General features: G+C 48.6%; 1 protein-coding gene across 1 annotated transcript; it reads left to right on the top strand.

Moving 5' to 3' along the window:
* Positions 1-16,349: 16,349 nt before the first annotated feature.
* LOC144119089 (heparanase) lies at positions 16,350-33,717 on the top strand. Its single transcript, XM_077651804.1, has 9 exons — positions 16,350-16,616; positions 22,314-22,483; positions 23,856-24,031; positions 26,661-26,831; positions 27,966-28,116; positions 28,671-28,718; positions 31,232-31,432; positions 32,310-32,547; positions 33,194-33,717. Exons 1-9 carry the CDS (start codon positions 16,386-16,388, stop codon positions 33,503-33,505), a joined length of 1,698 nt encoding a protein of 565 aa, XP_077507930.1. The 5' UTR covers positions 16,350-16,385; the 3' UTR covers positions 33,506-33,717.
* Positions 33,718-72,089: the final 38,372 nt, after the last annotated feature.

Here is a 72,089-nt window from a genome sequence, read left to right as displayed (position 1 = left end):
TCGTTCATCAAGGCCGCGTAATGCATGCTTGGCACAAGGGTGGTTGTCCCTGACATCCCAAAGTTTGCTTCTGTATGAACTCCACGACTGCCATCCCGGAATTTTACGCAGAAAGTAACCAGCGCGAAGTTACGTGTGCTGGCCATTCCTGAGCACCGCATCACAAGCGCAAATTGTCAAGAGAAACGTAACGCTCTAGTGAACGCACCTATGCACCCATGGGCATGGCCGACGTCTCCATGGCAGTGCGTTCACATCGACATGGCTGGCCCTTTGCAGGAGACAATGTTTCGAGTAATGGTAGACGCGCACTCCAAGTGACAGAAGTTATTGAAATGCGATCGACAGCTACCGATGGGACGATTCGTTGCCTGATGGAACTGTTCTCTCATTTCAGGTTTCTTGAAACAGTTGTTTCTGATAATGGTCCACAGTTTACTTCCCAGGACTTCAAACGCTTCGTGCAGGGAACGGACTCGACGTCCCGTCACATCCTCATGGCTCCTTATCACCCAAGCTCCAGCGGCCTCGCAGAACGCTTTGTTCAAACCTTGAAGAAAGCCCTCCGTAATGGTGGCGTAGGCGAGACACTGCAGGTAAATCTGCGCAAATTTTTACTGTGTTATCGAAACTTGCCTCATGCCACTGCCCAGGAATCACCAGGTGCGTTGTTTTTGGGGCGACGTTCGCGCGGTCGTCTAGATTCCGCGAAGCCTGCGGTGTTGGCAGAGTAGCCCACAAACAGTTCACGCATGACTAACTCGCGAGCGCCACTTCATGGTGGGTGGTGGTTGTGGTAGTGGTTTTTTATTAAAAGAATAGTAAAAAGGAAGGAAAATATTGTTACGTGGTCCAGGCGGGAACGACGCGAGAACGCCCGGGCACAGCACACAGGTCAAGAGCACAAGGCGGCCCGCACAGAGCACCAGGCACAGAGCACCGAATCCCAGAGCACGCGCGCCTCCAAGAGTCTTCATTCATCTCTTCTTCTATCCGTTGCATGGCCCCCGGTCGCAAAAAAAACACCGTCTCGGTGGAAATTAGAGCGGGGCAAGGGATTGCGACACGTAGGGCTTGAGGCGAGAGACGTGGACAACGTCACTCTGAGATGCACCGGAGGTGGTCTCCGGAAAGGCCGGGGCAATCTCGTAGGTGACGGCGGTGACCTGGCGGAGCACACGGTATGGGCCAACATAGCGGGACATTAGTTTTTCGCAAAGCCCGACACGGCGTGTGGGCGACCAAAGCAAGACGAGGGCTCCAGGGGAAAAAGTTACCATGCGGTGGCGGCTGTCGTAGTAGTCCTGCTGTGAAACCTGCGAGGCTTGTAGGCGGGAGCGAGCCAGCTGGCGGGCGTGGTCGGCGCGGGCAATAGCGTCGTGGGCATATTCAGAAGGCGGGGAAGGAGATGTCGGAAGCAGCGTGTCCAAAGGTAATTGGGGTTCACGACCGTACAACAGATAGAACGGGGAGTAACCGGCAGTGTCATGGCGAGAAGAATTGTAAGCGAAGGTCACGTATGGAAGGGCAATGTCCCAGTCCCGATGGTCCGGGGAAACGTACATGGCGAGCATATCCGTGAGAGTGCGGTTGAGGCGCTCTGTAAGACCGTTGGTTTGGGGATGATAGGCGGTGGTCAGCTTATGTTTTGTTGAGCAGGAACGGAGAATGTCGTCGACAACTTTAGAGAGAAAGCAACGGCCGCGGTCGGTGAGAAGTTGGCGGGGTGCACCATGACGGATGATGAGGTCGTAGAGGAGAAAATCGGCCACGTCGGTAGCAGTACTGGTGGGGACGGCCCGCGTGATGGCATAGCGAGTAGCATAATCTGTCGCAACGGCAATCCATTTGTTTCCAGAGGTGGACTCCGGAAACGGGCCCAAAAGATCCAAGCCAACACGATAGAATGATTCAGGGGGCACATCAACAGGCTGGAGCAAACCCGCGGAGAGCGTGGCGGGACGTTTCCGGCGCTGGCACTAGTCGCAGGCACGAACATAGCGGCGGACGGACTGGTAGAGACGGGGCCAAAAGAAGCGACGACGCACGCGGGCGTAAGTACGCGAGACACCCAGATGTCCAGCAGTGGGGAGGTCATGGAGCTCGTGGAGGACGTCGTTGCGCAGATGCTTCGGGACAACGAGCAGTAGGTCTGGGCCGGCCGGGTTCAGGCTTCTGCGGTAGAGTGTGTCTTGATGAAGTACAAACCGGCGCAGGGCAGGGTCAGATGGAGAGGTTCTGAGGCGGGAAATAATAGAGCGGAGCTCGATATCTCGTCGCTGCTCATCGCCAAGGTGAGTAAGAGCAGAGAGCGAGAAGAGGTCAGCGGCGGTGTCACTGCCAGAATGATCAGACGAGTCAACGGGATATCGGGAGAGGCAGTCAGCATCAGTGTGTAGCCTACCGGACTTATATACCACGGTATAGTCGTAGTCTTGGAGGTGTAAAGCCCAGCGACCTAGGCGACCAGTAGGATCTTTCAGTGATGAGAGCCAGCAGAGCGCATGGTGGTCGGTGACAACCGTAAAAGGGCGGCCGTACAAATATGGGCGGAATTTCCCAACCGCCCAGACAAGGGCTAAGCACTCACGTTCGGTAATTGAGTAATTGCGCTCCGGGGCGGAGAGGAGGCGGCTGGCGTAGGCGATGACACGGTGCTGTTCGGATTGCCTCTGAGAGAGAATAGCGCCGATGCCATAGCCGCTGGCGTCTGTGCGGACTTCAGTGGGAGCTGTCACATCGAAGTGGGCCAGAACTGGCGTGGTAGTAAGCTTCAATATCAAGGTGGAAAACGCGTGTGCTTGGTCGGGTCCCCAGATGAAGGTGGCTTCTTTTTTCAGGAGGTCGGTGAGGGGGCGGGCGATGTCGGCGAAGCCTTCAACAAATCGACGAAAGTAGGAGCACAGCCCTAAGAAGCTGCGGACGTCGTTACAGGAACGTGGCTGAGGAAAGTCTTTAACGGCTCGGATCTTATCAGGGTCAGGGTGCACCCCCGTGTCGTCGACGACATGACCCAAGATGGCGAGTTGACGGCGCGCGAAACGGCACTTAGACGAGTTGAGCTGCAGGCCAGCATGACGAAAGAGGGAAAGGATCTGAGAAAGGTCAGTGAGGTGAGAGGAAAACGAGGGCGAAAAGACAATGACGTCATCGAGATAGCACAGGCAGGTGGACCACTTAAAGCCTTGCAGAAGAGCATCCATCATGCGTTCAAATGTGGCTGGTGCGTTGCATAATCCGAAAGGCATAACTTTGTATTGATAAAGGCCATCAGGAGTCACAAAAGCGGTTTTCTCACGGTCCTGTTCATCTACAGCAATTTGCCAGTAGCCGGAGCGAAGATCTATGGACGAGAAGAATTTGGCACCATGGAGGCAGTCAAGCGCGTCATCGATACGCGGCAGGGGGTACACGTCCTTTTTAGTGATCTTATTCAGGTGGCGATAATCAATGCAAAAACGCCATGAGCCATCCTTTTTCCTGACAAGGACGACGGGTGAGGCCCAGGGACTGTGTGAGGGTTCGATGTTTTTTTCTAGCATTTTAGTAACTTCCGCATTGATTATTTGACGCTCGGCGTGAGAGACCCGGTAAGGGCGGCGGCGGATGGGAGGGGCATCGCCTGTTTCAATGCGGTGCCTGACGGCGAGAGTTTGACCCAGCACGGTGTTGTTCACGTCAAAAATATCCGAAAAAGATTCGAGAAGGGCACGAAGCTTGGCAGTTTGATCGGGATGGAGGTCGGTAGCCATCATGGTTGTGAAGGTGTCGGTCGACAGAAGAGACTGCCGGCGCGGTGCGGCGGTTTCTGGAACTGGGGTAGCGGGCAACGTAGCCACGTGGCAAGGAGCGAGAGGGGATAGCGTAGCGACGCATATGCCGGACGGTAGCACTTGAGAAGTGAGGCCGAAGTTTAGGAAAGGCAGAGAGAGGGCGTTGGCTTGGACGGTGGCAATGGTATGAGGTAGAGCAACGTTACGGGTCAGGAGGAGGTCAAGATTGGGAGTAACGAGATAGTCGCCATCGGGAACTGGGTGAGATGGGGTCAATGGAACAAAAGAGGCGGTTCGGGATGACAGGCGAGCATATGCGGTACTGAATAGTCGCAGTGATACATCAAGTGGGTCTGAATCCAGCATTGGAAGGGCGAGGTGTAGAACACCCTCCGAGCAGTCAATGAGGGCGGAATGGTCAGTCAAAAAATCTAAGCCGAGGATAAGGTCATGGGCACAGGTGGTCAGCACGGTGAACTGAACTGGTATACTCTGGCCGGCAATAGTAACGCGCGCGGTACACATACCGTCCACAGCAGGCGTGCCACCATCCGCGACACACACACGGGACGTTGCAGGCGTTAGGACTTTGCGGAGGCGACGGCGGAGGGCAGCACTCATCACTGATACATGAGCACCGGTGTCAATCAGGGCGCGCACAGGAACACGGTCGATAGTGACGTTCAGAAGATTAGGTCGAGTGGTCGAGAGAGGATTTGTAGTCCGGGTCGTTGATGCAGCGTCACCTCCGGGAGCTGCATCACTTAGTTTTCCAATTGGGAGCGGCTGCGAGAAGGCGACTGGGGGGAACGAGAGCGGCGGCCCTGCGGGGACGGAGAGCGGGAGAATCGGCGTGGAGGGGGTACGGCTGGTGCAGACGGTTCGGACGGGGCACGGGTCGAGAAGTTGTGGGATGAGGCGGGACTGTAGGTTGCGGGGCGTTGAAGACCATGGACTACGGCAATGACGGGCGATGTGGCCAATGCGAGAGCACCGGAAGCAAATGGGACGGTCGTCCGCCGTGCGCCAGTCATTGGGATTGCGGGAACGGGGCAGAGAATAATAGGTGCGACGAAAAGCACAGGGAGGGGGCTGGGGGGTGTCCGGGCTTCTGATGGCGCACACTGCTGGAGCGAGGTTCAGATGAGCGAGTTCCTGCCGCACGACGGCCTGAATCAGCGACACAGCGGGCAGGGTTGTATCAGGGACGGAGGGCGGGGATATCACAGGTGCGAGGGCCTCCAGTTCACGTCGGACGATCCGGGTGACTGAATCGGTGACGGCAGGGGCGTCCGAGGGCGTGCGGGATGGTGATCGGTGGTCCTCACAGGAAGATGTCGCGGCCGTGTTGGGAAGGCGAGAAAACGACGGCGAAATGCGGCGGCCTTTGACTTGCTCAAATCGACGGCACTCGTTTATGATGGAGTCAATTGAGGTACAGTCTTTGCAAACAAGCAAGTGGAACGCATCGTCGGCAATGCCTTTGAGCACGTGGCCCACTTTATCGGTCTCACTCATTGCGGCGTCGACCTTGTGACAAAGCGCCAAGATGTCCTGAATGTAGGCCACGTAGCTCTCGGTAGAAGACTGTGCTCGAGTAGCCAGCTGCTTCTTGGCGGCGAGCTGGCGGTCATCAGGTCTACCGAATAGCGTCTTCAACTTTTCCTTAAAGGTGTCCCAACTTGTTAGCTCTTCCTCGTGGGTCTCGTACCATACGCGCGCCGTGCCATTGAGGTAAAAGATGACGTTCGCGAGCATTAGCGTAGGGTCCCACCTGTTGTAGTTGCTGACACGCTCGTAAAGGTTAATCCAGTCTTCGACGTCGGAGCCATCTGTGCCGGAAAACGTGCCGGGGTCGCGAGGTGGAGCCATGATGACGAAAGGAGGGGTAGTGGGGCTCCTTGACCGGCCGGGTGGTGCCATGGTGGTAGTCCCGGCCTGACGAGTACTACGAAGCTGCGTGGTGTGCGCAGCGTAAAATCCGCACCTCCACCAAAGATGTTACGTGGTCCAGGCGGGAACGACGCGAGAACGCCCGGGCACAGCACACAGGTCAAGAGCACAAGGCGGCCCGCACAGAGCACCAGGCACAGAGCACCGAATCCCAGAGCATGCGCGCCTCCAAGAGTCTTCATTCATCTCTTCTTCTATCCGTTGCAGTATTTTTGCGAGCCCCGGCACCTGCCATCGATACTGAAGCACCTGAGCTGGGGCAGCGGAAATAAAGGATAGCAGGCAGAATGGAGAAATTAAGTAAAAGAGTGGAGGGGACAGGAAGAGAGGATAGGGAGAGAAGTAATATGTACAAATATTTACACAATAAGAAATGTGTCCAGGTTGTGCGCGTGATTAGTTCATGATGGAGCATTAAGAACACACGCGCACAGCACTATGCTGACTACAACTGCAGTGGGGCGTCCAGTTGTTAATCGTCCAAGGTAGAACTCGCGGAGCGTTCGGTCACTGCTGTGATGACCCCCATAATGCGCAGGTCCACACGGGACGGAGAGGCAAAGAGACACCGTATGGCTCAGTTTAAACAAACAGGTATATTCAATAATTACACATGATTAAGGTTATACATCAGAGGCTGGGGCGTCCGAGCTTACGTGCCGACGACTTCATGGGGGCGATGGAGTGGCTCCGGAGTTGGGCTCGAGCGGTTGCTGGCAGAAGCTGCACGCCGTCGGGCTTCGGCGCTGAAGGCCCTCTTCGTAGCGATGTCGTCCTGAGCGTGGATGCAGTAGAATTTCAATAGTCGTCCGTTTCTTCGAGGATGGATCACAAACCCTTCCTCTAGTGTCGTTCGGCTTGGAAGATGAACAGGAGGCGAGCTTGTAGATGATGACAGCAGAGCATAATTTTACAACAGAACAAACTTTGCACTACTTTACTCATCGACCGGGCAGGTTAGTGCCTAAGTAGCATCACATTACATGCTAAGCATGGAGCCCCAGCTCAGACTGGACTGCATCCGTTTACATGCGCTTTTAAGCACTTGATTAACAAAGGACTAAGGGCGGTCATTTTCAGTGGCCCGCCCAAAGCATCAATTCTCCAATCCAAAATAACATGCGAGATGGGGACCACCCCTTGGGTGGGGCTTAGCCTCGAACCCAGAGTCTGTTAACAATACAAACTAAATAAACAACAAAAACGCCACCACTCTCTCTCAAGTGAGAGTATACACAGGCTCTCTCTTCGGAGCTAATTCACTAGCGCCTGTCTTTCCACATTCTTGGCGAGTCTTGCCTGTCCGCCATGACAGGTGTCCGTCACGGCCCTTCTGGGAAGCTGTGGGTGCCTTCCCGGCGATAGCCCACGACAAAGGGGGGGGGGAGGGAAAGAATGTTGTCCCAGTGGCCCGGAAATTGGGGAGGATAAAGCCTGTTTCCCCGGGGCGGCGGCGGGTCCGGTTTTTCTGGTCGTCACTCAAAGAGCATGGCTGGGTAATTGATGATGCCGCTGTCACGGGTCTCCGTCTACGCCGCGCCGTCGAACGTGGATCCTCGTAGCATACACGGAATGTCACACTCGCTCACCCTCCAGAAGAATGTTCTCCGAACATTTGAGTCCACGCAGCTCCCCTTGTCTTTCTGAATCGCCTCGCACAGTGGGTCCGACAAAACACTTTTCGCTGCACTCAACACCACTGCACAACACCATATGCCTCCGCTGTCAATACTGGCGTCTCCAGGGGCAGCACTGATCTTCTTTTACAGATAAACATGCAACTCAGCACCCAAGCCTCTCCTTTCTAGTCCAAACTGGACGAAATAAATTTACCACAGTTACAAAGGAGCTCCCACTTCTAGCACGATCACGGCACAGACAAAAATATAGATAACGAAAGGAAGTAGGGCAGGTTCTGCATGCGCTCCGCATGCTCTCCTGTGAAGGTGTTACTTAATGACAGAAAGGTTTAACTACCAACTCCGATAACTTAACACATAAGCACATAGCAATGTTATGAGCTGCGGCATTACACAATTCTAACCAGTTCACAACTCCGCTCTGTTTACGCCATTAGTCCGACTTAGCTTTCCGATTTCGCAGCGGATATCGGCCTTCATGAGTCATACTAAGTAAGTCTGTGCCCCTTTGTCTGCTTTGGGACTCGCGAGGGCTCGTGGCAGGAGTCTCTCCTGGCGTTATCTGCGCGGCAACCTCGCGCGCTTCTTCTTCTAGCAATGCATGAAGTAAATCCGGTGGCATTCCGGCCGTCACCTCGGGCGCCTGCCGAACAAATGCAGGAGAGGGCGTTTCTTGCGAACTATCTGCGCGCTCCGCTTCACTTCTGTCCCCATCAAAATCCGCGCTTTCCCTTTCCTCATTTCGTGAATACTGAACCGGTGCCGACTTGAGGCGATTTGCGTGTATCCTTATCAAACGCCGGTTCACGTCTCGGACTCTGAAGTTTACCGGAGAAAGCTTCTCGACAACCTCGCACGGTCCTCTCCACTTCGTCTGGAACTTACGAGCTAGCACAATCTGCCTTTGGCAGTTTTCAATGTACACGCTGTCCCCCACATCAAACGGCGCGTCTCTAGCACTGCGATCGTGCACCTCCTTCCTGCGCTTCGCCGCTTTCTTTAAGGACTCCTTTGCGATGTCCCTCGCCACTTGCAAGCGCGATTCTAGCTCAACCTTATAGTCGTCCAGTGAAGCGTATGGGACACGACGGGGGCCCTCTGGCTCTTCACTAGGCTGGTCCGGGTCTCGGCCGTAGAGAAGAAAGAATGGCGATTCGCCCGTGCTCTCGTGTGCTGCGGAATTGTAGGCAAACATTGCATACGGGAGCCACAAATCCCAGTCCCGCTGGTCGCGCGAAACAAAATGCGACAGGAACCCGGCCACGGTTTGGTTCAGTCGCTCCACCGCGCCGTTGCAAGCCGGATGGTACGGTGTTGTCTGCTTCTTAGCGATCTTAAGCAGCTCGCAAACTCTCCTCATTAGCTGCGACACGAAGTTCGTTCCCCGATCTGTCAAGAGTTGCCTCGGGGGTCCATGTCGGAGCACGATCTGTTCGACAAATGCTCTTGCAACCGTGTCTGCCTTCTGATCTGGGAGTGCTACCGCTTCCGCGTATTTTGAAAGGTGGTCGACAAATACTAAAATGTACTTGTTTCCGGAAGTGGTCGTGGGCAATGGGCCCATTATGTCCATACCTGTCCGCTCGAAGGGAGCCGAAACCTCAGGGAACGGCTGAATTGGAGCTGGTCTTCGTCCCTTGGGTGTTGTTCTTTCGAGACAGGAATGACACTTCGCACAGTAGTCTCTAACATCCCGTCGCATGCCACTCCAAAAGTACAAACGCTCCACACGCCTGCGTGTCTTCGCTACGCCAAAATGACCGGCGCATGGCGCATCGTGAAACGCGCGAAGAACCCTTTCTGTCCACGACCGAGGTATGACGACTCTCTCCCAAGCGGTTTTCTCTGGTCTCCCTTTCCTGGTTGGCCTCGTGCGCCGACACAGGGTGCCGTCTTTGCCAATGAAATAACCTAGCTGTTCGGGGTGAGAAGGTGCGCCCTCTAAGCTTTCGATTATTCGCTTCAGGTCAGGATCTTTGCACTGCTCTGTGCGTAATTCGGCGGGGTCGACTACGGGGACAAACTCATCTATAGCTGCCACGGCAGCTGTGCGGCTGAGTGCATCAGCATTCAGATGTGTCTTTCCTGACTTGTGCTCAACTTCAAAGCAGTATTCCTGCAGGTGTAGATTCCATCTAGCGAGTCGCGAGCTAGGGTCCCTGACACTCATCACCCATTTCAGAGGATGGCAGTCTGTGACTAGCTTGAATTTGCGGCCGTAAAGGTAGCATCTGAAGTGCTTTACTGCCCAGACAACGGCGAGGCACTCCCTTTCCGTAGCTCCGTACTTTTGCTCTGTGGGGCTCAGCTGTCGGCTAGCAAAAGCGACGGGATGTTCTTTGCCCTCAATAACCTGAGATAGCACGGCACCCACTGCGAACTTTGACGCATCTGTGGCCATAACGAAGGGCAAATTAAAATCCGGGTGGCGCAACAGCGGTGCACTCATTAGCTTCCTTTTCAGGGCCCCAAAAGCATTCTCCGCGTTTTCGTCCCAGCGAAAGGCGACATTTTTGGCTGTTAAGGCGGTGAGCGGCTTAGCGAGCTTGGCGAACTCCTCTATGTGCCTTCGGTAGTAACCGATCAGGCCGAGAAACTGCCGGACCTGGCGGACGCTAGTCGGGGATGGAAAATCCGAGACACACCTTAGTTTCTCAGGGTCCGGTCGCACGCCGTCAGCTGAAACAACGTGCCCGAGGTATTTCACCTCGTTTTTGAGGAATTGGCACTTAGAGGGCTTCAGCTTGAGACCCGCTGCTCTTAGTCGCACCAAAACCTGCTCAATATCGCGCAAATGGTTATCAAAACTGTCACTGTATATGATAATGTCATCCATATACACGAAGCACAGCCTCCCCAGAAGACCTGCCAGGATAACATCAGCGGTTCTCTGCCAGACAGCAGGGCTGTTGGCCAGACCCATCGGCATTCTTTTCCATTCATAGTGCCCTGAGGGCGTGTTGAATGCCGTTTTCTCGGCATCTGCCGGATCCATTGCTATCTGCCAGAATCCCGCCGCCATGTCCACTACCGTGAAGTACCTGGCAGAGCCCAGCTGAGAAAGCGTCTCCTGTATATTGGGGATGGGGTATGGATCGATGCGAGTTACGGCATTTAGTTTGCGGTAGTCCACTACCAATCGATACGAGCCATCTGGCTTTTCCACCAATAGTGCTGGTGCTCCCCAGGGTGACTTTGAGTGTTCGACAATGCCGCGATCAATCAGGTCCTGCACCTGCCGCTCCATCTCCTCACGTTGGGAGTAAGGAATCCTGTACGCACGCTGGTAAACGGGCGATGAAGTGCCGGTTTCTATCCTGTGCTTTATAACGCCACAGCAGCCCAAATCCAGGTTGGACGCGGCGAATACCTCCGAGTAGTCGTTCAGCAAACCAGCCAGAGCCTCCCTCTCCCTGGATTTTACGTGAGAAAGATCGAACGACACCTTTGGAGCAGCCGAAGGACTAGCATGCTCTACAGTTGCGAGTACCGTATCGGTGGGCTCACGTTGCTCTATCGCAGAGGTGAAGAAAGCCAATGTTTTGTTCTTGGGAAGGCTCAGTGGCTGCTGGCTACAGTTAACCACCCGTAGGGGCACTCTGTGGGCGTCATTAACTGTCACGAGGCACGCGGCTGCCTTCAGGCCATTGCTGAGAGAGTCGACCGGCTCAAGCACTCCCACGGCGCCGCTCTCTACATCTGAAGGCACAAACGCGTACAAAATGTGCTCCGACCAAGGAAGGACGACCGCCTCCTCGACCAGCCGGACGGCAACCCGCGAATATACCTTCTCCAATGATCCCACTGTTTGACGGGTGTCAATATCGGTAATGCGAATCTCAGCCCCTCTCCTGTTCAAAAACGGAACTTTTGAGCCGCCCGCATTAACCTCTTCCTCAGAGAATGAGACTACTACCTTCCCTTTTCTCAAAAAATCCTGCCCTAATATACCTGACACTCCGTTTGGCAGAGACACCGTGTCCGGGCATACGTAGCAGGGGTGCTCCAATGCAATTCCGCCGAGAGAGAAGTGTAACCGGTAGAGTCCACTTATGCCAAGAGGATCCCCCGTTATGCCTACAAATTTGGTTGCCATACCACCAGACGCTTCCAACACATCGCGGTCCCCCTTCCTTCGAAGCGTGTTAAAACTTCTCTCCTTAAGCAATGTCACCTTTGACCCCGTATCTATCAACAATTCCATGCAACAACCATTTAACTTGCAACGCACAACAGGGCATGCCTCGTCGGCCACACAAACTACCACCACCTCATCATCCACTGCTCCCTCCCCACGCTCCTCAGGCTGGGGAGGACTAACTAGTTTTTTGTCTCGGTATCTGGAGCCCCGCTGTAGGCTTGCTTAGGGCGTGTCTCACCTGCTTCTCTTTGTGGCTCCCCACGGCGCACGTTTTGGCAGAACCTGGCGATGTGTCCGCGACCCTGGCAAGCGAAGCATACGATTTCTTCAAAATCTCGCATACCGCGCCTGTAGCTTTGTGGCGGTCTCCGGTTTCCAGCGAATGAGCGCTGTTGAGCGCGCGCTTCAACCTGACGTTCTACCTGCTGAGATAGCAGCTGTTCTAAGCGATCTAACCGCTCTGTCAAGAGAGCAACCTCAGGGTTGAGCACCGCTCTCTCTATGACGCGTACTCTCGCTGCGGCTGTCGTTAACGCCTCATTTTGTTCCTCATCCAATGCGGCCTCCACGGCTTGGTCGAAATTGCTCGGCTTGCGCGAGAGCACGAACCGGCGCACGGGGTCTTGCAGACCAGCCACGAACAAAGCGGTCATTTCCTCTTTAAGTAGATCCTCCGCGTATTTCTTCCTTAGCTGGTCTCCTTCCTCCTCCCTGCTTAACGTATCGCGTGCTAGGCGCTGAAGCCGCGACGCAAATGTTCGCACGTCCTCCCCTACCATCTGTCCGGCGTCACGGAACCTCTGTACCCGCACGTGACGTGGTTCAGTGTCGAAATGCTCAAACGCGAGCTTCTTAAATTCCGCAAATGATTTTGTGAATTTTACTTTTTCGTCTCGCCAGGCAAAATCATGAGCAGCTCCTGCCATCTTACACCTCGCCATTCCCAGCATTTGAGCATCGGACCATCCCCCCATTTTCCCAATCTCTTCTAGCATGGAAAAGAAATCGCAGATTGGAACCCCTGTTTTATCTCCCGTAAACGTCGGAATGACGCTTCCTAATGCCAGCATGCTTGCTCCGAGCGACGGCTGTGGAGTGGGAGCTCCCTCAGATACAGTCATTTTTTTTTGCAAGCCCTCCAGTGCCTCAAGCCTCTCAAATGGGGGTAAAAGTCCCACAATCAGTCCCGTGATTCCCTTTTGATTACAATTTTGAAGTCATGAATGTCACAGCATTCAGAGGACATTTGCTTTTGAGACCCCACTTCTGACACCAGTGTGATGACCCCCATAATGCGCAGGTCCACACGGGACGGAGAGGCAAAGAGACACCGTATGGCTCAGTTTAAACAAACAGGTATATTCAATAATTACACATGATTAAGGTTATACATCAGAGGCTGGGGCGTCCGAGCTTACGTGCCGACGACTTCATGGGGGCGATGGAGTGGCTCCGGAGTTGGGCTCGAGCGGTTGCTGGCAGAAGCTGCACGCCGTCGGGCTTCGGCGCTGAAGGCCCTCTTCGTAGCGATGTCGTCCTGAGCGTGGATGCAGTAGAATTTCAATAGTCGTCCGTTTCTTCGAGGATGGATCACAAACCCTTCCTCTAGTGTCGTTCGGCTTGGAAGATGAACAGGAGGCGAGCTTGTAGATGATGACAGCAGAGCATAATTTTACAACAGAACAAACTTTGCACTACTTTACTCATCGACCGGGCAGGTTAGTGCCTAAGTAGCATCACATTACATGCTAAGCATGGAGCCCCAGCTCAGACTGGACTGCATCCGTTTACATGCGCTTTTAAGCACTTGATTAACAAAGGACTAAGGGCGGTCATTTTCAGTGGCCCGCCCAAAGCATCAATTCTCCAATCCAAAATAACATGCGAGATGGGGACCACCCCTTGGGTGGGGCTTAGCCTCGAACCCAGAGTCTGTTAACAATACAAACTAAATAAACAACAAAAACGCCACCACTCTCTCTCAAGTGAGAGTATACACAGGCTCTCTCTTCGGAGCTAATTCACTAGCGCCTGTCTTTCCACATTCTTGGCGAGTCTTGCCTGTCCGCCATGACAGGTGTCCGTCACGGCCCTTCTGGGAAGCTGTGGGTGCCTTCCCGGCGATAGCCCACGACAAAGGGGGGGGGGAGGGAAAGAATGTTGTCCCAGTGGCCCGGAAATTGGGGAGGATAAAGCCTGTTTCCCCGGGGCGGCGGCGGGTCCGGTTTTTCTGGTCGTCACTCAAAGAGCATGGCTGGGTAATTGATGATGCCGCTGTCACGGGTCTCCGTCTACGCCGCGCCGTCGAACGTGGATCCTCGTAGCATACACGGAATGTCACACTGCGTGTAAACACCTGGCGGAGAACAGACAGGACGTCAAGCCCGTTTGTTCGAGGAATGCAGAGAGGTTCACAAGGTTCGCTCACGGGTGAGCGCACTGCCCTGCGGCCACAATAGCGTCTTGAAGGAGTCTGGTAGTATGCCCAGCGCTATATAGGCCGCAAGTATATCGCGACGAGCATCGGCGAACGCGGCACAGTAAAGGAGCAGGTGCTCTAGTGTTTCCACGACCCGTTCCTTTTTCTTGCGGACAAGTATATATTGGCCAGACGGGTCGTTGTATTAACACGCGCCTAACTGAGCATGCTAATACATTGGAGGCTAACAAACCTACGAATCTAGGTGATCATGTCAGAGACTGCAAATCTTGCTTCCCTTCTTTTCATCAATGTGATGTTTTGTACAATCACCCAACACAGTTAACTAGGGAGATTATGGAGGCGATATATATGAAGAAAAAACTAGATTTTGCGTTAGCAGCCCGTCGGTTTGCCTGCATAATAGTGAAGTTTGGTTCCTCGATCCCACATAGCTACACATTTGTTTGCTTTGTTATCTTGTTTGATTCTGCTGTTTATATACCTGGTTTCCTGTGAATGAACCTTCGGTTGTGAGTTAGCGCTGGTCCTGTGGTTTTCTTCACTTGTCTCCGTCTTTTGCGCAATTTCCCCTTAAGGTTTTTTCATAGAACGGGTGAAAGACCCATTTCTCAAGCAATCACACTAAAGAAGCCGAGCACCGGGCAGGGGAAAGCTTGTACACATTATCACAGGTGGGTACCCGGAGGCACTGGGGATCAAACCTCGCACCTCCCGCATGCGAGGCGGATGTTCAAACCTCTAGGCCACCGCTGCGGTAGTTATTTGCCGCAGATTTTACACAAGGCAGTCTGCACTTCAGCCGCAGGGTCAAAGCCTCGGAGATGCAGCAATTGTGGTTTAAAATAATGTTTGGAAACCAAATTGAGTATGAACTCCGTGATTGGAGTTCATATGTTTCAGGATTCCATGGGTCGAAGCTGCGGTCCTGTTTACGAGCCATTTCTGGCTCTCGGGCCTGCGCTGAGCAGGGCGGCCTCCCTCTGCTTATGGTTTGGTGTAGACATGAGGTACATGGCCTCGTTTTTCTGGCGGGCCCATTACATGCGGTAGGTATCCACAATTTCTCCGCAGGCCGACATTCTGGCGCGTAAAGTTCGTCGTACCAGGTGTGGAGTAGCCATAGGTGGTTTTGAAAAGTAGTACGATGGATGGATAGATTGACGGATGGACGGACGCACGGATGGATGGGAAGGAAGGAAGTTAGAAAGAAAGAAAGACAGGAGCGTCCTCTTTGAAACGGGGCGGTGGCAGTTGCCACCACGCTCGGATTTTTCTTTATTTTTATTTAATAGTGTTATGAATTGTTCTGAAGTTCACAATTTTCTTTAAGTACATTTTCAGTCCTCCACTTCTAACCTTATGTCACTTCACTGCTTTTCAGCCACAAATATTCTAATCGCTTTTTGCTAACTTCCGCCACAGATTGATTCTCATGACCAATGTTAGCTCGAAAACCTAGGACCTCAGGGAGACTGCCTGTGCCTGCGTCGACATCTGGACGGACACCGTCACATTCCAGTATGAAATGTTCAATTGTTTCTACGGCTTTACGTGACACATAGGTCGGCCGGCGGAAACATGACCCTGGCCTGCCATTCCACACTGATGCCTGACACCTGATTTAATATGTGCTGCTGGTCCTTTGACTAAGATATTAAACTTATTTTTGGAATATGGCGGAGTGCTATACGCATTCTGGCACTGTCTCCGGGATCGGCCCGGGGCCTACGGACCTATTAGTGCACTTTTTCTTTCTATCTTTGCTCTCCTATCCTTTAACTCTCTTACTTTCAGCACGCGGCAGCGAGCGTGGCTCGGCTTGAGCCAGTGAGCAGGCCCGTGCACTTTCCTTTCTTTCTTCCTGTCAGCAACAGCAGCAGCACTCCACACTGGGGAAAGGGGACGGGGAGGACATTAAAATTGCTTTTTGTCTCTCTCACCAGACACAGTACATGCATCATCTTCTTGGTTAAATTGGTTTTCGTGACTGTGGTTCTTTTCCGTTAAGCTGCGCCACCAAGCGGTGAATAGAAGGCATATAATGGGAAGTGATAAGAACACGATTAAAAGCGTTCGTTCCCAACAGTTTTATGGTGCCGTGGTATAGACCTGCGTTTTTTAATGCCTAAAATAAAGAGCAGTTCCTATCACTTTGCTCACATTAACTTTTTTCTTCTTTTATTATACCAAGCAGTAACGAAAAAAAAATCGTACCGCTATATCTGGGTGTGTGTAGCTTTTTTGTTATAGGTCTGTGATGATTTCGGGGCACGAGCTAAAATCGCCGATCAGATAAGTGTGAAATTAGCTCGGAGGCTTGAACTGAAGTGTGAGTTCTGTGCCCTTGAGAGAAAGGAAACACGCGAACGGAGCGGAGAGGGTTGCCACAGGAGGGCGTGTTGCGGCAGTAGAAGAAGAAGCGCTACCTGACAGCCATGTCGCACCCCAGCAAGGGGCGACGGGCGCCCTCGGGCGCCCGCAAGCCAGCCCGTAAGGACCATTCAGGGGAGGGGCAGGAACTGCCTCCGGTGACCACGGTGCAAGCGGTGGGCCACCTGTCGCTTCTGCTCCTCTGCCTGGCAGCGTTGGGGGCGTCCTGCTACGCCTTCTACCTCTACTACCTGGTTCCCGCGCTGGGGACGCCGGGCTCCGCTCGCAGCTACCAGGTACCGCTCACGAACACTCGCTAGTGAACTGCTGAGTGGTGTTCGAGGAGCAAGTTGCCTAGAAAGTTTTTACCCGATTTCCTTCCCATTCTTTTTTTTTTCGTATTTTCTCAAACGTTCAGAAGGGCTTCGCGAGCACGCAATTGTAGAACGCAGTTAATTGCCATCGCTGATGCCGACAAGCAACTTACCATTGCTGCTAAAACAAGTCAACCATGTGCACTAGAGCCACCGCCAGAAAAGACTAACAGAACATCTTCCGTGCTTAGCCCTTTCAAGTGCCTCTTGCCATTTAACGTGAAAAATATTGTTTTCCTCGGATATCTCATGGAGATGTACAGAATTCTGATGAATTTGCTTTTCAATGGGAAACATCCACTATTTCTTACAAGCAAGTAAACAATTGTGTACAAAGTACCATGATGGTCGCAGATTTGCAATAAGGGCTAGCGTACTGTTCTATTCATTGGACGAGCATACGTGCCCGCAGCCGGCGGAATAGACCCCATGTGAAGCTGCCGGCCGTTTGTGCCATTGGCTGGCTGTGCTCACGTGATTATATTGCCGGAATATTCCACAGGCGCACTCGAGCAGACGACGCCTAGAATTCCGATAGCATGACAAGATATTTTATCTAACGCGTATCAGAATGGATGGGAACGCGGATTAATGACATCCTAGCGATGGCGTAGAGCTAGAGCGTCCGCGTCGCGTGCAAGAGGACCGGGGTTCGGACCCCAGTGCAGCGCAATTCTCCACCGGGTTAAAAAAAAGCCCTCCGCGTGTCAATGGAATTGCATAAGCAGGCCTGGGGTGTGGTTTGATCTCGTTGACCAGAACCGACAATGCACTCCCTCACCAGAACACGATTTGGCCACCCTGGTGTAGTACTTGGCCACAACCTTCGATGAGCAATCTAATGAACCCTCGGCCCTCAGTCCCCAGCGGCTGCGGAGCAACTGACCAAGGCGGCGGTCAGACCTGTAACGCAGCGGATGGTATATCGAGTCTCTGACTCCGGACAGGCCACCATTCAAATCTGAACCCGGCAACGTTTGACGCTAGAACCTTATCTAGTGAGGCTGGCCTAGCAGTGCTGTTCGAGAAATTAGCGGACATTAAATGGGATGTCATAGGGCTTAGTGTAGTTAGGAGGACAGATGAGGAACATAAAGGGAGGGAACACACTGTGCTATCGCAAATATAGACGAGATGGGATTTATCATAAATCTGGATAGAGCTGCAACATAGAGGGGCTCTATAGTATTAACGAGAGGGTGGCAGCTATTGGAATTAATCTCAATAGGAAGCACAAACTGAAGGTGGTGCAGACCTACGCGCCTACATCCATTTCATGATGATCAGAATGCTGAAAGCTTCTTTCAAAACATGGAATCGGCAATGAACATAGTAAAAATCACAGTACATTGTACAGATGGGGGACTTCAATGCGAAGGTGGGCGAGAAGCAGGCTGCCGACCAGGCTGTTGGCGACTATAGGATAGGTTCTAGGAAGAGCAGGGGAGCGCTATTAGTAGAGTTCGCAGATAGAAATAATTTACGGATTATGAATACATTCTTCTGCAAATGAGAGAACAGGAAGATGACCTAGAAAATAGCCCTAGTTGTGAGATTAAAAATGAAATCGACTTCATACTAGGCGCTAAAGCTGGCATCGATCAGGATGTGGATGTCCTCGGAAAGGTGCGTTGTAGCGACCACAGAATGGTAAGGTCTGGAATTAGCTTAGACTTGAGGAGGGAACGGAAGAAGCTAGTGAAGAGGAAGCCCATTACCGAGCTTGCGGTAAGAGGGAAATAGAGGAATTCAGGATATCGCTGCAAAACAGATACTCAGCTTTAATTGAGGAAGAGTATCATAATGTTCATACAATAAATGATAATCTGCCAGCTATCATTACGGAGTGCACGGTCGAAGTAGGCGGTAGGACGGTTCGACAGGATACCGGCAAGCTATCTCAGGAGATGAAAGATCTGATTAAGAAACGTCAAAGCATGAGGATGTCTAACCCTACAGACAGAATAGAACTTGCAGAGCTATCGAAGCTAATAATTAAGTGCAAGGTAGCTGACATAAGGAAGTTTAGTATTGAGAGAATCGAGCATGCTATAAAAAACGAAGGTAGCCTAAAATGGGTGAAGAGGATACTAGGCATAGGTAAAAACCAGATGTATGCGTTAAGAGACAAGGAGGGCAATGTTATTAGCAATATGGATAAAATAGTTAAAGTAGGCAGAGAGGTCTACACAAATGTATACAGTAGCCAGTGCAATCAGGACGTTAATGATAGAGACAGGGGCGCACAGCAATGCGTCATCCCGCCAGTAACGAAACAGGAAGTCAAGAAAGCCTTAGAAGCAATGCAAAAGGGAAAAACAGCTAGTAAAGATGAGGTAACAGCAGATCTGTTGGAAGACGGAGGGGAGATCGTGCTAGAAAAACTAGCCACCCTGTATACTCAATGGCTTATGACCTCGACCGTACCAGAAGCCTGGAAGACTGCAAACATAATCTTAATTCATAACAAAGGATACGCCAAGGACTTGAAAAATTACAGACCGATCAGGTTGCTGTCTGTTGCCTACAAGGCATTTACTAAGGTAATCGCTAATAGAGTCAGGGCAACCTTATACTTTAATCAACCAAATGATCATGCAGGCTTTCGTAAAGAATATTCCACAATAGATCGTATCAAACGATAGAGAAATGGGCAGAATATAACCAACCCCTATATATAGCCTTCATTGATTACGAGAAAGCATTTGACTCAGTGGAAACCTCAGCAGTCATACAGGCATTGCCGAACCCAGGCGTAGATGAGCCTGATACCAAAATACTGGAAGATACATATAGGAACTCCAAAGCTACCATAGCCCTTCATAAAGTCAGCAATAAAGTTCCAGTAAGAAAGGGCGTCAGGCATGGAGACACGATGTCGACAATGTTATTCACCGCCTCTTTACAGGAGGTATTCCGAGGCCTGAATTGAGAACAGTTGGGGATATGAGTTAATAGAGAATACAATGTACCCAAATAATCTGCGATTAGCTGATGACACTGCCTTGCTGAGTCACTCAGGAGATGAACTGGAAGTCATGATCAATGAGTTAGAGAGAGGAGTACGGTGGGTCTAAAAATTAGCATGCATAAAACCAAAGTAATATTCAACAGTCTAACAAGCCAACATCAGCTCACAATTGGCAGCGAGGTGCTGGAAGTGGTAAAGGAATACGTCTACTTAGGGCAGATATTGACAGCTGATCCGGATCATCAGAGGGAAATAACTCTAAGGATAAGAAGGGGGTCGAGCGCATATGGCGGGTTCTCTCAGATTATGAATAGCAGGTTACCAATATCCCTCAAGAGAAAAGTGCAACAGCTATATATTACCGGTACTAACCAACGGGGGAGAAACATGGAGGCTAACGATAAAGGTTCAGCTTAAGTTAAGAACAATAAAGCGAGTCATGGAAAGGAAAATAATAGGTGTAACGATAAGAGACCGGCAGCGGGCAGAGTGGGTCATGGAGGAGGGAAAACTTTATTAAAGTGAAGGGGAGTTGGGCGAGATTATGGGTGGAGCCCTCATTCCAGGGCTCCACTGGCTTGAGCTGCCCTGCGGACCTGTTGTATGAGGGCTCGTTGGTCCTCCAGGTTATCGCTTGTGAGCAGCGCCTCCCACCGCTCAAAAGACGTGTTTTCCGTCTGTAGAGTGTTTGGTTTGGCCCCACACTCCCACGAAATGTGGAATAGTGTAGGGAGGGCCTGGCACCAGGGACAGGTGTCGGAGTATAATGTTGGGTGTATGAGATGTAGGGGAACAAACTCGTATTAATTACATCATAGTCGAAATCAAGAGGGAGAAATGTGCTTGTGCGGGGCATGTAATGCGAAGGCAAGATAACCGCTGGTCCTTAAAGGTAACGGAGTGGATTCCAAGAGAAGGCATGCGTAGCAAGGGGGCGGCAGAAGTTTAGGTGGGCGGATGAGATTATGTAGTTTGCAGGCATAGGGTGGACGCAGTTTTCAAAGGACAGAATTAACTGGAGAGACGTGGGGAGGCCTTTGCCCTGCAGTGGGTGTGGTCAGGCTGCTGCTGATGATGATGAGTAGAAATCAAGAAAAAGTAGTGGGCTTGGACAGGTCATGTAATGCGAAGGCAAGACAACAGCTGGTCCTTAAGGGTAATTGAGTAGATTCCAAGAGAAGGCAAGCGTAGCTGGGGGTGGGAGAAAATTGGGTGGGCGGATGAGACTAATAAGTTTGCGGGGATGCTGTGGCCACATATGGCAAAGGACAGGGTTAATTGGAGAGACACGCGAGAGGCCTTTGCCCTACAGTGGCCGTAGTCAGGCTGCTGCTGGTGATGATTTATTAGAATGCAACCTTAAAGCTATTACGCCTGCACGGGAATTGTTAAATAATTTGGTGGCTTGTAAGTATTGGTTGTAACAAAACTAGGAAGGCAGTCGATTTAGACGGAGTGGTTTAAACACCGTTTTCGGCCCTAAAGAAGCTCAGAATGCAACCTAAAAGGTTGCATTCCAGAGGAAACAGATATTGGATTTTCCATTTTTGCTTTTCCATTGAAAAATTTCCTCGAGAGGGGACTTGAACTGCTGTGTGCAGCGTCGTAAAACGCGGCGCTAATAGGTTACGCCACAAAAATTATAAAAGAAAGCGCTTTATTTGAGCTCCTTTCCTTGGCGGTCGACGTCTCCTTCCTCTCTTCCTTTTGTTTCATTTTATTTCCTTTCCCTTTCTTCTCGTTCTTTTTCATTTGTTTTCCTTCCCTCTGTTTCCTTCCGTTCCTTTTGATTGCCCTCTCTTTCCTTTCCTTAGATTATTTCTTTCTTTCTTTCTTTCTTCCTTTCTTTCTTTCTTTCTTTCTTTCTTTCTTTCTTTCTTTCTTTCTTTCTTTTTTCTTTCTCTTTCTTTCTTTCTTTCGTTCTTTCTTCCTTTCTTTCTTTCTTTCCTTCTTTCTTTCTTTCTTTTCGTTTCCCTAAAATCTGATCAGTCAATATATCCGCTTCTGATGGGGCAATAATGTCTTTTCAGGACGCTCCTGGCACAGCGTAAGGGCTAACAAAACGTGCAGATAAAGCGCGTTTCTCCCTAAGCGTAATCAGGGTCAGAATTAAGCATATGCTCTGTGCGCTGCTCTATAAGCTGTTCCTAGAAAGCAGTGCGCAGAGCACCTTAAATGGGACAAAGAGAACGAGACAGGCACTTGCGATGTAGCGATAAAATGTTTCCTTTTTTACAGTCTTAACGCTGTTGCATTTATTCCGTTAACATGTACCATGCAGCCCGTATCAGTCATCTTCTAGAACTGAAGGTTGGTGGACATTGAGATGTTCGCTGGAACGCACATTACACAGCTAACCCGAGCTCGAGATGTCTCTGTCAAAGTGGAATAGGAGAGGTTCGCACTTCGCCCAGCGGTTGTGTAGAGTAGCATAGGCGGTGGCAGCGAGATGTAGCGAGTAGCTGAAGCTCGCATTTTCATTACACTTCTATATTCTAACGCATTTTCATTATACTTCTATATTCTAACCCATTCCAGGAGTCGCACAGTTCTTATTTTGCAGATACTTGCCCTATATATGTGCCCAATGACGTATGGCGTTCTGGACCACCGGTTCTTCATCCCTCCTACTGCATGGACGTGCGCAGGATGCCCCGTGGGTCCCGGTAGGCGCCAGCGTCGAGGGTCCGCGGCGCGTGTGCAACTTCTCACTGGACCTGGGGGCGCCGGTGCACATCGTGGACGACCGGTTCGTCTCCTTCAACCTGGACGCCGCGCTCTTTCAGCGCTCCTGGGACTGGCTAGAGCTGGACCTCGAGTGAGTCTCCTCACTTGTCATCCGCACCCTGAGGCCTCTGTCTCAGCCCCACGTCGAGACGGAACGGATTGGCGCTGCGAGGCTTGTATGGAATTGTATCGACTGCATACTCGCTTTATTCGTGATCATAGCTCTTAAAAGACTGCCTCTGTTCTTAGCACGAAGCAGGCCAACGTTGCCCACTTGCGAGTATTGGCCCGCCTGATCTGTTTCCTGTTGCACCCAAGTGCAAGCAGCTTGTGAGATTTAGCCAGGCAGTGGTAATTACTTGCGTAATGCGTGACCAGACCGAATAAGGGTGCTATAATCAGTAGGACCGCATCGCTTGCAAAGGGAGTTTGTAGTCCCGACTGTATACGAGCACCCGGTAGCACGCTGGCGATTTGTGCGCTTTTGAAGGGCTGTGTACTAACTGCCACCGGCATGACTGCAAAGTTTGCGCAACTAACATAACTGAGGTAGCTAGGTTCTGTCGCGCAACTTAGCGTATGACCTTACGCCTGATTTCATTGAAAACTGAACGTATCCTCTACGAAACACGACCCCGCACGAAGCTGCTGTGGCTTCTAAAAACGCCACCGGAGGTGTACATACGTTTCTCTCGCTAACTCGCCGTGTCATTGTTACCGTTCTTAAGCATATGCTATCGTCGTGATACTTAACCAGCAGCTGTCTTGCTAACAGATTGAGGACAGCCGAATTATTACTTCTACTGGTATTGACATGTGGCACCTGTGGCGTCGATCTCTGTTGGATAGGCAAAACTTCTTAGAACTTGCAAAACACTCCTGGCGGCCTTGTGAAAAGGCGTGCGTTAGAGATTGCGTATATATTAAGCGGATCTTGGCACAAGATGATCTAGGTAACTTGTAGACTTCACTGCCTGCGGAGAATTAAAATACTGCCCCTACGTGAAGCACCTAACGCGTGTTGAAGTTGATTGTGTCGGCGTAGCAAAAAAAAAAAAGGCGAATGCGGCATAACTCACGACGACCTCAGCAGTTGATATTGTTTTCTAGCAATCTGCTGTGCTCTAAACTGGAGGTATATTTTGCGTCGTACTCCCTGTTTTTCTCAAGACCAGTATCGACTGTCGTCGATGCTATCGTCGATACTTGTCTGCCGATGCAGCGTATGAAAATAGATCAGCATTAGACTTTTGCGATAGAACTGACATTTATTCAAGTCTAAGCCAAGCTTGCTGATATTCTCCCAAGCAAGCTTTAGTTATCGCGTGCCGTTGCATCCGGCCAGTGGCCCCGATTATGCGTTTGATGCTCTGACTTGTGCGTCGAATCGAAAGAAGCGACGGTCACGGCCCATTCCTCACCAGTTAGCGTTGAGAGGGGCAGTCAAACAACGCCCGCCGCAGGAATCCCCGGCTGGTGGCGCTGTGCCGGTCGCTGGCGCCCAGCATCCTCCGGGTGGGCGGGGCCACCAGCAACCTGCTGCTCTTCAGCGAGAAGAACCGCACCGCGCCGGACCCGGTGCGCGACTGGCAGAACAACGTGCTCTACCCGGAGTACAAGGGACCCCTTGTCATGCACGGTAAACTGCATACGCGCCACCCGCATAGGAGCGTAAGGCAGGTTTCCCGTCAAGCACTTCGCCCAGTTAAAAACAAACGACAGAATCGTGCCCGAAATACAACAAAGTGACAGTTCTGTTCTCTAGTATTGTATTGTTTGTCTGTAATGTTGTACTATTTTTTCCGCTGCAGTTTTGTGTAGTTCTGTCGCTAAGACAACGGAGAGCACAGCACTACAAAAAAATTCTTTTGTTACTACAAGTTCATGGCAAAAATACCCCAAGAGATGTGCAAGAAATACTGTAAGAAACTTTTCTGCCATTTTTCGACACGACATGCTTTACTATTGGCGATTTTACCGAACTATACGCGGCGCCGCAGTCGAGCCAAGGTGGCAACCGTAAAGACGACTCAGTCTATGATCGGCCTGGGCTCATTAGCAATTTTCCGTGATTGCAGCACTGAGTCACGTTTTTTCGTCGAAGGTGAGCGCCTAGTTTTAGCTAAGCACTTTTTATTAGTCGGTTGAAAACACAGACCGGATGAAAAACAGGAGGTCGCCGACCTGTGCCTAAAAACGTCGGCCGTGCGAGCGGGCCCACACACGACCGTCGCCTCACTCTATTACGTTTTTGGCGTTGTCATGATCGCCAGCGCTGCGTGTTCGTACGTGGCGGGAAAGTCATAAATATGCCAGCACGTCTCGGCTTTAATTTTTCATTGTAAGGTAAACAGGCTCGTCGAAATCACTGCATAGCGCTGAAAGCTGAAATAATTCACGATGGTTTCGCTTTCGGCTGTCGAGTGCTTGGGTTTCAATTCAGCACTCCGAACCCCAGTAGCATTTAGGCGTGGCCATCACTTCAGTCGAGCAAGCAACATCCTTGTATGCACATTCGTAATTCTTGTTTAGATCGCTGGAGCGGTGCGCTATTGAACAAATCATAGCGCTCAAGTGCTCTGTTTAGGGCCACGTGCTCGTTGCTTGCTTCTATTTCTATGCAGCTTCGCTTGAGCACGAGCATTGCCCGTGAAACGCAGCACCTGCTGTAAACTTTCGTTCGTTCGTTCTGCAGAGGACCACTCGAGAGAGCTCCGATGCGAGCCTTCTCACGTGTGCACGTTCCATGCGTGTACTCGATACCATCGAGGCGAGCGAGGCGCGCTCTCGGAGGGACGACGGCGCGGGTCTCTCTGCTTTGAGGTTTTGTTTTGCGGGCCGTGATAACACAGAGGCTTTAGAATGAACAGGCACCGAAACGAAAAGGTAAAACGCACAGAGGAAAAAATAAAATGGCGACGCTTTAATCGTAGCTCCGGTTATTAGGAGGCACAACTTTGCGAGCATTATGGTTGCATCGCGGCAGCAGTTACAACGACCAGCAACGATTATCACCCTAGTCTTTCAATTAAAACCAAAACTATAGCGGCGTCGACTCCTTACTTGAAGAAAGAAGTCTCCCTGAAAATGTCGCTAACAAACAACGATCGAAGCGTGACTGGCTTGCAAATCCGAACTTTCTTCACCCAAGGCTGCCTTCTCCTTATGCTGCTAGCAGTGGTTAAGCAAGTGAATTATGCCTTATTATGCGATACAGCGCGAACAGAAACAAGGACGAAGAAAGACGAACACACCACAGTCCTTGTCTCTGTTCGCGCTGTATCGCATAATGAATTACCAACTAGCCCGATCTGCCACTCTTGTAAGGTAATTATACCTCCCGGCTTTTCCATCTTGTTCACTTAAAAAAGGTGCGCATTCTTTTTCCGGAGATGACGTCTGAAAGTGGTTGCTACCAGCGGCATGCAGCGCGATCTGTCGGGCGAGTCCACCGTAGACGGCGTCGCGGCGCGGTCATAGTGTGTGGCGTCGATGTCGTGAAAACCGGCAATATTTTTATAGGAAAACTGTTGACGTCAACGTCACAGCGCGCCGACGAAGCACTCGCAAAGCAGGAAGCACGCTTCCGCGCGCCGCCGATCCTTCTTATACTAGTTCGCGGCATTGATTTCGTGAAAATCGCCATTACCCCCTTCCGATATTCGGTTAGCGTTAACTCATATCGATTAAACTCGATAGGGAAGCGCTGACTTGGCCGCTGCGAAGTGTCACCCAGAGTCACAACTTTGCTTAGATGACTTATTCATAACAAGAAGCATAAAAAAATAACAGTTATCGCTTTCATCTGGAGCGAAAGTGACAACGATAACGCACGCACATGAATTCCCTTCGCTTTTTGTTATCATTACCATATAGAATTTATAATTCGCGGTGAGCCGCTCATCCCATGTATACAAGCTTCTGATTTTCTCAAAGACGTCGGCATAATTCAAGAACTGTTTTTTTCGAATAACTATGGGAACTTTAATCTATGCATTTTTAAACTCAGTGTTTTATACCTCACATTTTACCTTCATAATTTCACGAAATGCACGCAAATTTATGTTTTAATTGTTATTAACTGCAGGGAGCATAATCTAGTTATGTGTTCCGCATCGTGGGCTCAATCGTCGCTGCAATACTGAACTAGAAATACATCTACTATTCCTACTACCATTTTTATTTAGCCAACAAATTTCTGCGCATATAGAACTGGGGGGTCAGCTCATTTTTCCCCCGGGAAGTTACATCTAGACAGTTCTGTCCAGGCGACGACTGGGTCCGCCTGAACACGTTCGTGAAGGCCGCCGGCTGGGAGCTGCTCTTCAGCCTGAATGGTCTGAACCGGCGCAGCGGCGCCTGGGACTCGTCCAACGCCGTGCGTCTGCTTCGCTTCAGCGACGTGCTCAAGCTCACCGTCCACTGGCAGCTCGGCAGCGGTACGCTGATGAGAAGGCTGCTAAGTTCGCGTGTTTACAAAGAGCGCGGAGCCGCAGATTTACTTGTCCTTCACCCAGCACGCTCAGGAAATGCGCACATGGTTGCCTTTAAACCACCCAAGATTTCATTTAATTAACGAGTTAAGGCACGCGCACAGAAATAATATCTGCAATATACATGGCATATTGACAGAAGAGCCACTTAATGCCCTTCGCATGCACCGGCATAACAGAAGGATCGCTGAGTCAAGGCCTGATCAACATCCGAACTGTTTTCAGAACTGAAAAGGGGGCCAGGAAAATATGAAACTAACTTCAGTGGTTCAAAAACTATTGCCAAGAATATGAAAATGTTTGGCTTTGTGAATAAAAACTTTACGGCAGACTGTCAAGAAACAAGAAGGTGGCAGGAATGTTTTTGCCTTTTATCTGCTCTTGTTCCGGGAACTCTCGCTGAACCTAATGCTTTATATCGAGACTACCAGACTACCCTTTTTCTCCGTTCTCTACTTCTTTCTCTTCTTTCAAGTCCGCTGGCTTATAAGGATAGCCTATTCTCCTACCCAGGCGGGGAAGCATGCAGCGCGCATACTTTTGCATGCATGCCTGATTATGCAAAATTGAGCGCTATTTATACTTATCCAGAAGCTCGCTAACCCATTGTTTGTGACGTCCGCAGAGTGCTATAAAAAAGGTGGCCGCTCACATCACACATGCAAGCCTTAAAATGCATTTCTGGATTACAAGATGAAAAGTGGAATAAGCAAGCAAAAAACCAAGCTGAGAGCACTCGTTAAATACTTTTAGCACTCGTGAAAGTGCTAACGTCAAACATAAGCACACACCCGAACGTAGAGGAATCTATAATTTTCCGCTGTTCGTCGGGAATTCTCTGCATTGGATATTTCCCAGGGCACAGCGAGAATTTGGAAACGCAGTAGAAATTTTAATTACGTTTTGTAACCCAAAATGTAATGCTAAGTGTCTGAACAAGCTCGGTGACACAGTTTACTCGCCATGTCTCAGCAAGATATACGGTGCCGTCCATATGTTGAGTCACGTTGTACGAAGCTGTGAGCTCCATGTGAAACGGGGTTGTTTCTTCGACGCGTCGCGTACTTTCGTCCGAAACAGAGCTCGAGGCGACGGGCCTAGTGCACGCGGACGAGCTGGCACGCGACTACGGCGCCCTGAGGCATCTGCTGCTCTTCTGGCCGGCAAGCGGAAAGCTGGTGGGGCCCGACATCGGCGACACCTCACCGGACGCCCTCGCCTTCCTCGACAGGTAGGGGGCGTCTTGTCCGCAAAGCGCACCCGGTTCATGGGCGAATTGATCAGCGCACTTCACAGGGCTCCGGACGGTCGAAACTTGCCCGAAACGCTCCATACAGCAACTGTCTTGGCCCACATGTCGATTGCAGACGTTAAGCATCTATCCCATACCGCAAACACTGGCTTTTCTGGGTGGTATTGATTCTGAGCGGACTGCTTGGAAAGGCGCTCAGAAATGGCATCTCTAGTTAACTATCCAGGAGTCCTGTTACACGAACGTTCATTGTATCATTACTGTGGGCAACAGTGCTGCTAGAAAAACATTTGTGGCTTGCCTGCCAGCGTTTTGCTGTCACTAATATTGGGCTTTCTTTATGCTCACTACAGACGGCCTATCAAGTGTAGGATAGGTTTGCTGATATAAAGAACCGGGGACACATTGACACCCTGCGACATGGTCTAGATTCGAGGGAGTGCCTTTTCTTGTTTTCCCGCGCTCTCTTACTGGCCGCAGTTTCGCGCCATTGCAGATTAAAAGTGCTTATGTGGCTTTTCACTGCCTCGCAGCTTCATCGAGGATGCCTACAAGAGCATCGACGCCGTCACGTTCCACTAGTAAGTCGTTCCACTTACCCAGACAGTGTGGCCTCGCTTTTCGGTGGTCTGCTCCGTTTAAACTGCGCATTCCGTTGCTGTCTCCAGATGTGCGTTCCTGTTAATCAGGACTGCGTCGCGGGTCAGTGTGTCTTTAGCAGCGCACGCTATGCAGACGGTCTGTTTCTTCGTGACTTGAATATTTTGTATGCAGCCCTCGCTGCTCTAGACTACTCAAACGTGAGATATTTTTTAATATCTGTGCGTGCGGCGGAAGGAGCTCGTAGAACGTCCGGTCTAAGAATCTTTCACAAGCCGGTTGACTGCGATAAACTACGTAAGCTCCTTCTACCAGGCATCCAGTAAAGATACCACATTCAGAGTACTGCGCTAGAACGGATGGCCAGAGCACAGTGCCTTAACGTAAAACGTGACAAATAAATTCAGTTTGATACTCTGGGATTGCTCATGCCGATTCCTGGCACTCTTGTTGGACCTCTGGTGAAAACAGAAAACGCGATATCTTGCGAAAGAAGGAAACGACTTATCTATAGCTCCCGTTGAGTCGTCGGCCGCCGGAACTGTTTACGGTTCATTGAAAAAAAGCAAGCCAAGATTGCACTATACGCGGATTCTGCTGACAAAAATGACCGGAGCCGTATTTTTTAGGGATTCATTTAATTTCTATTTCATTTGGCTCTCTGCGATTGGACGCTGCTCCTAGTAACGTAGGCCAAGGGAGAAGACGTCAGGCTGGTCTTGGCAGCAACATTCCTATAATTCAGTTTACTTAAACAAAATCATCCCGCGCACACGTTGCACTGGCAGCGGTGCCGACACCGATGAATTACGGAGTACAACGACGTGTTTCACGCGCCTGAAGAGGTTTGTCGCCGCTAAACTTTTCTGGGCAGTTTAACTAGGTGGCTGTCCGGCGGCGATTCTCCGCAGCCTGGCCCGTGTTCTTTTCGCTTCTTAGAACTGTCAGACGAGCCATAAAAATTCTTATTTCGCCAAATTTCCCCGCTCTAATTCTCTGAAAAAGGGAAAACTCCCCGAAATAAACATTACTGCTGTGATTGGTCGTTTGCTTACACACCTCTTGTTGCTTTCGTCGCTGGGGGCCTCACGAGAAATGAAACGAAAAAAAAAATTGGTGGCGGTTTAGCTTTGGTTAAACCTGGAGTGACGCGGTAGCTACAGCTGGCCGAGTGGAACTTGGTCACGTGACCAACCACGTGATCAGCCACGGTGCCACGCCGCCGGCAGCTACAACAAAACGTAGCGCAGCGCAGATCATGAAAATCGCCGCCTGTTCAGTAAGCGGCAAATGTGTACTCGCACTGGGATTAGACACTTCGTGACTAACTCGAGGTTTTTAATGCCCCAAATTCTAACCTAAACGTTGGCTCAACGTTGAAGATACCAATGTGCACACTGTAGGCTTTTCACAGGGCATATTCATGTGTCGAGACGTAGCAGACGAGGTACAGTTATGAGAAGACTGTTTTAAAACTCATTGCACTGGTCGATATGGAGCATGCAACGTTCCACGTCGCACTGAACTCTCTGGGTCCGCCACGGATTTTGCCGCAGCCCTGGGCTGAATGGTGAGGCGAAGTTTGTGTGTTCAGTGGCCGGTTTTGAGCGTGTTTTGATGAATAGGGGCGCATCCTTTAACGTATATTCACATCGCTGATAGGATTCCGCCACATTGACTAGCTATTATTCTGTGCTTCGCTCAATACGAGGAAGTAGTTTAAAGTGCAGCAGTGACGATAACGAAACGACGAAGATGCCCATTGAAAGTGTAGATTGTGAACCGAAAGTCACGGTTCACATGTACACACTTCTACTAAACCTTTTGTCGTTACTCTCAGAAAATAAAAAAATCTACACCGCAGCGCTGAACTATTCGGAAGAACAGTTAAGGAAACATATTGGAGATTGGCTATAGCTATTCTTCTCGCTTCGCACCTTAAGTATTCAAGTAGGGTGCAGCTCCTCGGCATATTCTTTAAGAGCTGATAAAAGCAAGAATGTGATCAGAGGATGCTCAGTTCGGCTTCTGAAACCTTTTGCGCTTGGCAACTTCCTTCGGGCTCACTGGCGGAACATGTACATGCTTCATACTTGGTTAGGACTGGGTCTCTCAGTAATGTATTCGGTTTGGCGCGGATTCGAAACCCTGCTGAAGATGTGCGAGTGGCATTTGATATTACATTTCCCCTTGTCTCAGTTCACTTTGCATGTCTTATGTTGACGCGACTTTCTGTCTTCCTTTCGGTTTCAGTGTAATATACTCGCAAATGACAACCGCCATTACTGTGTCAACACCTTCACCGCTTCTCCATGCCTTTAGAAACTATGTTCTCTTTGTATTTGTGTTCAAACGTATCGTACCACAGAGAGAAGGACGGTTGTTCATTTTGGGAGTGCCAGCACTTGTTATTATAGAAGAAGGCGAGCACGATGAGATGAAAGGCGCACTCGAACCGAGCCTTTCCGTTTTTTTTCCTACCGCACCGCCGCAGCTACCACCACCGGCAACCGGAGGGCACTGTGTCCGACCTGCTGAACGCGACCACGCTGCGCGGCCTGTCCTCCAGCATCCAGCAGCTGGGGTCGGTGCTGAAGCGCAACGGGCTGCGCAAGTCCCTCTGGATCACGGAGGTCGCCTCGGCCTCCGGCGAGGGGCTGCCTGCCGTCTCGGACACCTACGCCTCGTCGCTCGTGTAAGCTGAACGCGAGCGTGGGGCGCTGTAGACGAGAGTAGGGTGGCATGCTGCCTCCGAATACAGTAAGCGAATCATTTAGAAAATGAGAGGCAAAGAAAAGGGACACCTCATACTGCTTTCTCTACTACGGGGAGAAGTGAATGCGATCGCACTACCGCAACACACGTCTTCTCCAAGAGTTCCTACCCTAAGGCTAACGGGGCCAGGGCGCTCGTGATCTCATACCCGCATAGGGTGCATTCTTGGTAACAACCAGCTGGCTTACCGGGATAGCATTTATATTGGCCTCGATGTGAATGCCGAACTTTTAGGGTTTGTACAGCTCTGAAAGGAAGACTGATAATGTGACATTGCGGGCTAATACACCAAAGCCACAGATAGCTCGCATGCGTTCCACTGCCGGAAATCCTTTTTACAGGTGCATTTGCGTGATTCAAGATTCATGGAGTTTACTGCGATATCATTACGGTACTCTCTTGTCATTGTAGTAGCAGACATATGTCTTAACAAGGCATCAATGAAGTCAGCCGTGGCAAATAAATTAGATTTTAATTTCGGCCGTTTGTGCAGAGACAGTACGCCATCTGTGGTCATATGAGGCAGATACGCCTTGGCCCATATATGTTCACGGTGCACGAGGTATAGCCGCCGCCTCGCATTGAAGTGAGCTCGGGGAAACCATTTGAAGAGAATACATTGGCATCGAAAGCATACGATGGTATGCGCTAAAGCAATCATTGTTACTTCGATCGCTTATCAAGATGGTGAGAAGTCTCGGGAATTCCTTACCTACCAGACAAACGTGCCAGCTTTGCCAGTTTCGTTGAAGAACTCCAGCTTACACGCGTGCCCTGTTCTCACGTGTGCTGCGCAGGTGGCTAGACACCCTTGGCACGGCTGCCCGCCAGGGCGTTTCGGTGGTGTTTCGGCAAGACCTGGTACAGGGCAGCAACCGGCTGGTGGCCGAGGACGAGTTCCGGCCGCTGCCTGATTACTGGATCAGCCTGGTGCACAAGCGCCTCGTGGGGCCTCGAGTTCTGCAGCTGCGCACCCAGCCGACCGATGACGCAGTGCGCCTGTACGCACACTGCCTGCGGGACGGCGCCATCAAGGTACGCGCAAAGCCGCTAGCTGCTTGCGTGTGTAGAGGCCAAGCGCTCAGTATTTAGGAATTATCCAGCACGCTGAGAGAACAGCGAAACGGGACGACGGCTACAGGCCCAAAATTCCCAAAAATAGGAGCGCGCTGAGTGGCCTAATTTCACGCCCACGGTCGCACGCCGCTTCGTTAGTACATACCTTCCTTTTCCGCATCATAATCCGGTTAAAGCGGCTTTCCAAATCTGCTGTTATCCACGCCTTTCCATCAGCATTTTCTGAAACATACAATCAAACTTCACTCATTGCGATATTCGCGTTGTCCATAGTGCTTTTCAATGTATAATGATGCTAACTGAATTGTTATATGCGTTTTATATGCCCATGTATTTCGCGTCCAATGTACACTTATTTCTTAGGGGACAACGGGCGCGATTTCAGTGCGCGACCCATGTCTGGATGAATTAACGGTACGAAAATGCAGCGAAAAGAAAGGGCGATACCTCAGCGCAGAAAAAAAGGGAATTTATTGACCAACAGAACTGACTTGAGCACAAGAGGGCATTGTCGTCGTTTCTTGCGTCCTGTTCGCTGCGTTTTCTTTTTTTGTCATGCACGGCCGACTCGCCTTTGAGCTGACAAGCTGCTGTTGCACTGCAGAACCACCGAGGTGCAGTAATCGTGTTCGGTCTGAACCTGTCCAACGAGACGGCCGTGCTGACGCCCAAGGACCCAGAGCTTCTATCCAGTCACGTGATGGCGTATGCCCTAGGACCAGACCCGGCTGGGGACCTTGTGGCCGAAGACGTCCTGCTCAACGGGCGGCCACTGGCATTGAGCGAGTCGCTGCAGTTCCCGGACATTGTTCCGGCCGTGTTGCACCCCCGACAGGGCATGGCCATCGCGCCCTACGGCATGGCCTTCTTCGTGTTCGCCGACTACAAGGCACCTGCCTGCACGGGAACCTTTTGAAGGTCATCTCTGCGGGCGTCTTTATACCTGGTGTGGTTCAGCACGGCCCGAGAATAAAAGCGTGCACGGAGGAACGAAAGGAGTCTTTTCGCGTAGGCACCGCTGTATTTGAGATGCTTTACCAAAGAGGTCTAGCTGTCGAGTTTTTTATTACGCTGTGTAGAAAGCTGTGCAGTATATTTTGAATAAATGTCTTGTTTTCTGCTTCTCAATTAAGGTGACATCATAACCTGACAAAAAGAAACATGCTTGGATTCCTTCACCTTTATATGCTGCTGCTGCCTTTCAGTAATTGCATGACAAGGGAGAGAGAGTTAGGGAGTTTCTGTATAATGTAGAACGCGCACCTTTCGGCTCACAAACATTTTCGGACTTATCAGCACAAGTAGATACTGAGAACTGAAAACACTGCACCTTGTCCGCCATGATAGATTGCTGAGCCACCGGCCGATGAGTGCAACGCTCAGAATCGCAGAGAGGGGGTCGCACCGCGTGGCTTACCGTGCGATGCGAATTGACATGTTTTGATACGTGATATCTCTGGTGCCTGTTTATGTTCTGAAGGCTATGGCCACTCTACCCCTAAATCTATCGCTTCGCCAGATTATTTGTCACCCTCTCTCTTGACACTGTATACGCGTTAATGAACCACCACTTGATTTTATAGGCCACGGGGATTTTCCTGCTCAAGTCCACTCTCTTTGAGCTCGAATGCCAAAGCTATTATACCCTTTGCCCTAGGCCACGCTGTTTTTCTCAACATTAAGCGAGTGTAATTATCTTCCATCACCTGCTCACGGTCGCGAATTTTATTTGTACATTTTAGTTAGCCTGCAAAGTGGCCCTCTGGATGAGCTGAGTACCTGCAAAATACACTGCTTTCACAGCATACCAGATGCTTCAAATATCGTGCCAAAGTCGACTGGTAGGTCGAACAGCTCCATATGAGAGGGATCCTAAAAGAAACAGGTGAAGGTTTATGCATGAACCCAACGTCCTGTCTCAGGGACCTCTGCTCAAGCTCATATTCTGGCCTGTTTCACTTTTCGTCTAGATCATTTAATCGAGCGGAGCGTAACAACAATCCTCTCGTGTGGAGTTTTCGTCCAGCACAGTCATGTTGCTCTGGCAGACACGTTAGCCAACGTTCCCGCGATATTACTAAAACGTACGAGGCTGCAAATTAGCCTTCGTGGCTTATCTTTATGGTGATTATAAATCATAATGCTGACCCCAACCTCACGCGCTCGCCAAATTACCGGCAACCACCGCAGCATTTCGAGAAATTGCTTTTTGTAAGGATTAAGGGTATAAGCCATGTTTTGGTAACTGCGTTCACGAACGTGACAATCGTAATAGTCTCTGCAGGTTTTTTTAGCTCTCGATTGTTCAGCACTTTCTTCCTTGCTTAGCAATTTTGGTAATCCTTTCATTACTGGCGTTGTCAGCGTGTTTGGAAAAATGCCACATGCGAACTCCGTGAGTCTTGCTCACCTGACTGTGATCTAATTTTCTAGAAGCCTGTAGCCTTGTCCAATTCCAGGGGCAACACGTGCCAATAAAAGTTCACAAACTTATACCTTGTAATTGCGTTAATTACTACATGTATTATTTATTTCTCATCGGAAAATTACTAGCGCAGAATTTAGCGGCAGCCTTGGATATCGCGCGCTTCTCATTGTAAGGGGCACCAAGAACCTGTTTTCGGTACTTTTATATATGCGAAACGAAGAGTACCTTCGTATTTTTGGAAAATTAGAGGGCTGAACGTGATGCAAGGTATAACAAGATGGGAGTAATTGCAGTAATAAGTGACAGAACGAGAAAGATTACAGCGTAAGTGATTGCGATAAGCACGAAGAGTTCCTCCTTCGTCACGTCTTTTTTCGCTGTTTTACTTTCAGCCACCAACGCGGCCAGCAACACACTTTGATGCAGGTCACAGAAACTACAGGCTGTTTCATCTAGGATTTTGCACAATATTTAAAAATAGTGTTTTAGAGTTAGAAGACCGCTTTTTTTGGTATAACATTGCCAGCTGTGTAGTACAACAGGATAGAGCTAAAACGTGCTAACTAGCACGCGGATTAACTAACAATGAATAGTTAACTATTTAACTGTTACTGTTAGTATCCTGAATTATTGAAAGGCGAGTAGACCGCCGTCAGTAATATCCATATCAGTTTTTAAAAATTCGATAACGCAGTTAACCTCAACGCTGTTGCCCAACAAATTCTGTCTACATCGTGCCAAAATGCAAGTGGTTTCGAGAAGCCTGCAGGCAAAGCAAACTCTCCAGTGCACGTAACTCGTCGAAATAGCCAAAATTTGTTAGTCCACAGCGCCGAGGCTAACCGTGTTCTCAAAATTCTAAAACTGATATAGATGTTACTTACGGTAGGCTACACGCCTCTCAATAATTAAGGAGCCTAACAGCAAAAGTTAACTATTCAAATAAGCCAACCATCCTGCTAGTTAGCACTTTCCAGCTCTTGTTCTAATGCACTACACTGCTAAAAATGCTATGCCGAAAAAATGCTCCTAGAACTCAAAGGGCCTATTTTTAAAATTGTATGCACTGTTAATTGAAAAACGCGCTGCATATATTCATGCTCCTCATCAATTCTCTCGCCAAAATGTTCCATACAGCGCCAACAAAATCGCCGGGCGTGTCAGCTTCAACGTCAGGGAGCTGGCAGCTCGCACCTCGGGACAATCGATGCGCAAAAATTTCTCATGCGTCACTAATATGCCCCCTTTGTGCAACTGCGACAATGTACTTCTATATGTGACGGTTGAAATCGAATAAGAATAATGACACTAAACCCAGCGACTCGCTGGCATCATTTACTTCGCGAGGTAACATCAGCAAATACAATACCTTTGAAGGTATTCGCAGAACTATTTAACCGCGCTATCTACACGCGTTACAGCAGTTCGTAATTTAATGATACGCTTATCAAGGCAAGCACCCAGCGGCGCGAAACAAATGCTGCCCAGCTGAGTAAGAATGCGGGTCTACCCGGTGATAAGCATGACCGATAGCGAGCCTAGATTACCTACTTGTGTAACTCAATGGCAGTAATAGTGAGGCCGTGTATATTTGCAAAAGGCATGCGGAACGGGCGTATTGTTATTGCTTATATCTACGGCCTGTTGTCTTGAAATCCGAAAAAAAAGAGTAAACCGTCGGGTCCCATTTCACAGTTAAATGCAGTTCATGCTCGCCGTATGAGAAAAAAGTGGTAAGGTTCAAACGCAGTTAAACCGAACAGACGTGCGAAAACATGTGTTTCGCCGGCATCGAAACGATTTGAGTAAGAGTTTTTGCACCTGCGTCGCCACCAGAGCAGCGCATGCGTCAACAACAGCGTCCTCGGAGCCTTGTAGGGAGCGAAGCCAGCGCACGGCTCGAATGAGGCCCAATAGGCACGCGAGCATTCCTGGCGGCACATGGCAATGGCACATGCTTAGCGAGGCGACAACGCCGCATGAGATGCCATGAGTGCGTAATGCGCGCGCTAGCGTCGATGGATGGAATGGATAGAAGGTAGGAGCGTCTCCTTTGAAACGGGGGGATGGCAGGTACCACCATGCTCAGCTTTCTTAAAGCGAAAGCTTTACTATTCCAGCCAGCGAGCCATGGCTCGTCGCGCCGTATGTCATATGCGTGGCCCACGAACGACCTTGAGCCGCCGTTGACTAGCAACGCCGCAGCCGCGCTCCACCAGATGTGCTCCGCTGGGATAGAGGGAGAGGAGGTGTCGCCTTGCGGGATATATATATATATATATATATATATATATATATATATATATATATATTTGCGCTTCGCCTCAGTGTATTGTATTCGTTATGGAGAGTGCGAAAGAGACGAAACAATGACAGAACGAAGCGAGGAAGAGACAACGCGCTCAAGAGACGCCAGAAGAGCGCGCTGCACGACTCGAGAAGCGTCGTAACGAAGATGCGGCTAAAAGAAGTCGTGCCACCTCCCGGAGTGACTCCAACTTTGGAAGAGACCGGTTTCAGTTCTCGAGAGCGTCGGAATGAGACGCTGCGTAGACGACGTGCCGAGGAAACAAATCTTTCGCAATTCAACTAGGGTTAACCACAGCTAAACACAGCCAAACCACTGCCAATTTTTCTCTTTATTTTTGTTTAACTGTGTTGTAACTTCATATTAAATTTCGCCATTTTTTTTTATAAATACGTCTTCTACCCTTATACACTTCTAACCTTATGTCAAGGGCCTCCGCGGTGGTTTAGTGGTTATGGCGCTCGGCTGCTGGCCCGAAAGACGCTGGTTCCATCCCGGCCGTAGCGGTCGAATTTCAATTGAGGCGAAATTCTAGAGGCCCGTGTACTGTGCGATGTCAGTGCATGTTACAGAACCCTAGGTGGTTGAAATTTCCGGAGACCTTCACTACGGCTTCTCTCATAGCCTGAGTCCCTTTGGGGCGTCAGACCCACATAAACCATAACGTTATGTCACCTCTCTGCATTTGAGCCAGCAATCTTCCAATCGCTTTTTGCTAATTTCCTCCGCAGATTTATTTACATCACCATTGCTACCTCTAAACCCTAGGATCTCAGTAAGAGTCACTGCGCCTGCATGAACATCCGGATGGATACCATCACATTTGAGTGTGAGGTGTTCTATTGTTTCTACATATTTACCACACACAGGTCATGTGTTATCTTCTTGGTTAAATTTCTTTGTGTAGCTGCGCATTCTAAGTCACCCTGACTTGGCTGCAAAGAGTAGGGCACTGCCTCTTGAGTTATCATAAAACACTTCCTTCCTGATCTGCCTTTTCCAGTATCGATATTGTTCTACACTATGCTTATTTTCCATTGAATTGATCCAATTTTTACTTTCCACGTTTTTAACCTGTCGTTTAATGTTATCTCTTTCTCCGTCCTCTCGTCTAGATTCCTAGTTCTTTTCCGACAATGTGAGTCAACGCTGTTTCTGTATAAGTATTTAAATACCTTAGCTGCCCACCGGTTATCGTCCAGTTTCCTCAGGCGTTCTTCATATAGCATTTTACTCTCAGCTTACCGTGCTTCGAATGTTGCCCAGCCCATATCCCCCTGTACTGCCTCGTAATTGGTTTCCCCGTGGGCACCTATTGCTGATCTTCCGACAGCTCTCTGATTTACTTCTAATCACGACTGAACGTTTGCCTTTAAGCACAGAACGGCATTCCCGAAAGGAAGCCCCGTCACCATTATTCCTTTCCAAATACCTCTCAGTACTTCATACCTGTTGTACCCCCCCCCCCCCCCCCCCCCCCCAATGCCCTATGTTTCAATATCCCGGCATCTCTTCGCCCTTTTGCTATGATAGACTGTTCGTGCTTTTCCGTGTACATCTGCCCTTCGTTTAGCCATACCTCGAGATATTTGTATTCGGCTGCCTCTTATCAGTGACTATGACCTCATTCCTTGTGATTAGCTTGTTCCCCTTCTCTCCATCGCCTCCAGACTTCCTAGCTGCCAAGTGTGCGTAGCTAGCTGTTCCTGTCTAAACCTTCCTGACTTACTTTCCTCTTGCTGCCGACGCCGCTGCACGCTCCATGTCCGGCAATGTGGCTTCGCATGGCGGTGTCAGCCATTTTGCGTACAACAGGGCGCCATCTACGAGCACGGCCAGTAACCAGCTTTTGCCCCGTGGGTCGCCTTCAAGGTCAAGTTTCACACAACTTTGGTGGCGGGGTTTAGACCCCGTTAAAGAGGGATATTTGCACTGAAATTCCTGAGCACCTGGAGACGTTTATTATTTGAGTTATTTGTTAAGGTCCTACAGATCACCCGAGGGAAATGTATACCCGGGGGTATGTTACAGACAGTGGAAACAGTAAACAGTCGTAAAAGAGCAAATTATAATCTGTGCAATGTGTCTAAATTTAAAATGTGCGGAAATCGTGGCAGATCGATGTTTTTTGGTTTTGTGGTTTGGTTTATGCTTTATGGGGGTTTAACGTCCGAATACGTCTCAGGCCACGCGTATATAGTGGAGGGCTCCGGACGTTTAAACGACCTGGGGCCCTTTAACGTGCACTGACATCGCACAGCACACGGGCCTGTAGCATTTCGCCTCCATCAAAATGCGACCGCCGAGGTCGAGCCAGCGTCTTCGAGTAGGCCGAATTTGGAGTAGGCATCAAGAACCTAAAACTTGTTGCCAACCCCTGGGGATGCGGATGAGTTTTCCAATCGAGCTTGTGGATGCTGCTTTCGGTTTTTGTCGGATTCAGTTCCGGGTTTGGCTGCGGGGCGACATTAAGTTTCGTTTCGAACCGGTTTAAGCGGGTTCGGGACCAAAGAGCTTCTGAATCCGGATGAGTTTTCCAATCGAGCTTGCGGATGCTGCTTTTTGTTTCTGTCTGACGTCTGTATGTTAGATCCCCTAATTGTTTCGCAGTAATTATTCTCATTTCCAGCATTTCCTTTTTCTGCCCTGTTATTTTACCGTGCTGTCTGCGTTCGACCGAAATTACAGCACTGGCTGCAGCCGATTTTATTTTTTGGTATCCTTGCCACTGTGTAGCCTCTTATTTGTACCTCAAAGTTGACCTAGTTCTTGAGTTCTCTAACTGATTTTGTAACTATTTTTGCCATATGTGCTTGTTTAAGTGGTTGTACTTAATAATGTGTGCAGCAGATCCGATTTACTGATTTGTTGTGTCATACAGAGCCCATCCTGTCACAGTCTCTGGTGGGACTCCAAGCATCGAAAAATAAAGGTTATTATATTTATACCAGATGTTTCAACTTGACCCTAATGAATGACCCTGTTGTCCGCGGCAAAAGTGCGAGCATTTATGGGGATTGACGCACATTCAAGTAAACTAAAATTTTTTTGGCTAACTATCGCACTTGCAGATTAAGTTTAGCGGCAGTTTACTCCTTATTTTCACGCGTTAGCATTTGAAGCGTTTATGCACGCCGAAATGGCGTGCGCATCACGCGGTACATGATGCGAAACGGTGAAGTAATCACAACCTGCCTACCGTGGCATGTGGCGGTTAAATTAATGGTTTCTCGGGGAGACCAACCTCAGTCTCACCCCTCAGTCTCAGTCTCACCCCTGCACCACTGCGCCAGAACTGGAATTACCACTCCCAGCGATATATGAATGCAACGTCGAGAATCACCAGTTCAGCATATATGGGCATTGGCTGGAACAGAATCAGCAGCAAGAGAAAATGCGAACGCAATCAAATGATCCACCGAGAATCGTCTAAGAGTTTATTTTTTGTTTCGGTTTAGTTACCTCTCGCTCCCAGTCCTCGTGAAAAAACGGCTCTTGAAAAAACGTCGGGTCAGGATAAGACATATAGCACGCTATTGAATAATAATGTAAGATGAGAATGACAGCCTGGAATAGCAAAGCAGCACGATACACGCCAGAAGGATACTTTTTCCCAAGCAGCCGACAAAGAATAGCATTTCTTTGCGCAAAGCCAGGCGTTGGTAATGTGGCGAATTTGTTAACCTGTTTTCCCCAGTTCCGTTTGTGTGAGGATAAGCATAAATAACCTGGTTCAGAAAAAGTGTCGCATAAGGGCATTGAAAACATTAGGTGTGAACAAACAAATTTTAGTATATCTTAGCTTTCATAAGTTAAAATAAACATTTGGAGTAATGGGCGCAAATAGGCTATTCACACGTCAGCGTTCCATCTCATGCGGGCGGTATGAAACGAAAAGATGATGGAATATGTACGTGCACACTGATTCAGAATTTTTGAAAATCACGCGTTGAGGGAGTAGGAGGCCTTCTGCGAAGTCTCGGATATTATTAGCGTTAATAAAGTTTAGTGAATATAGGTGAAGAAATTTACCTGTAAGTTGAAACAGAGTAAAATAGAACTGGGAATTTGGATTTTGAAAAAGGTTGAAATTACTTCAGTGTGCTCGAAAATAAGCACTCAGGACAACAACGGCACATTTCTGCACATGTTGCACGAGAGGGACAGTGGAGGCATCGTACTAGAAAAACCAAATGCCACCGTGTACATGCAGTGCAGTGTGACTTCAAGCGTTCCAGAGCCACGGAAATATGTTAAAGCCATACTATTTCATTTGAAGGTGGTGGTGAATAAATAACGAAACTGCAGACCGATTAGATTCCAGTCCCTTCCTTATGTGGTATACGCGATAGTAATCGCTGAACGAATCTGTGGAAATTGCAGCAAGACTTCAGTTTGAGCTAGTTGGTGAATAGGCATCGTAAATGGAATACAACGGCGCAAGAAAACGTGGACAGAAACAGCAAAGACACAGGACAGGCGTCTCAATCGGGCACTTCAATCAATCAGAGTAACGGCTGGATTTTCGGTGCCGCTGCGGTGGCTCAGTGGTTATGATGCTCGGCTGCTGACCCGAATGACCCGCCTTCGATCCGGGTTCGGCGGTCGCACTTCGATGGAAGTGAAATTCTAGTGACCCGTGTACTGTGCGATGTCAATGCACGGTAAAGGACCTCAGGTTGTCGAAATTATCCAGAGCCCTCCACTACGGCGTCCATCACAGCCGGAGTCGCTTCGGGACGTTAAACCCCATAAAACAAGCTGAATTTTCGGAAAGGACGAACTAAAATAGCTCACATTCTCACCGTTAGGCACAGGACAGAGAAATGAAACATATAAGCAGTCCGTTACCTATTTTCATAGAATACAGAAAAAAAGAAGGCCGCCACCATTTGGAAGACGTTGAAGTAACGGGGTAGATTGCCACCAGAGGATGGCTGTGTTAGAACAGGAACTGAGAGAGTTAAAAGCCGCTTATACTAAGCTAGCACTAGAATTGACTGAAAATAGGTAAAACGAACAGCAGTATGCCATCGTGCACTCCCGAGCCCCCAACCGATATCGAAACTCCCCAACTCGTTGAGATTGAGAGACAGGAAGAAAAACGCGAAGAATGCCCGCCTCCTAAGAAGCGAATGGCCGTGCGATCAGACGTTAAGGACGCCATGAACGCCATGAGCGATAATATGAGGCTAATGCACGAGAGCATGGCGCGCATGAACGAGAAGTTGGACATATTTAGCACACGAGTACAGAAAATGGAAATGTATCTAAACAACACAGTAGTACCGGCAATGAAGAGGACGGGTTCAGAACACATCGCTGCTCAAGTCCCACCTCGCGACGGTCTCACTGCAAGCGAAGGGGGCTACAATGGTGAACATGGCAGTGACAAATAAGACACGAAATCTCCGCGTCTGGCAATGGAACTGCAGAGGGATCGCCTCAAAAAAGCCCACAGAAACGAGCAAGGCAGAGGCGTCGCTTTACTGATTGGAAAGAAGATCCCGTACAATCGGCGTGACATCCGCCACACAGCCTCCTATCTAGAACACCTCACGATCGAGATCATACCGAACGACCACGTAGGGAACAAGCAAAGCATCTTCCTCACAAATCTGTACAGCAGCCCTAAGGATACCAGGCAAGGGTTCAGAGGCATTCTGGGCAAGATTGCGCACATCGCCAAAGATAGTCCGCTGATTGTAGGTGGAGGTTTTAACGCCCCACACCAGGCATGGGGCTACGCGTATCCCTCTAGTAAGGGCGATCGTCTTCAAACGACAACCTCTGATCTCGACTTCACGCTGATCACAGACCCTGAAACTCCAACTAGATGTGGCACTTCCACATGTCGAGACACCACACCGGACCTCACCTTCGTCCGAGGCTTTGAGAAATGTGCCTGGCACAACTCGGGCATAGACCTTGGCAGTGACCACTATGTTCTCCGAATTGATGCAGAGATACCGGGAAAGAAGCAAAGGGAGTACAAACTCATCGACTGGGACAAATTTCGTGCAATACGAACGCAGCAATCCGACTCATCAGGGGCAAACACAAAGCACACGATAACGAGCTGGACCGAGCAGTTCAAAGCAGGCATCGTAGCCTCGGAACGAACGATTACTATGGATGTTAAGGTAGAGAGAATGAACAGTCGGCTAGCGAATCTTCTCGAAGCCAAACATTCCATTCTAGCCAGGAGGAAGGGTCAACGTTTCAACAGAAGACTACGAAGAAAACTTGCCGAACTTAACAAGACCATTGAAGAATATTGCGTGGTTCTCTCCCGACAACAATGGGACGAAGTGTGTAACTCCCTCAACGGGCAAATACGCAGAGGAAGTGGGTGGGTGCTCATAAAACACCTGGTCGATGAAAACGGAACAAAGTCCAAGACTATGCAATGGATCAGACTAAGCAAATTAGTGCACCGTGCGATGCAAAGGAGTACTGCCGAAGCACTTCTGGATGACCTTGCCAAACGGTACTTACCGCTTAAATCGGGGCAACCTAGTAACTTACAAAAGACGAACTATGACGGTGCCCCAAACTAAGAGCTAGATAAGGACTTCACAGAAAGTGAAGTACGCTTCGCAATTCACGAACTCAACAGTAACTCTGCGGCAGGCCCCGATGGTATCACAAATCGGGCTCTCCGAAATTTAGAGGACAATTCGGTCACGTTCCTAACGCAACAAGTCAACGAAGCCTGGAAAACTGGCCATCTACCTGCAGAGTGGAAACATGCCAACATGGTCCTCATCCCAAAACCGGGCAAGTCGCTGGGCCTACCAAACATAAGGCCAACCTCACTAACGACCTGCCTAGGAAAGCTAGCCGAACACGTCATCCTGAATAGACTCTCGGAATACGTATAAGAAAAGGAGTACTTCCGCTACAATATGATCGGCTTTAGGCCGGGCCTCTCAACGCAAGATGCTATGCTACGAATCAAGAAAAGTGCTGGATCGCCCCACACGAGACACCAAGGCGCTACTCGGACTCGACGTGGATCACGCTTTTGACAACATCCACCATCAAGCCATTCTCAAAGCCATATCTGACCACAATCTCGGAACATGCTTCTACTACTACGTCAAGGCGTTTCTGGAGAATCGAACGGCCACTCTCCAGATAGGCGAGCACGTCTCGGAGAGCTTTGACCTGGGCGATAAGGGAACACCACAAGGCTCCGTACTTTAGCCATTCTTATTTAACTTGGCGATGACAAAGCTCTCTCGCGCACTGGGTGAAATTGTCGATGTGGAGCACACCATATACGCAGACGATGTCACCATCTGCAGCACCGGTGGCAGCGATGCGGAATTGGAAGCTCGCATGCAAGAAGCCATCTCAGTTACCGAGGCCCATCTCACCCCAATGGGACTTCGCTGCTCTTCTAGAAAATCCGAGCTGCTCATCTACCACGCCCCAAGACCAAGGCGCCAGTTCAACGACTGGCGCAAACACCACACTCCGTGCATAGAGTTACACGACATGGACGGAAATCGCATACCTACGGTTGACAAAATACGAATTCTAGGACTAATCATCCAAAGTAACGGCTCCAACTGGGACGATGCTGGACAGCATCACGATCAAGATTGCGAACGCGATCCGAATGTTTCGGCGCATCATGAATAGACACAGGGGACTGAGCGAGAACAACGCCATTAGAATGGCCCACACTTTTGTACTCTGTCACATCACATACGTGGCTGCAATGCTTAACTGGAAAAAAGAACATCGGAAAAGGCTCGAAGTACGCATACGCTGAGCTTTCAAGACAGCGTTGGGGCTCCCCGATAATGCCTCCACTGATCTACTCTTACAGCTAGGAGTCCACAATACCCCTGACGAAATCATCGAGGCTCAGCACACGGCACAGATCTCACGCCTATCAAGCACCAAAGCGGGCCGAGAGATTCTCGTGAAGCTCTGCCTGCACACCATAACAGAAAGGGACAACGTCCTGCAGCTACCTAAAGTCATGCGAGAAGCAATTAAAGTGCTCCCCTTCCCAAGAAATGTACACCCGGTCCACAATCAAGTACGAAGACTTGCCCGCACCAAAGCCCTCGCTGCGGACGCGGCAAGGTTTCCCGACGAGACAGCTTTCGTGGATGCAGCCTCCATACCGGGAAAGCATGCCTACTCGGTAGCAGTAATCGACGGGCACGGGCGAACGCGCAACTCACTCACGCTTTACATCAAGAAGCCAGAGGTAGCTGAACAAGCAGCGATAGCACTCGCTCTCAAAGACTCGAGCTTCACAACTGTCTACAGCGACTCTAGAGCAGCCACACGAGCTTTCGCCAAGGGCGGAATAGACAAGACGACGCTACGAATCTTAGGCGGAAGTAACATCACCGGTCACTCCATCATATGGTTCCCTGCACAAATGGGTAGCTTAGGGGCTGGTCTGCAGAATCTCAACGAGATCGCACACGAGGCGGCGCGAGGACTCATCGACTGCGTCCCTCCGGTTTCCTCCGCTACCCCACATATCGAGTATAGGGACCAGTTATTCACGCACAACGAGCTCACTAAGCACCTTTATTTAGGCAGACGAGAGTTTCCCCTCCAGTATAAGAAATTTACCCGCAGCCAGTCAGTCACGTTACGCTTGCTCCAAACGAATTCCCAACCCCAACCCCTGGCGCATGAATCACGTCGGCCCAGACTACGACGGACAACATGTGTGTGAACAGTGCAGTGAACGTGTAGACTTGAACCATATGCTGTGTGGTTGCGCACTGAATGACGCCTACACCAAGAACAAGGAAAATTGGGACAAAGTGCTAAAGAGTGCTTCACTTCACGACCAGCTTCGGTCTGTCCAGGAGGCCCGCGCGGCGGCGGAGAGCTTCGGGCTCTCTGTGCCGACGTGGGAGCTGCCCTCTACACCTGGCGCCTAGCCGAGTGTCCTTCAGGACCCCTACTATGGGATATAAAGTTTTACCACCACTGCCACCATGCTCGGCTACGCGTGCACGCACGCCGCCTAGCGGAACGATCGCCGCCTAGCGCCATCTATCAGAGAAATTACGATGCACGTCTACCCATTGTCGAGTTGCACCCCCTCAAGACACGTCCTAAACGGAATTTGCTTCGTTTGGGGGGTCATGGTGGGCCTAGAATTCAATGATGATGATGATTATGGTTTTCTTATGGCGCAAGGGCACCTACGGCCAAAGAGCGCCATGACACAAGGTATTTTCCATTTCTCAAGGTGGGGTCAAAGACCCATTTCCGAAGCATTTCACCCTAAAGAAGCCGAGCACCAGACCAGGGGAAAGTTTGTACCCATTGTATCACCGGTGGGCCTAGAATTCGGCATGCGGTGCGATATGGTAACGCTTCAAATAGTAATTGCATATATACAATACTTACGTAATATTTAATTGTGGTTTTATTTGTATATCACAACCAATAGGGTATTATTTGCCAACCACATTCGGTATACAACTGTCCCCGGCTGTGTGCCAGTTCATTTTGGCAGTAAATTGAGAGCGGAGGGACGAAGGAAACAGAAAGGGGACAAATTAAGCGCTGTTGTTGTCAGAGTATATATAGCGCAACGAATGTACACATGTATACCGGTCCCGTAAGGGGACAGTTTTCCTACCCTGTTTAGGGTATATTTTGGTGAGGGGGTGAGGGGAAAGGCATGAGAGGGCACAACCAATTTTAATGGCCGCTATCTTGGATTCAAGAAACCGAAACCAACGTTTTTAGATAAGGACAGTTGGAAAACTTTCCTATAACTTGCCCCGGGAGTTGAGTGGAGTTGAGTGGTTGTAAACTACCGGTGGGATTAGCCTTGCAGTTGCTGCCGGAAATTGCTCCACCATAGCGATACTTAAAGAGAAATCACAGAAACACTGTCCGCAAAAACCCAAATAGACACTCCTGAGGTCACCATGTGGAGGCCAAATCCGTGTCCTGCAGGTAAAGTAGAAGAAGGCGAGAAGCATCCCTTCTACTCGACTGGCTCCCGCGCGGGAAAACAATGTCCTGAAGAGAACTGTGAGGAACTCCTGCCTTCTTGAGGGATCCGAATAACACAGCCCGTTCCGCGTTGTACAAAGTACAGCACAAGAGGTAATGTTCTATGTCACCACACACACCACACGTTGAACACAATGGTGGCAACGCTAGGCCAGTCTTATACATCCCCGCCGGCGTACGAGCAGAATCCGTGCGAACGCGGTGCAGCAAAGTGGCTGGGTACTTTTTGAGACCCTTGGTCATACATGACTGATGAGGAGAGCTCCACAAAGAACTGAAGTGGCACAACACCACATCTCTGAACATTTGCTTGACTTCATGAGGGACTCTATGTACTGGAATCCCGGAGAGAGCTGTATGGGCGAGGTTGTCTGCTATCTCGTTGCCTAAGACACCTATGTGCGAGGGCACCCATTGAAAACGTATAGAGAAGCCTTTGCTATGTAGATTCTGCACCAAACGTAGGGATCTAAGACTCAAGGCATCAGTGGGGAACCCGTACTCTAACTTTTGAAGGGCAGATTTTGAATCCGTAATTATGACAGTAGGTTGAGGCGTAGCTTCTTTAGAGCTTCTTTACCGTAGCTTCTTTAGAGCTGCCTCAATGGCAACGCTTTCGGCCATTGTGGAGGACACGACTTTAGTAAAACGAACCGACCAATCATACTTCAAAGACGGAATATGAAAAGCAGCTGCACTAGATCCTCTGACCTTGTCCACAGAGCCGTCTGTAAAAATTTGAAGATGACTGGCATATTCGGTGTCAAGATGTTGCAGTACGAGCGAACGCATTGCCGCTAAAGGAGAATTCCGCGGGAATCGGCCCCACTTCCGTTGCCGCTTTCATCTCAAAGAGATGCGAGAGCCATCTCTAGGGTTTTGACAGTGCCACAATAGTTTTCTTTGTTTTATCCAACGTTACCTAAAAACGTTGCTCAACGTTTTTAGATAAGGGCAGTTGGAAAACTGCGGACCCAAAACGGTTGGAGCGTTGGCAGTGGCGCTGCGGTCGCTTTTTTGATGGGCGCGTCGTCTGCTACTTTTTTTTTTATTCGAGAAGTGTGCCATGAGGCATAAGTTGTAAAAGGAGTCGGTCCTTCAACACGCGCTGGATGTATTGACATCTCGCCTCCCACCTTTGGGTCTAACACTCTCTCCTACTAAATCATGTTTCATTCGAATTGGAAATAAAGCCGCCTTACGGAAAGCTCCCCCTTTAAATGTTACGGTACATAATTCTCTGATTCCTCAGGTAGAAACTGTTCGTATTCTTGGTCTTCTCCTCCATACATCTGGGACTGGCACCCCGTGGCTGACAGCCACCCGTAAATCGGCTCACGCTACTCTAGGTCTGATTCGTCGCATAGCTATGCGCTCTGGTGGCGCACGTGCTCATACGGCCCACCAGCTTGTGCGCTCTATCCTTCAGCCACGGATAGTATATCAGGCTCAATTTCAACGTCTCACCCGCAGACAGTGGGACTCCCTTGAAGCTATCAATCGTGAGGCTATGCGCGTCATAACATATCTGCCTCGTTTAACACCCATACCTGTGCTATAGGAGTTCGCCCAACTTAATACACTCAGTGAAATCATCGACCAACGGGTGGCAAATAGAGCTCGAAAACAGTCTCTCAAACTTCATCGTTTAAAGACACTTCCACCGTGGTCCTATTGCCAGATCACTGACAATCGCCCCACTGTTTCCCCGTCGGTATCAGCAGCGTATCTGCCTGAAGGGTGCATATTATACACGGATGCATCTCATTCTGCAGAGAGGGGAGTTACTGCTGTGTATAGTCCATCTCATCCGCATCTCAACTCTCGCGCAACGTATACTGCGGATACGTGCACTCCCCTGGCATTGGAACTTCAAGCCATTTACAATGCCATTGCTTCCCTTCCGCTCGTTCCAACATTCAATACAGTTCACATTTACACCGATTCCCGCGCCGCCCTTAAACAGCTGAAGGCTGTTCGACGAACGTTCCAGATTTCACAATCTATTCATGTGCTCTGCGCAAAGTATCCATGTCCTGTGCGCATACACTGGATTCGCGGCCATGCCCAGGATCCCCATAACATTCAAGCGGATGCTATGACTCATCTTCATACATTAGACGATCCGCCACCTTCCCCTCTTCCCCCAGATCCGTTCCTGTCCCACGTTTCCGATTCCGAAGTTCTGCGCCAGCGAACACGCGCTCTAATTCCTCCGTGTTCGCACCCTCTCCCCCGTAGTCTTACTCGGCAGGAGGAGGTATCCGTGCGCCGGATTCGGGCAGGGGCGGCTCTGACACCATCTGTCCGTCATCGGTGGCGTGCCAAAGATCTGCCACTACCTGACAGGTGCCCTCACTGTGGCGCTGCACCGGACATATGTGATGTGCGGCACTTGTTGTGGACGTGCCCAGCGACGGCTGCTATCAGAAAACGGCTCCTCAGGGAGGTGGGCCTGCGGTGGAACCGCGAAAGTGACTTCGTGAAGTGGACAATGGACAACCGTTTCATTAACAACCTCTGCGACTACCTCAGCGCAACGGTTCTTCACTCCTTCTTTTAACTTGCTACTTACAGCTTGAGGAGCTTCAGCAGACGGTGACTCGCGTGCGTACAGAAACGTATTGATAATGAATACAAACGTAAATTGCGCCTTCGTCTCTTTTGTATTCATTAAACAGGATGGCTTAGCAGCATTCATAACGATAATCTTAGCCGGGCACGTTGAAGACGCGTTGAAGATGCGTTGGATACGCATTCAAGTAAAGCTACTATGCTCCCAGTATCGATAAAGAAAGGATTAAAAGGGCGCATGCCGCATGAAAAAAAAAGAGTAAGCATTTAGTGTCTTTTAATCTTTTGCCAGGTTTTATTTATAGACATTCAACTTTTATTGATCTAATCAATAGAGGGAAGTTTACATTCTACTTTGCACAACCGCATATTACAAACGCGAGGAACCCAAACTACGAGGGGGTAAGCGGTACGTCGTGTTTCTCTGATTTTGCCGCGTGGAACCGCAAAAATAACGGCTTTAAGTTTCAGCTGAGATCTATGGCCAAAAGCTCAACCCCGAGCATACTGACCGCTCGTACGGCAGGCGTAGCACGCACGCGAGGTTTGCAATACGTGTATGGGCGCGGCTTGAAGCAGCCGCACCGGGCGCAGACGACGCGAGGCGCGAGTCAGCGTAGGCCAGTTGCAGCAAACTCTCCACGTGACCAAGCGCAGCCAATGGGCGCAGCGGCGGCGAAGATAAAACCAGGAAAACTGACGTGGTACTGTCAAAACCCTAGAGTTGGCGCTCGCGTGTCTTTGAGATGAAAGCGGCAACGGAAGTGGGGTCGATTTTCGGGGGCAAGTTTTCCAACTATCATTATCTAAAAACGTTGACCGGAACTATGCTGCCTTTTCGTCCCCTGACGTCATACTCACATAGTTCCACCTGTATCCACCATATTGTACCGAGACGTCATCATTGGCAGGCGGCAGGTGGTTGTTTCCACAATGCTATTGTAGATGGCGCTACAAGTCTCAATGCGAGATGGGCTGTTTTCTAGTGGCAGCCACAGATGGCGATCTCGGGGTGGTAGGAGATCTCACGAAATCTCGAAACGTGGTAATTGCTGCCACAGATGGCGCTGTGATCAAGGGCTGTAGCAGACCCCACGAAATATCAAAACGTAATGAGTAAGAGCTAACGCTCTTAAAAAGATATTGCAAACTATCTCCCTGTCGAGAGAACATGCTAGCATGAAATGCGTTGCAGGAAGGGCGTATTGCACCTTGGGGGACAATTATGGGGTGGAAACCGACGAAATCCTGCGCCCGCTACTGTTTTATTAGATAAGCAGCGCCTACGGTCCCCCTGGTTGCTTTCGCGACTGCAGGAGCTTCCACATCTTATTTTAGCTGCATAGACACCCAACTTCCTTCACCGATTTTGTGGCTTTGCGTACCGCCGCGTGCAGCAGATATATTTTATTTAGTGCTTGGCAGCGCACTCAGCGTCTTGCTTTTATCGCTGTTTGAGTGGCTTTAGCCCTGGCCCGCTCTTCAGTGCCATAAGCACGTAACCAACCACGTAACCAGATAATGATGACCAAGTGATTGTGGTGAGGTCACGGTCATCACGTGACCAGCGCCGGCAAGTGAACTGGCGCCCTTGGGGTCGTTGCGGTGGCGTAGATTGCCACACAATATGTAGGACTAAGGCCTTACTTTAGGTCTTTATCATCATCAGCCTGACTACGCCCACTACAGGGCCAAGGAGTCTCCCATATCTCTCCAATTAACCGTGTATTTGCCAGATGCAGCCACCGCATCCCCGCAAACTTCTTAATCTGATCCACCCACCTAATTTTCTGCCATCATTGCTACACTTGCCTTTTCTTGGAATCAACTCCGTTACCCTTAAGGACCAGCTATTATCTTGCCTTCGCATTACATGCCCTGCTTAAGCCCATTTCTTCGTCTTGATTTCGACTAGGATGTCATTAACCCGCGTTTGTTTCCTCACCTGCTCTGCCCCCTTCCGGCCTTTTAACGGTACACTTACCATTTTACATTCCATAACTCACTGCGCTCTCTTCAATTTAGGTTGAACCCTTTTCGTTAGCCTCCATGTTTCTGCCCCGTAGGTGAGTACCGGCAAAAATAGAACTGTTTTATACTTTTCTCTGGAGGGATATTGGTAAGGTACCATTCATTATGTTTGAGAGAGAATAAACTTTATTAATATAAAGAAATTACGTAGGTGGTTCACCAAAGCCCATGAAACGATTGGCGAATACGGCCTCCCACTGCTCATAGCTGAGTTTCTGTAAACTGTACGCGTTACGTTGCTTGGGGCGCCTCCGGAGCCTCCTTACTCGCCGCGATGCTTTTATTGTGCTGGTCGTATTTCTTCTTCATGCAGCGAATTGATTCTTGAACGTCCTGAGTAGCTGCTGTGGTTTTCTCTTGCCGGAATTCACGCCAATCCGTGATTTTCGACTGTTTGAGATTTCGCTTGTAGATGCCCGTTCCGGTGGTGATTTCGCACACGCAGTGGTCACTGCTGAAGCTCAGCTCTGTGTTGTACCAAGTTGCTTCCGGACCCTCCTTCACGAACGCGAGGTCGGGGCAAGTATCTCTGTTGACCTGTTTCCCTGGCGAGTAGGGCAGCAGCAGTCCGTGAGCAGGATCAGGTGGTTGTGCGCCGCTGCCTCAAAATTGAGCTGCCGTGGTTGCGCGGGTACCCTCACATACTATGGGGTGCATTGAAGTCCCCTGCAATGAGTAGGTCATATTTCTGGCCTCAGCCATCGCCTTCTTGACGAAGGGTTCGAAATTGGTTTTACGGTCGCGCGGGTTATTGTACAAGTTTTAAGATGAATATGCTGCTATGTCACCGTCGGCCACGTCAAAAAAATTAACTGAGAATGTCTTCCATTGCAGTGGTGCAGTGACATGCTTGATTGCCGTTACCAATTTGTTTTTTAGTGCGGCCGCTTTTTGAAGCTGCCATCCACATGAGTGTCGTAGCCAATCACTCTGTAGGTGTTCACTTCTTGGAGAAGAATCATTTCTCGTTTGCGCTGTAGGTGGCTGACATGAGCGCCGAAGTCTTATTTGTTATTGAAGCTTCTGCAATTCCACTGCCCCACACAGCAGCCAATGGTGTCCACCGGGAGGGCGGGCGGGTTACGGCCAGCCTTGTTAGGGACCGGTACCCACGGCTCGCCACCCATTCTCGAAGTTTCCCGGGCCGTGACTGCGCGACCGTTCAAGTCTGACGACTGCAGCAGTCTTCGCCAAGCCCCTGGATCGTGGCATTAAGTTGGCCGAATTGAGTGCCGAGCAGGCGGATGCTAGCGAGGATGTAGTTGTATTTCTCGTTTTGGTCTTGCCACCAGGATGTGAAAAGTTCAAACAAGTCGCGCCTCCTGAGAACAGGATTTTTGACGTCGGAGTCCTCGGCCGCAGGTTGAGTAACTTTCGCGGGTTGAGGAAGTTACGTGAGGGCCGGGGTGAAACATCTTTTTAGTGAGTTCCTCGTATAGAACATGCAATAGGCGCTCCACCCCGTTCTTATTGTTCTAGTTATTTCCGCCTCATAATCCGGCTGAGTGGTCACTACCTGGCCTAAATAGACGGATTATCTTACCCCTTCCAGCACCTCGCTACAAATTGTGAATTGATGCTTCCTTGATAGACTGTTGAGATTTACTTTGGTTTTCTGCATGTTAAATTTTAGACACACCATTCTGCTCTGCCTGCCTAACTCATTGATCATGCTCTGCAGTTCATCTCCCGAGTGACTTATCTGGGCAATGTCATTTGCAAATCGCAGATTACTTCACTATTCGCCATTAACTGTTATCAAATCAGAATCAAATCCTTTTATTCAGCATTTTTTCACAATCAACCAGGAAAAAAATATTGGGACAGGTACAAAAAGCTACTATCGTAGTAGCTTGACGGGGTTCCTGCTTTTGTCTTGGCATGGGTAGCAGACAACAGGCACTTATATACAAAACACAATAAAACTGACGAAGACACATAATCATACACGTGCTCAAACACAACATCGCATAAGTAATTTACAGGTAATTCTGGCCTCGGAGCATCTCCTGTAAACAGGCGGTGAATAGCAGTGGCGAGGTCGTGTCTCCCTGCCTTACACCATTGCTTTGTGTAATTTTATTGCTGACTTTACGCAGGACTGTGGTAGCTGTGCAGTCGTTATAAATATCCGCCAGTATTTTCACATAAGGCTCTTCTACATCCTGATTCCGCAATGCCTGCATGACTGCTGAGATTTTCACTGAGTCAAATGCTTTCTCGAAATCAATTAAGGTTATATTTAGCGGTTGGTTATATTGTGCGCATTTGTCTATCACCTGATCGATAGTGTGCATATGGTCTATTGTCGACCATCTTTTAAGAAAGCCCGCCTAATCATTTGGTTAATTGAAGTCTATGGTAGTCCTGACTCTCTTAACGATTACCTTAGTGAATACATTGTAGGCAACGGACAGTAAACTCATCGGTCTGCAATTTTTCATGTCCGTGACGTCTCCTTTCTTTTGACTTAAGACAGTGTTAGCGTTCTTCTAAGTTTTTGGCCTGCTCGAGGTCATAAGGCATTGCAAATACAGGGTGGCTAGTTTCTTCTGCCACAATCTTCCCCCCATCCTTCAACAGATCTGCTGTTACCTGATCCTCACCAGTCGCTTTTCCCCTTCGCATTGCTCCCAAGGCTTTCTTCAGTTCCTCTTACATTACTGATGAGATGACGCATTGCTGTTCGCTACTGTCTCTCTAATTAACGCTCTCATTACGTTGACTACTTTATAGATTTGTGTTGAACTCTTCGGCTGCTTTAACTATCTCATCGATATTGCTAATGACATTGCCCTCTTTGTCAACGCTGTGGTTTTTACGTATGCCTAGTTTCATCTTCGCCGCTTTTAGGCTACCTCCGTTCTTTAAAACATGCTTGATTCTCTCCGTATTAAGCTTCGGCTACTGTGGGCTTATTTGCTAATTTTACTAGCTGCCTGTAGGGTAGACGTTTTAATGCTTAGACGTTTCTTAATCAGATCTTTTGTCTCCTGAGATAGCTTGCCGGTATCTTGTCGAACCATTCTACCGCCTGCTTCCGCTGCGCACTCCAACATGATAGCCGTGAGATTATCGTTCATCGTCTGAACATTAAGATCACCTTCCTCAGGAAAAGCCAAATATCTGTTATGCAGCGATATCCTGACTTTTTATACTTTCCCTACCAATGTAACTCGCTAATGGGCTTTCGCTTGACTAGCTTCTTCCGTTCTTTCTTCAAGTCTAAGCTAATTCGAGACCTTACTATTCTATGGTCGCTACAGCGCACCTCTCCGAGGACCTCGACATCCTGCACGATGCCAGGTTGAGAGCGTAGTATGAGGTCTGTTTCAATTTTAGCCTCATCATTCGGGCCCTTCCATGTGCATTTCCTGTTTTTTCATTTGCGGAAGAAGGTATTCATGATTCATAAATTATTTTTATCTGCGAACGCTACTAATAACTCTCTCCCCCGCTATTTCTGGAACCTTTGCCGTAGTCGCCTACCGCCTGGTCGCCAGCTTGCTTCTTGCCCACCTTCGCACTGAAGTCGTCTATCAGTACAGTATTCTGTGATTTTATTTTCCTCATTGCCGATTCCACGTCTTCACAGAAGCTGTCGATTATCCGGTCATCATGGCTGAATGTAGGTGCATTGGCCTGCACCACCTTCTGCCTGTACCTCTTATTAAGCATATGCGTTAGCTGCCACCCTCTCGTTAATACTACAGAGCTCCTCTATGTTGCCAGCTATTGAGGAGGAGTTCCGCACCATGTTCTCATCTGTCGCCTAGTCCGCGATTCCACAATACGTGCCCGCACTTTAGTACTGTGCACGCCTGGTATTTCCTCCTAACCTCACCAAGTCCTATGATATCCCATTTAATAGCCGGTAGTTCATCGAACACCACTGCTAGGTTCGCCTTACTGGATAAGGTTCTGGCGTTAAACGTTGCCAAGTTATGTTTCCAATGGCGGCCTGTCCGGAGGCAAATTCTTAGCACCCTCCGCTGCGTCACAGGTCTGACCACTGCCTTGGTCAGTGGCTGGGGGCTGAGGGCCAGGGGTTAAATGGTTCGTTCATAGAAGCTTGTGGCGAAGTACTACACTAGGGTGGCCAAATCCTGCTCTGGCGAGGGAGTGCGTTGTTGGCTCTGGTCCTCTACATCAGACCGCACTCCAGGACTGGTTTTACAATTCCATCGACACACGGAATTTTTCTTTTCAAGCCCGGTGGAGAAATGCACGCCACCGAGATTTGAACCCCGGTCCTCTTGTACGCGAAGCGGATGCTTTGCCTCTACGCCATCGCTGGTCTCTCTCGTTGGCATACCATACCATACCATACCATACCATACCATACCATACCATACCATACCATACCATACCATACCATACCATACCATACCTTGAAGTAACACGGTGGTTTGGGCTAGTTGGTTGCTATTCATAATGCAGACAAGTTTCGCAGCATGAATAAAACGCACGCAGTAGACAAGGAACAAACAAGACAGGACTGTGCTGCACTTCCAACTGATTTTATTTTAAAAAGCTCGACGTTTAAATACATTCAGTTATCATGAGGTGAAACCTAATCACAATCATCCAAAAAAGCCATTTCATTCTTCAGCAATGACAGTGAAGGCGTGCTGATGCAATTGTCACCAGCTTTCCTAATAAAAAGGCTTCGATAATTTCACGCTGAAGCTTGTCCTTGGCGTGACCCAGAAACTGCGCATTCCTAAACATAGGTTTGCATTTGCAAGACCGGCAGTGTACGGCAAGATCGCCGCTGATACCATCCTTTACTAGATTGAAGTGTTCTAGCGCTCTTTCATTAAAACAGCGCCCTGTTTGGCCAATGTACACATTTTAACACGTAATCGGAATGCTATAAACGACCTTCGTTACACATTTTGTGAACTTTGTGACATGCTTAATACTGCACGGCGCCTTCTTTCTTGTTATCATTGGGCAAAATTTTGACAGCTTGCATGGTGCGGAAAATACAACGTTAACGTTGTATCGGCTGGCGATCTTCTTCAGATTGTGAGATATCTTATGTAGGTACGGTATAACCTGAGTGTTATTCTGTTTCTTTCCTTTATCATCCGTTCCTTTACTTCTCTTTCTTTTCTGCGTTAGGCTCTCACAAACAGCTGAAATACCATCATCAGGGAAGCCGGACATGCGTAGCCACTCGACTTGCTGATTGACACTATCGGTCATTTGATGCGGGAAGGTTTTTTCTAAGGCAGCATTGATGCAACTCATGGCAATCCTGCGTTTAATTATCTCTGAATGAGCGCTGTTAAAAGGGAGAAGGGACTTTTGTTACCTAGGGTTATATTTCCGACATATGCGGTTCGTTCTGAAAGTAATTCGGAGGTCTAAAAACTGTATGTTGTGAGCGCAGGGAAGTTCGTACGTGAATTTTAAACCTCTTGCTGCAGCTTTAAAAGCCGTGATAATTTCTGCAACTGCGTCGTCAAGAGATGAAATATGCGAATTGTCAAGAATCAACAAGTAATCATCGACATATCTAAAAATTCTTTTAACATGAAGGCCCTTTCGTGAATTGTTAACGCACTTATTGACAAAACAAAGATAGATGTCACAAAGTATGGGAGCTACTGAAGAACCTATGCAAATGCCAGCCTTTTGCAAGACCGAGCCACCTGGGAAGGAGCCGAATCCGTGATAAAAAAATGTGATTCGCAGTTCAAATCGCCCTTCTCAACAATATAAAGTTGTCACATATTTAAAGGAGCATGACCTAATGACACTTCAATCCGATAAAGAGGGAGCATTTGTAGTTTTGCACAAAGGCATGTACCAAGAAAAGGCTATTCAAGCTATACAGAAGAACTTCAACGAAACGGAATTCAAAAAGCAATCCCAGAAGACCACTGCAGTTCGTCTCCTACAAGAAATGCGTCTCGATTCCGTCGCAAGTCTAGTTAAGAAATCCGAAAACGGAAGCCTAGAACCATTCTTCTCTTGTAAAACACACAAGCCGGAATTTCCGTTTCGAGTCATTGTCTCAGAAAAGAACTGTTGGCAATCTGATGTTGGACAATGCCTGCAAAGACAGTTCACAAGCTTGAAGTTTAAAGGTCCTTTCCTGGTTCGAGGATCGCACGAGACCGTCCAAGAACTCAGCCAAGAGCAAAATCTCATTGCTTCTGATACCATAGGTTTCTCCGTAGATGTTGAGGAACTTTATTACTCCGTACCGCACGATGCACTGCTTAAATCAGGGAGACAGTTGATTGAAGAGACGGGAGATGTGTCTTTTCGTAATTTATCAGTGTCAGCAGTGATCACTTTTTAACGCTTTTAGAATTTGACCTTCAAACAACGGCCATCAATTTTAAGGATCGTTTTTACACCCAAAAGGCTGGCATTTGCATAGGTTCTTCAGTAGCTCCCATAGTTTGTGACATCTATCTTTGTTTTGTCGATAAGCGCGTTAACAATTCACTGAGGGGCCTTCATGTTAAAAGAATTTTTATATATGTCGATGATTACTTGGTGTTTCTTGACAATTCGCATATTTAATCTCTTGACGACGCAGTTGCAGAAATTATCACGGCTTTTAAAGCTGCCGCAAGAGGTTTAAAATTCACGTACGAACTTCCCTGCGCTCACAACATACAGTCTTTAGACCTCAGAATTACTTTCAGAACGGGACACATATGTTGGAAATATAACCCTAGGTCACAAAAGTCCCTTCTTCATTTTAACAGAGCTCATTCGAAGATAATTAAACGCGAGATTGCCATGAATTGCATCAATGCTGCCTTAGAAAAAACCTTCCCGCATCAAATGACCGATAGTGTCAATCAGCAAGTCGAGTGGCTACGCATGTCCGGCTTCCCTGATGATGGTATTTCAGCTGTTTGTGAGAGCCTAATGCAGAAAAGAAAGAGAAGTAAAGGAACGGATGATAAAGGAAAGAAACAGAATAACACTCAGGTAATACCGTACCTACATAAGATATCTCACAATCTGAAGAAGATCGCCAGCCGATAAAACGTTAATGTTGTATTTTCCGCACCATGCAAGCTGTCAAAAATTTGCCCAATGATAACAAGAAAGAAGGCGCCGTGCAGTATTAAGCATGTCACAAAGTTCACAAAATGTGTAACGAAGGTCGTTTATAGCATTCCGATTACGTGTAAAAATGTGTACATTGGCCAAACAGGGCGCTGTTTTAATGAAAGAGCGCTAGAACACTTCAATCTAGTAAAGGATGGTATCAGCGGCCATCTTGCCGTACACTGCCGGTCTTGCAAATGCACACCTATGTTTAAGAATGCGCAGTTTCTGGGTCACGCCAAGGACAAGCTTCAGCGTGAAATTATCGAAGCCTTTTTTATTAGGAAAGCCGGTGACAATTGCATCAACACGCCTTCACTGTCATTGCTGGAGAATGAAATGGCTTTTTTGGTTGATTGTGATTAGGTTTCACCTCATGATAACTGAATGTATTTAAACGTCGAGATTTTTCAAATAAAATCAGTTGGAAGTGCAGCACAGTCCTGTCTTGTTTGTTCCTTGTCTTCTGCGTGCGTTTTATTCATGCTGCGAAACTTGTCTGCATTATGTATACCATACCATACCATACCATACCATACCATACCATACCATACCATACCATACCATACCATACCATACCATACCATACCATACCATACCATACCATACCATACCATACCACAAAAACATGCATTCAGAGCTGATCACTGAATTTATTTCATATATGTAGTGATATTTGCACCTGTTGTAGTACGTAATATTTGTCGTTGGTTCATGTTCTCCTGTTTCCATTTTCGTTACGAGACCGATATAATATACGGGGTTTCACATTTACAGTATTTAACGACTTTGGATCTTTTCACGTGAACTTTACATGATGTAGGTCTTAGCCGAAGCTTTCACTGAGGATAACGTGTTACGAAGCAGAACTCAGACAGCTGGAATTTTTTTCTGGTCGATAGCACTGGGAAGGAAAGTTTCAGAATGCTTCGAATAAGTTCTTAATGTTCTACTTCAGGTTCACCTTGTTTCTCGTTCAGTGTTCACCTTAATTAGCTAGGAATCGAAGCTGACAGTGGTTCATGCTTAGGAGCATTTTTTTCGATGGCAACATCACCAACCAAGTGAGCATTGCGTAATCAAGGCGTGGAAGAGACATACGTAATGGTGCTGAGAACATCTGTGTCACAATAACGTTTCTTCTCTCTCTCTCTCTTCCTGTATGGGACAGCACAGAGTGATTACATTACGGCCTAGAAAGTTATTAAACACTAATCAAGAAGGGTGTCGGGCAGGGTGTTGCAATCTCGCCGCTGTTATTTAACGCGTGCTTCCAAGAAATGTTCAGGCCTGCTGGAACAAGAAAATTTATGGACGCAAATAATTGTGAAAAAACATAGTAACATTCGACATGGGATGCCATTGCCCTTAGGAACTTCGGAAAATTTTTTAGATAATTGCGATGCAGAACGGGTGGTGTCTGAACGAGAGCTTGTTCACATTTTAATGCATATTTGAGGATACGAAGACACCTCTATGCGAAGTTCCAGCCACATGCTGTAGCAATTGCCATTAATGAGATTCTAAAGATCAGCAGTGACTGTTACAGCACGCACCAGGCCGGCCACCCCCTTTTCTTAACCCTACCATGATGCTATATATGAGAAAGCCTCTTAAGGGTAATCAGCAACGAAAATCGGCGCCCGGCGTCTAGAAAAAGTCAGCAAAACCTCCAGTGACGAATCAGAAAAGGAGAAAATTTCCTCCGAAGGTGCGGGAAATTCAACCAAGGACCTTCAGATTGTGAGGCGAGCACACAGTCCATACAACTGTTTTTTTAAGCATACATGGTGTTCAGTACACTGAAATTATGTTCCATTTACATGGACTATTTATAAATCTTTTTGGAAACTCCACGAAAGTCCTCTAAAATAAAAAGAGATCAACAGGGCACCAGACAGAAGGTAAGCCTGAGCACACCACCAAGAGTGAGTTCCACACCGATTGAGGTCTGTCTGTTCATACACTTTCCTTAGATGAGCAGTCATTTGCCAGGAATGAGATTTCGTCGAAGGAACTGGTTCACAGTGCCGATTAATCATTCTAGTTTTCCATAAGCTGTGTAGTCAAATATAAAAAAAACATATCAATAGGTTCATCAACATACTGGACTCCGGTGGGGTATTGAATGTTATGAGAAGTCAAATAAATTTGCTTCTTCAAAGTCTGTTGCAAAACATCCAGAATAGAACTTCGTCATTGCAATTTATGAAGCAGTGCTCAATTGCTTCAGGAAGGTTATGCGGAAGTTCACAGACGACAGACAAAACTGCGTTCCTACTAGGTGAATAAATATTTATTCAAGTGTATGGGTTTCCTTAGGATTGTATACTGATGAGTAGGTGCGTCACTACGAAGGTAGGAAAAAACTATAAATAAAAAATTAATGCTTTCCCTTTTAGAGCTCCTAGCTAGCCTCAAGTGCCCTCCGTAACTTTTACTGCGTCATTTATACTGAGCGATTTCGTTTTAGGCTTCTGAGTGCCGTGGTGTGCTATAGCGTTACAGCCAGGGAAGAGCAGAAAACCTGGTCGCGCGGGCCTCAGAAAGTTTTGGCGCGCGGATAGCTACGTCGTCTGCTCTCGTACACGTGCTGTGCATACCAGCGCATATCGAACTTGTCTCGCTTCGTCCCCGTCTTTATTCGCGCTGTATCGCATTATGGAAAAATACCAACTAGCCCGATCTGCCACTCTTGCAAGGCATATCGAACTGCCGGCAAACGACACCGAGTGCGAAACCAAGCGGCCCGCTTGGTTCAATCTCAGTGGGCATACCGCGTATGCCAACATGGTTTCTGCAGCGATGTATTTAGCTTTGCCATACTTCGCCGACGCCGACGCTTGGAGGACGTCTATGCTCGTAGCCCGTATCTTAGAGTGCGGAAGGCGGCCGATCCCCTGTACACGTAACAAGACAATGCCTCTCTCTCAATGTCGATGCCAATACTCGTCGCTGTCTTTCACTTCGCCTCTCCCGGGCAGGCGCACCGCGAGACTGCTGCGTTCGATATCTGCTGTTTGTTTTTGTTGTGCTGCTTTTTGTCAACAGTCTGCGTATTCGCTAAATGAATGCTTCGAGATAATGCTTCAGACTTACGGGTTTCTGCCTTTACCGCTCTGAGAGGTAACTCCCCCAGAAACGTGCTATGTATAGCGACGTGCGACATCTCCTAGGCGCTGCGACGGCCGGTGGGCTGATCGGCAGATGCCTGCCGATGAGCCCACCGGCTGACGCAGTGCCTAGCCATTGTCGTGCATTGCTATTCATTGTACGTCACGTTGCTGTGCAGTGGCGTCACTAATATTCAAAGATATCGATCCCATGCTCATATGTCGTTAACAATTGCGCTGAAGATGGATCTCGATAGCCAGAAAGAATTTAAGGGCTCTTTGCAGCTGAATTGAAGCGTATTTTATGCGTTTGTTGCGTCCAATGCTTTGCCGTGAGTAACCTTAGATACAAAGGAAGCCCGTAAGAAGCTTTTCAAAGCCTCGAAATTTGGTGTCTCAACGCATAATGATACCCCGCTAAGGAGGATAATTGTCACTGCGGACTCAATGTCATCTCACTGCTGACGTTGCAGACCGGCGTTCTCTGTTTGAACACTGGGTGGTCGTCTTTCTTGACACTTTAAGGAAAGTCAAGGGGAAATGAAGGGCTAATTTAGGGTGCGGTGATTTTGGAAATAAAGATGGTAGATGTTGCATTTGGCTCAGATTAACTATGAAACACACAGCGCGAAAACGACGCGATTCAACATAAGTTCACAGCAAGAAGGTTGAGAGATGTTTTGTCCCACTAAATGCTCGGTTCGTAAGCTGAAGGCCGCAGCCCGTCAGCTGTGCTCATCTAGTGACAGGTGACATGAGAAATGGCTCTCGTTTTTTAGTGCTCTAGCAATAGACGCCTCCTTAGCGAAAAAAATGGCGGTCCCGTGCTCACACGTCATTAAGAATTGCGCTAAAGATGGATCTCGAGCTCTGGTTAAACCTGGAGTGACGCGACAGCTACAGCTGGCCGGGTGGAACTTGCTCAATTGAATTGCAAAGTCTTTCGCCGCTCTGTTTCGCTGGGCGTTCCTTCATCTTCGTCCCACTTGACACGGCGCATGCGCACAGCTGTGGCAGCTTGGTTTGCCGGCGCGCCGCGCCGCGCCGCCAGCAGCAGCAGCTGCTCCGCACCACGTGGCTGGTCACGTGACCAACCACGTGACGAACCACGTGATCAACCAAGGCGCCGCACGGCGGGCAGCTGCTCCGCACCACGTGGCCAACTACGTGACAGCGTGGCGGCGTAGCCACGGAGTGGCGGCGCCCCCACGCTGAAGGCTCGAAATGCTACCCTAATGTAGCTATTGTTACAACAGCCCTCCTTTCTGCGTGTGAAGCCCTCACCTTCCAGCTGCATCAAGACACATCAGGGCTTTTCCGCTAGTGACCCACCTTCTGCTAGCGCACTCCTGTGGCTGGCAGGTGGAGTGCGCTAATAATAATCGGGTCACTAGGAAAATAGCCGTTACGTGTCCTGGTGAAACTCCACCTGTCAGCTCTCACCTGCCACGGTTGCAGATGGCATAGTAGAAAAAGGGAATTTTCCTTTCCTTTTCGCGTGCTACCACTTTGAGGGTCACTAGCGAAACGCCACTATATGTCCTGGTGAAGCCTGGTGGTGTCCTGCTGAAGGAGAAGAACCGGCTTCGCGGCAGCTGTAGTCACACGGAAAGGACGAAATCCGTGGATGTCATCAGCAGCCAAGTCAATTAAAGTGTAGCGCGCTTGCTGAAACCTAGTGCTAAGGAGGCAAATAGATTTCCCTACAGCTTCTGACATTTGGAAAGGCAGAAACCGCGTTGCACCATCTCCCGCTTACACTGTTTATAATACCCTCATAAGTACCCTACGCGAAGGGCCCATAAATACTGTGGTAGCGCACGTACGTCGCTTGTAGTTTAGCGGAGTAAACCGAGGATTTATTTTTTGCCTTACTATCTCTACTACTGCCCTAAGCTCGCCTTTAATTCAGTGCCAATTTCTACCACCTGTAACAACCAATCTCCGGATTCTGTACAAAACTGGCCAGATCTATACAGCATTTACGTAACGGTCTGGCGTCTGAGAGCGTAAATGCTTTCCAAAGTAAATGCTGCACAACGGGGCTTGATCGCTGTACGTATGTTTCACATACGGCTGGTACATGCCACAAAGGAAAGCTACTCGCAGTCGGTACTTTTGTTTTGGAGCAATCTTAATAAAATAAAATTTTCAGCTTGTAGGTGAAAGAGGGAGACTAACAAACTCAAGGTTCCTCACTGGTCTTGAGTAAATAAATAAATAAATAAATCGATCACTGAATCGATCAATCAATAAACCTTCATTTTTCGTGCCCAGGAACAACCCAAATGTCTTGTTGCTGGTACGTCATAACTAAACACAAAATGTGCATTAATTTCACCACAAATGAAAATAATCAAGTGAGGTAATGCAGCAGTCAAGGCAATAGAAAAAATGACGTATCAGCTAGACCAATGCTTTAGACAAAGGCATGTTAGCGAACAGAAAGCATAACAAAAAGCGAAAACAGCAAGAACAGCGGGATACGAAAAAGCTAGAACAGGCAAAATACGTATAAACAACAAACAGAAACAACAAACAATTGGAATGAAAACAAGAGCGACCTATCAAAGCAAAATACTACATACAGCAAAATAAAATGAAATATAAACCAATACAAATATGAACGGATACGATATCTCTAAAACACAAGCTAGAAATGCAATCAAACACAACAAAGAAATATAATTATTGAACGCGTTTCATACAATAAGACGGGAGTGAACGACTGTAAAGTAAAAATTTTAAAGAAAAGAAACAAGTGACGAATTAGTTAAGGAGAAAATAAAAAAAATCATACAAGAGGAAATGCACGGCCGAAGTAAAACAAAATGCTTGAAAGGGGAAGTTATCTGTGAAAAAAGGACTGCTGAAAGCGGAAATGTTACGGACATCAAATATACAACAACAACAACATTAATAATAAATAAGACAACTAGAAAATCTGCATTATGGAATTGTGTAGTTTGCTTTGTAGACGCCACCGTTATATCTTATTTCATTTATTTCCTACATTGGGTGCCATTTGCACACTGCCTAGAGAAGCTCTCAGTGCCTACTCCTGTGCGAGAAGAGCTCTGATTTTAGCTGAAAAGAAAACTAAATTATAGCGTTTTGTACCAAAAGAAGGACTGAAGAGTGTCCCGAACAGGCTCGGAGCGTTTCCTACAAATCGCTCAGGTTGGGGTTCGGTTCCAAGATGGCGAAATTGGAATGGGCTTGGTACGGTTCCGGGCAAAAAACGGGTTCACTTCCACTTTCGGATTGCGGTGCGGTTCCAGTTCGACACCCAGACCAAATTCAAAATTTTGTTTAACCTGATGCATTACTGATCTCTGCCGTGATGACAGTTTATCAGTAAAAGCTCAAGTCAGACATAATGGTAGGATCTTTTTCCAAATTAAAGATTTAGTTCCCCGGTCTTTTGACGCTAGAGAAGATGACAAACGATCTTAAAAGCAATAATTGCACAAATAAGACCTTCAGGATTAGATCCTTTATGGGACTGTAGAGGTTACCCCTATTGTTCAGGAGCACCTTCGCAATTTTATCGTTGTGAAGCGCGTGATCGGAGGTGCTTTTTAGTTACGAAATAAAGCTTCATACGACTAAATAAGGGACTAATTGCAAATCAGTATCCAGGCGATTGTGACCACACGGCCCACGACCAGAAGGAATGTTTTTCAAGCGCGAAGTGCCAGAGAAACATGTCACTTTCCTTTCTAGCTGTATTTTTATTATCAGGTGGATGGCAATTTTTAATTACTCCCTTAAGTCAAACTTACTAAGCTTTGAGAGAATCCCCAAAATACGCTGGACCAACTATGGCGACGCTGTTCAGCTTTGATTAAAAATTCAAATTTCTTTTACCATAAAGACAAAATCCGTTGATTTGCAGCATAGCTGAGGCGATCAGTCCTAGGCAATTGGGCGATGAACGAGAAATATTATTGTAAGACACCTTCGTAGATTTCTTTGAACCAAGTGAGGAACTCTGTTCCTTCTCTGCACAAGTGATTCTACAAGCGGCATGTGCCAAAAATGCTTCCAATCTAAGGCGTAGCGTTGGGTCGGTTCGCTTCGATAGTTTTATGCGGTAGCAGTAGTGTCCACATTTGGCAAAAATGAAGGCGTGTGTCAGAAATTTTTCTGATCGGTCGAGAGAGGTCACGTGACTTTGTGACGTCATCACAACCCGCACACCGTGGCGGGTGGCAAATGGCCAATGGATTGAGAGGTGCCGTGACCTTGTGACGTCAGCACAATCTGCCCACGATGGCAGATGCGAATTAATATAATGATTCTTAGAGAGAGGTCGCGTGACCCACTGACGTCATCACAATCTGCCCAAAGAAGAAACAGAAGAAAAAATGGCGGAAAATCCGGTTGAAACCTCTTGGCTTCGGCTAGCGGTGAATGCTCTCAGCCAATCCAATCTCATCTGCTAGATCAGCTGTGCGGCCGAAATGGACCATTTGAGTGCTGACAGGAGACTCAAGTGAAACTCAGAAACGCACAATAAATGAAACGGAACCACCAAAGTAGCAACAATGGGGTTGTAATGCTTTCGCATTCCGTCCTTCTGGCGCGTATGTCTCACCCAAGTTTTTCCACCGTCTCTCCGCTTCTGTAGTGCCAGCGGGCGCTCCCTACTGGGCAGTCGCTGCTCATGCTTGTCATTCGTGGTTTTCATTTGGGGTCACGTGCTAGTGTGACAGATTTTTCCGAAAAATTTGCGTTGTTCTCACCGTTTGCACTTGTTCACGTGCTGGTGACTGGGCTCGGTCCGCTAACGCCTACTGAAATCGACTGGGCGCTCCGTGACAAAGGACGGATAGTGTCCCGACGCATCAACCGTGACCGCCGCCCCTGGAATGGAACAGCGCGTCCTATCCTCCAGCCGGTCGCTAACTACACCGCCGCTTCTGGACACGGAAGCACCCGTCGTTTGGCAACATTGAACATTGTTAACCGATCCGCCCAGTGAAAAGGGTGCTAAGTTTTTTGACACATCACGCTACTCCACTGCACTTGCAATGTTGTTCTCACCATTTGAATCTTTGCAGGTTATTTACCACGATTCCCACGCCTTTCGTGATAACAATATCTGTCTTGTTGCGGTGTCGTGGCCACCCGATTGTTGCAAGCGTTTTCGTTCAGCCGCATTGTACTTGTGTTGCCTTTTGCTGTTAGCTGGTGATATTGAGGCGAAGCCTGGTCCGATGAAGAAGGCGCAAGAGGAAAAGCCTGGCGCAGTGTGTAATGCAATTCAGCATCTCAAGACAAACAACGCAAGCCTTATGGAATCTGTAAAGGAAGTTATAGAAATGCATAACACTCTTAAAAAAGAGACACGCTAACTAAACGCGTCGATGACCTTGAATCTCATTGTGCGTCTATACCTTGTAAGCAGCTTTCAGAAACCTGCGAAAACAACTCTCGCAAACTCCAAGAGAAAATTGATAACATGGAAGACTGCTCACGAAGGTCGAGTGAGCTATTTTTTGGAATTGAAGACACTCACCACTCAAAAACGTGGGACAGCACAGAGGCTCTAACTCGAGAATTTTGTAACCATCAACTGGGGTTTACAGTACAGTCTACTGCCAGGGCCCACCACCTGGGTCGCTTTTCAACGAATAATAATCGGCCAATAATAGCTAAATTTTACAAAGAAAAAGAAATCGAGGCCCTGCTAAGCAATGGCAGCAAGTTGAAAGAAACAGAATTCTGGATAGCACGGGGACTACTCGGCCGCTGTGCGCGATAAGCGTCGAAAGCTTTGGCAGTTCTCACAGTCGATAAAAAGGGAGGGTGATCGTCCCCCTTGTTTCCACCGAGCTGGTTATTAATGATGACAATTCTTCTGGGACACCGATGCGAACTGCGCAGCTCGTCTGCAAACATCTGGAAAGATGCGCACAGGTAGATGACCGAGCCCCTGGAAGTCGCGACGAATGACCCAATCATCGGCCTACCTTGGCTCAAGTAACCGAACCTTTGCCGTCAGCTGATAAGCCTTGTCATGATAACACATTACGCTTCCTCTATACAAATATCAGAAGTAACCTCTCGAAAGCGGTCCTCATTTCTTTGGTCATCGACTCACGCTCTGCATCGTTAATCGCAATCACGGAAACGTGGTTTACGGACAACGTTCCCGAAGACATCTTTTTTTTTTCCGAGGCGACGTTTAACGCATTCCGCTGAGACAGGTCGAATTGGAGAGGCCATTTTGTTCTGTTGGCAACAAAAAAAGGATTATCCTGTATACCCATCGCGTCAGCAGCAGCAGCAGTGCGGCAGTAACAGCACTGCTAACCGTTCGATCTCGGCTTCGCAGGTGTCCCGAACGTGCCAATGCTGACCGGTCCACTGGGCTGATGTACTACTGACACTTCTAGCTGCGCCCGCGTCGACAGACTTTTGGCCACATCACTCATCACCTGCTTCCTCATGATAGCAGCGGTATCTTCCAGGACCTACCGCCCCTACAACGGCTGGTGACTCTCTGGACCCTGCGCCAGCGCACCACCACAAGCCGGACGACATAAGCAACGCCACGACCGCACCACATCACTCGGCAGCAGTAGCGCGGCAGTAAAAACACTGCTAACCGTGCGATCTCGGCTTCACAGGTCTGTACACATCGTTTTTTTTAAATCGGCGTAGCTTTTTTTATTCTTCCGTCACTGCTGCTGCCTTCAGGGTCACGATGCCAACTTGTGAACACTGGCTAAACGCATCGATTTGCATGAGAACGTTTTCAAAAGCAAGCTGAACGATGTTCTTAATAAAGTCACAAGCACTGTTGTAACTAGAATATATTGCCAGCCTAATTTTCTCATTAGTGGATTTTAGAAGTATGTTGATGAGTTCGGCGGAAACTTCATCCTATTGAATGAGACTGTTCAATCCCTAAAGAATGAAAATGAGGAAATAAAAGTAGCCAACAAAACCATGAGTATCCGCAATGATTCCCTGGAGGAATCATTTGCTGACATGGAGCAGTGCACCCGTAAATGTAACACAGAAATCAAGGGCATTCTTCTCACACAGGGTCAAGACTGCTTGTCTATTTTAAGTCTATCGCTACTTAATTTGACTGTCCTGTCTCTGCAACAGATATTCACGCGACGTTTACCGGATCACGAACGAATCCGATTTGAGCGTGTTTGGTTAGGTTGAGATTTTTCGCCGCTTATAGAGCTCACTGTATTCTACATTACTGTTAATAAAAGTAGCTTCAGTTTTGAATAGCTCTTATCATTCTGCTATTTATTTTAATGCTCGCAGTCTTCTCAAACGCTTTCCTTAATATTAGCTGCTGTTATCATCGCTTCTTCATCCCTTTTTAGATTATCTACGTCTCGAAGACCTGGCTGTGTGATTACGACGGTAACCTGTACTGCTTTAATTCTTACACTTCCGTATGTCCTCGTCATGTTTCTTCTCCTCATGGCGGTTTATCCATCTTCATTCCCCCAGGTATAAGGTATAAACGGAGGCTAGATCTCTATATGAGTGTCGGTGACAGTGAGCCAGTTTGGATTGCAGTCGACCACAGTGTCTTTGGTATTGACAACAGAGATACTGTATTTGGCTCCATTTTCCAATCTCCCCACTCATCTATACCAGTTTTCTTGTGAAGGCCTTAGTAATATTCTTAACAGTGTTTCGAAAGAAAATAAATCTGTGTTCTCATGGGAGATATTGATAACAATTTGTTCGATCCAACTTCCCCTTATCAAGCCCCATATGATAGTTGTTTTCAAGGGTACGGAATTCAATCTCTGCTTGAGATCCCCATTCGGTGCCCTACAAATGATTCAGGAACTCTGATTAGCCTTATTTCAACCAACCTTCCTTTTCCTCCATTAGCATTTGTTATTCAGGTTAGTATCACTGATCACTTCACCATACTTCTCCGCTTCGACAGAAGTCCAGGCATTGGCGATAGTTTCCTTTTTTAAGGCCATTTCTTATCGTTCTAAGTTTATCCGATCAATAAGAAGCTCAGACTGGACAAGTATCACTTCATTATTTCGTGCGCAGTTACCATATACTGAATTCAAGAACATTCTCACTAAATGTCTAGAATCATCTTCTACCTCTTTACGATGCTAGAAAAATTGTGCATCGCCTCAAGCACCTGGATAAATTAGGGCTTGCTTATTTACCAACGCAAAAAGGATAACCTGTATGAAAAATTAAAAAAACCAGTCTTTAAACATTGTTCTCAAAAAGCGCTATAAACAGTACATTAACACGCTGAACATGCTATTAAAGGCCTCTAGAAATTACTACGAAAACGATATCATAATAAGTGGTTCAGATAGCAAAAAGAAATGGTCCGTGATCACTGGCTTCCTGAATAGGAGCTCAAGAAATGTTATAACCGATGTAAATCCTCAGGGCTCCAAATTATCTTGAGCCTATAAAAATGGCTAACGCATTTAGTTCCTTTTTTTCTTCATTCCCTGCCCAACCGTCTTCAGCCCCTCCTGATTTGCCAAGGCACCGTTTTCAATAATCCTTCCTTTATCCTTTATCCTTCCTTTTCAAGTGTACGGACAGCAACAAGCTCCTGAAACTCGGGGTCCACAATACCCTTGAGGAACTTGCGGAAGCGCAACAGACTGCCCAGCTGGAGCGGCTCTCTATGACCGAGGCCGGTAGGCGTATACTTCATTACTTGGGCTTCATGCCCAGGTTGAAAAAGGCCACTAGTGACGTTCCTGTTCCTGACGGGACCCGATGCCGGATTCGGGTAGACCTCATCCCGAGAAACATGAACCCTGAGTTTAATAAGGAGCGAAGAGCAGCGAGGGCCAAATCCCTCATCGAATTTCATGCCAAGGATGCGCACGCCATTATCGTGGATGCGGCTGAATACCAGGGAGACCACACGGCGTTCGTAGCTACTGTCATCGATGCGTCATCAGGCGCCACGAGGGCAGCGGCAAGCATACGGGTCCCAGAGGCATGTCAGGCGGAGGAGGTAGCCATTGCCTTGGCCATTGCCGACCCCGGATGCCAAACGGTGCTGTGTGATTCCCGAACTGCAGTGCGGAATTATGCCAAGGGCAAAGTGTGCGGTGAGGCTGTGCGCGTTCTGTGCTCGACTGACCTACAACGGGAAGAAAGGTATGTCAGACTCAGGTGGTTCCCGGCGCATGCGGGCAACGATGCGTCGAAGAAGCACGCTAACCACAACGAGACGGCACATGCAGTGGCGCGAGCGCTAACCAACCGCGCCGCTGCAACCGACCGTCCAACGTGGTGTAGTGCCAAAGACCACATGACAACATTCTATGAAGTTACGCAGTTTTACCGCCTCGCTCGAAGGACTTTCCCACCCCCACACCCGGGACTGAGCCGAGCGGAGGCGGTGCTGTTTAGACAACTACAAACTGGTTCTTTACCAACCCCGGTGTTAATGACTCATCTATACCGAAACTTATGTGAAAGTGATGTGTGTCGCGTGTGCCAGCGGGAGAGGGCAACTCTGACGCACATCCTATGGGACTGCACAAAATTCCCCGACGAGGCTTTTAAAAGCATAACGATTCCGCCGCGACTCGCGGCTGTGGCGGAATGCTCTGACCGTGACGTGCAAACCTGGGCCGTCCAGCAGGTCTCGGCGGCTCTTGAGCGACAAAGGTCTCAGATCCTCCGCTGAGTTGCCGCCTGGGCCCCCGTCACGGCGCCATTAGGTCATGATGCCATTAGGCCATGACGTAAATAAAGTTCCTCCTCCTCCTCCTCCTCCTCCTCCTCCTCCTCCTCCTCCTCCTCCTCCTCCTCCTCCTCCTCCTCTTTTATACAACTTTGGCTGACGAAATAAGAAACCTTGTTATGAGCATGAAGCTATCTGGAGCAGGGCTATACAGTATTCAAGCAAGACACGTGAAGGCGATAATTCAGATCATTGCAGATGTTCTAG

This window comes from Amblyomma americanum, chromosome 2 (genome assembly GCF_052857255.1).
Source record: "Amblyomma americanum isolate KBUSLIRL-KWMA chromosome 2, ASM5285725v1, whole genome shotgun sequence".
Classification (NCBI taxonomy): domain Eukaryota; kingdom Metazoa; phylum Arthropoda; class Arachnida; order Ixodida; family Ixodidae; genus Amblyomma; species Amblyomma americanum.
The sequence above is the reverse complement of the archived record's forward strand: the minus strand, read 5'-3'. Positions and strand labels throughout refer to the sequence as shown.

Coding starts and splice junctions, on each gene's coding strand:
- LOC144119089 (XM_077651804.1), top strand. CDS start 16,386: ATGTCGCACCCCAGCAAGGGGCGACGGGCGCCCTCGGGCGCCCGCAAG. Junction 22,484..23,855: donor TGGCTAGAGCTGGACCTCGA/GTGAGTCTCCTC, acceptor CGCCCGCCGCAG/GAATCCCCGGCTGGTGGCGC. Junction 28,117..28,670: donor GCCCTCGCCTTCCTCGACAG/GTAGGGGGCGTC, acceptor ACTGCCTCGCAG/CTTCATCGAGGATGCCTACA.